The 72,089-nt window shown below is 48.9% G+C and overlaps 2 long non-coding RNA genes across 2 annotated transcripts; both read left to right on the top strand.

Moving 5' to 3' along the window:
- Positions 1–35,062: 35,062 nt before the first annotated feature.
- Positions 35,063–38,476, top strand: LOC125510588 (uncharacterized). Its single transcript, XR_015602269.1, has 2 exons — positions 35,063–36,086; positions 38,202–38,476. It is a non-coding gene; the product is annotated as an uncharacterized LOC125510588 (long non-coding RNA).
- A 4,454-nt stretch (positions 38,477–42,930) lies between these two features.
- LOC125510601 (uncharacterized) lies at positions 42,931–50,621 on the top strand. Its single transcript, XR_007284675.2, has 2 exons — positions 42,931–43,980; positions 50,349–50,621. It is a non-coding gene; the product is annotated as an uncharacterized LOC125510601 (long non-coding RNA).
- Positions 50,622–72,089: the final 21,468 nt, after the last annotated feature.

Here is a 72,089-nt window from a genome sequence, read left to right as displayed (position 1 = left end):
CTCGTCTTTGCACATTTCTCAATACTGATCTACCCCTGTTATATATTGGCAGGATGGTTAGACCAGGTGGTCGTGGTCGTGGTCATGGTGGCAACGCCCCACCACCGCCTGAGTACATGGCTGGGATGATGCAACAGTTTGAGCTGAACCGTCAGTTCATGGAGAATATTATGGCTCAGTTTCCTCGCCCCAATATGAACCAGCAGCCAACCCAAGTGACTCTGCAGGATTTCATGCGCCTCAACCCAACCGTGTACCGCAGCTCAACTCAGCCTCTGGATGCTGATGACTGGCTCCGTGACATCACCTATGAGATGGAGTCTGCTGATGTAGCCCCTGCCAGCTATGTCACCTTTGCTTCCTTCTTCCTGAAAGGACCCGCAACTCAATGGTGGGATAGCCACAGGCGTACTCTGCCAGCTGGAACAATCATCACCTGGCCAAACTTCCAAGCTGCCTTCCGTGCTCGCTTCATTCCTCAGGGAGTTATGGACCGGAAGAAGCGTGAGTTCCGCAACCTCACCCAAGGCAATAAAACTGTGGAAGCTTACCAGCGGGAGTTTCTTGACTTGTCCCGCTATGCTGAAGAAGACATCGCAACTGATGCATGCAGACAGGAGAAGTTCCGTGATGGCCTTCAAGCTGACATCAAGCTCGCACTTCTAGTGCACGACTTTGCTGATTTCGCCACTCTGGTGAACAAAGCCATCAACGTCGAAACTGGTCTGCAGGAATACCAGAGCTCTCACAAGCCCAGCCGTGACACGGGCTCATCTTCGGGCCCATCCTCGCAGAAGCGCAAGATATGGATCCCCAACAGCATGTACCAGCCGGATGCACCTGCCCCAAGGCAGTCCTATGCTGCACCTCGTCTGCCTGCTCCTCCAACTAGGCAGACAAGACTTCCAGCTCCACCACCACAAGCTCCTGTTCCCACTCCCAATAATGGCCTCTGCTACAAGTGTGGTCAGCCAGGTCACCGTGCTAGGGATTGCAATCAAAACCAGAATCAACTGGCCCTCCCAGCAACTGGCCGTGGAAGCAACCAGCCTCGCAACAACAGTGCCAAGTCTTATGGTCGTGTTCATGCCAACCATGTTGATCTCAATGAAGTTCTAGACCAGCCTGCTACCGTGATGGGTACACTCCTCGTAAACTCAGTACCTGCATCTGTTTTATTCGATTCAGGGGCATCGCATTCATTCATGTTAGAAGATTTTGCATACAAGCATGACGTTAAATGTGAGGAGATGAACACTTCGGTATTGGTAAAAAACCCCGTGGGACAATATCAAACCTCACTGGTTGGCATCGATGTCCCCGTGGAAATCGAAGGGCTGGAATTCTATGCCTCTCCCATTATCCTAAAGTCGTCTAACATCGACCTCATTCTGGGAATGGGTTGGTTGAAAGCGCATACTGCTTCTATAGTTTGCGCCACTAAGGTCGTCCATCTGCTACACCCTTCTGACGAAATAATAGCTTACCAAGCTCATCTAGTTCAGAACGCCGAGGCACGACTTTATGCCTTGAATGCGTTGAACGTTGCACCACTCGAGGGCATTGAAAACATTCCCGTCGTTCGTGAATTCCAAGACGTCTTCCCAGAAGAACTTCCAGGGATTCCCCCTGCTAGAGTTGTCGAGTTCATCATCGACTTGAAACCCGGCACCACCCCTATAGCTAAACGACCCTATAAGATGCCGCCGCATGAACTCATCGAGCTTAAGGAGGAAATCGACAAATCTCTTGTCAAAGGTTTCACTCTCCCAAGTTTCTCTCCTTGGGGAGCACCTTCTCTCTTTGTTAAGAAGAAGGATGGGACAAACCGATTAGTCCAAGACTACCGTCCTATAAACCAAGCTACCATTCAGAATAAATACCCACTTCCTCGGATCAATGATCTTTATGATCAGCTGGCTGGCTCGTCAGTGTTCTCCAAACTCGACTTGAGGTTGGGTTATCACCAGATCCGTGTTCGTGAAGAGGACATCCCAAAAACCGCCTTCGTGACTCGGTATGGATCATACGAGTACACCGTCATGTCATTCGGCTTAACGAATGCTCCCGCCACCTTCTCTCGTCTGATGAATTATATATTCATGGATTACCTCGACAAGTTCGTCGTGGTTTATCTGGACGATATCCTTGTATTTTCCAAGAACGAGGAAGAACATGCTGGACATCTTCGTCTTGTGCTAGAAAAGCTTCGAGAGCACCAACTGTATGCTAAGTATTCCAAGTGTGAATTCTGGCTCCCCGAAGTAACCTATCTTGGGCATGTCATCTCCAAGGATGGTATTGCCGTCAACCCTGAACGAGTTCAGGCTATTCTCGATTGGACTCCTCCGAAGAACGTCAAGCAAGTCCGAAGTTTCCTCGGTCTCGCCAGCTACTACCGTCGATTCGTCGAGAACTTCTCCAAGATTGCCAGGCCCCTGACTAATCTGTTGCATAGGGGTGTCAAGTTTGACTGGACAGACAAGTGTCAGGAAAGTCTCCAGGCGCTCAAAGACAAGTTGACTTCTGCCCCCGTACTTGCTCCACCTGATACTAAGGACTTCGTCATTTACTGCGACGCTTCCCATCAAGGATTAGGCTGTGTCCTAATGCAAGAGCGCAGAGTGATTGCTTATGCTTCTCGTCAACTGTGCCCTCACGAAGAAAACTACCCGGTTCACGACCTCGAGCTTGCTGCTGTCATTCATGCACTGAAGCAGTGGCGACATTACCTTCTCGGTAATCATTGCGAGATCTTCACCGACCATCAAAGTCTGAAGTATCTGTTTACTCAGCCAGATTTGAACCTACGCCAGCAAAGATGGATGGAGACTGTTGCAGACTTTGACGTGGGTATATCCTATACCCCCGGCAAGGCTAATGTAATGGCTGATGCCTTGAGCCGCAAGTCTTACTGCAACCACCTCCAGGTCCACAAAGTTCAGCCCTCGCTTGCCGAAGAATTTAGAAGGCTGAACCTCCATATTGTTCCTCCGGGATCACTCGCTCCCCCTCCCGAAGGTTTTCCCAAACAGAACCTCCATGTTGTTTCCAAGGGTTCTCTCAATACCCTGGTTGCGAAACCAGATCTTGTGGACACCATCAAATGGATACAGAAATGTGACGATGAAGTCCTCAAGATTAAGCGCGACCTCAAAAAGGGAAAGCCCTCATTCTTCATGATCGCCGACGATGGCGCCTTGTATTTCAAAGGCCGCCTAGTGGTACCATGTTCGAAGAAAAACCTGGATAAGACTAAGAGGGTTATGCAAGAAGCTCATGATACGCCTCTGTCCATCCATCCTGGTAGTACAAAGATGTACCAGGATATTCGTCAAAGATTCTGGTGGTCTAATATGAAGCAGGACATTGCTCGTTATGTTGCTGAGTGTGACGTTTGTCGCCGAATCAAAACAGAGCATCAAAGGCCTGCCGGAACTCTGCAACCTATCTCTATTCCTGAATGGAAATGGGACCATGTTGAAATGGACTTCGTCACTGGATTTCCCAAATCGCAGAAAGGTAATGATGCTATTCTTGTCGTCATTGACCGGCTTTCCAAAGTTGCCCATTTTCTGGCGGTCAAAGAGACAATCACTGCTAGTCAGCTTGCTAGTCTCTACATGGCCAGAATCGTTTCACTTCACGGTATCCCACTGGTTATCAGTTCAGACCGTGGCAGTTTATTCACTTCAAGGTTTTGGGCGAGTTTCCAAGAAGCTATGGGGACTCATCTGTCGTTCAGTACTGCGTTCCATCCTCAGTCGCAAGGGCAAGTTGAACGTGTCAACCAAGTTCTCGAAGACATGCTTCGAGCTTGTGTAATCTCATTCGGCAAGAAATGGGAGGAATCTCTTCCATATGCCGAGTTCTCTTATAATAATAGCTATCAAGCTAGTCTGAAGATGTCCCCCTTCGAAGTGCTATATGGACGAAAGTGTCGAACCCCTCTGAACTGGTCAGAAACTGGGGAGCGTCCACTCTTTGGTCCGGATATTATCCAACAGGCCGAAGAACAAGTTTGCATTATTCGCAAGAATCTCAAGACTGCTCAGTCACGTCAGAAAAGTCAGTATGACCGTCATCACCAAGACATGGTCTATCAACCTGGCGAAAAGGCTTATCTTCGAGTTACACCAATGAAGGGTGCTCACCGCTTCGGGATCAAGGGAAAGCTAGCTCCCCGCTATATTGGTCCTTTCACTATTCTCGAAAGGCGTGGTAAAGTGGCATATCAACTGGAGCTTCCGCCGAACCTTTCTCAGGTTCACGATGTGTTCCATGTGTCACAACTCCGCCGTTGCTTCAAGGATCCAATCCGAGCGGTGGATCATGAAGTGCTCGAATTGCAACAGGACCTCTCTTATAAAAAGCATCTGATCCGCATTCTTGACCAAGCTGAACGCCGCACACATCAGAAGGCGATCAAATTCCTCAAAGTCCAGTGGTCGAATCACTCTGAAGACGAAGCCACTTGGGAACGCGAGGACCGCCTGCGTGATGAATACCCCGCACTGTTTCCTTCTACCTCCTAAATCTCGGGACGAGATTTCTTGTAGTGGAGGAGATTTGTAACGCCCGGATAATCTTGCTACAGTAATCCCACGCTAATCATGCCATGTCATCCCGATTACTGTTACTAATCTCGGGTTAATTCAAAACCGCGTCAAATTCAAATTCAAATTAATGTCAAACGGCAAAAGTTTCAAAATATTAAACTAAAATGTTCGGAGTGTGCAGTTAAATGCCAGGGTAATTATACTAAAGCAAACACATTTTTATAAAATGCATAAATGATTTAAAATGATTTAAAACAGAAGAGAAAATAAAAAAAAGAAAACAGGAAACAAAACCAAAAAAAAGGGGAAACCCCCTCCCTCGCTGGGCCTTGGCCCAGCTAGCCATCGGGCCAACCAGGCCGGCCCACACCCCCCACCACTTAACCCCGGTCCACCCGACCGAAACCCTAACCCCTCCCACTCGCCCCCCCCCCCCCCGCTCGGTCCACTCCCTCCCGATCTGATCTGGATCGGGATCCCGTCGACGCCGCCGCTGACCCCACGGCCACTACGCCGGAGCTGCCACCGTCGTCCTCCGCCTCGACCCTCCCCCCCCCCTCGCCGTGACACCCTCCCGCCCCTACGCCATCGCGCCTCAATGCCGCCCCATCGCCAGCGCCGCTCGTCGCCCATCGACATCGACGCCCACGATGCAGCGGCCACCGTCGCCTTCCTCTCCCTCGCGGGATCTCCTCGCCGGGCGCCAACAAGCCCCGCCACCCTCCTCGAGTCCAGGCGCCACCCCACCTCGTCTCCGTCGTCGGCGTGAACCAGGTCAAGCCGGAGAGCTCCGAAGTCGTCGCCCTCGATCCATCCCCTCCGACCACGTCGCCTCGTCGTCCTCGCCGGACCTCCTCGTCCTCCTCCCCGAGTCGCTCCCCGCGCCCCGTTGCCCAGACCCTGCTCCCCATGTGAGCACGCCTCCCCCCTCTCTGTCCCCGTGCTCATCGCGCCGCACAAGCGCTCACGGCACTGCTCTTGCGGTCCCCTGTACCCCCGCGCAACCTCCCTGGCCGCGGCTCCTCGCAGCCGCCCGCACCTTCGCACCCCCCAAGCACCTCGCCCACTCGCGGCCTCGCCGCTGCCGTCGCGTGCCCACCATTCCCGCTGCCCGCGTCGCACGTTGCGGCCTCGCGGCCCCGCCCGGGTTCTCCCCTCTCCGGCCCCTTGCCCCGCCAGCCGCGCTGGCCTCACCGCGCTGGCCGCCCGCACCCGCCCCCCCTCGTTCGGGCGGTTACGCCCGCCCAGATGCGCCCCGCGCCCGATCCGCTAAGGCCCCCATGACCAATGACAAGTGGGCCCCTGCCCAGAACGTTTTATAAAAAAAAGGAATTAAAATAAAAATAAAATAAATATAATTAATAAAAATAAAAATGATTTAATAAAATTAATTATTAATTAATTAATTAATTAAGAAATTAATTAAGTTAATTAGTCCGGTTTAATTAATTTAATTAACTAGTTAAGTTTAATTAAACTGTAATTAGATTAACCTAAACCCTAATTAACCTAATTAGAGGATGACAGGTGGGTCCCCCCTGGACCCACATGTCAGGTTGACTAAGTCAACTCTGTTGACTGCTGATGTCAGCATGACATCATGCTGATGTCATTAAATCATTTTCTAATTAATCAAATAATTAATTAAATTTCAGAAATTAATAAAATCTTTAGAAAATCATATCTTTTAATCCGTAACTCAGATTAAAATAATTTCAACATGAAAGTTGCTCAGAACGACGAGACGAATTTGAATACGCAGCCCGTTTATCCGCCACGCATCCCTAGCATAGCGAACACGCAGCTTTCCCCCTCTGTTTCATCTGTCCGAAAACGCGAAACACCGGGGATACTTTCTCGGATGTTTTCCCCCCTTCACCGGTATCACCTCATACCGCGATAGGGCACCCCTAGCACCGATACTTGTCATGTCATGCATCGCTATGCATCCGTTTGCTTAAATATTTATTGTTTCTCCCCCCTCTTCTCTCGCTAGACACCGGGACCGACACCGCTGCTACCTAGTACGACTACGGAGTTGACGATCCCTCTCTCTTGCCAGAGCAACCAGGCAAGCCCCCCCCCCTTTGATCACCAGATATCGCCTACTCTTCTCTATACTGCTTGCATTAGAGTAGTGTAGCATGTTACTGCTTTCGTTAATCCTATACTGATGCATAGCCTGTCCTTGCTACTACTGTTGTTACCTTTACCTGCAATCCTAATGCTTAGTATAGGATGCTAGTTTATCATCAGTGGCCCTACATCCTTGTCCGTCTGCCATGCTATACTATCGGGCCGTGATCACTCGGGAGTTGATCACGGGTATATACTATATACTTTATACATGATACATGTGGTGACTAAAGACGGGTCGGCTTGAGGAGCACCCGCGAGTGGAGTTTTGAGGCGGAGCGGCAGGGCAGGTTCCGACCACCTAGGAGAGAGGTGGGCCTGGCCCTGGTCGACGTTCGCGGATACTTAACACGCTTAACGAGATCTGGGTATTTGATCTGAGTCTGGCCATTTGGTCTATACGCACTAACCATCTACGCGGGAGTAGTTATGGGTATCCCGGCGTCGTGGTATCAGCCGAAGCCTTCGTGATGTCAGCGACTGAGTGGCGCGCGCCGGATTGGAACGTAAGCCTGCTCTTGTATTAAGGGGGCTAGTTCTGCTTCCGGCCGCGTACGCAACGTGCAGGTGTGCTAAGGGCGATGGGCCCAGACCCCTGTGCGCTTAGGTTTAGACCGGCGTGCTGACCTCTCTGTTGGTCTAGGTGGGGCTGCGACGTGTTGATCTTCCGAGGCCGGGCATAACCCAGGAAAGTGTGTCCGGCCAAATGGGATCGAGCGTGTTGGGGTATGTGGTGCACCCCTGCAGGGAAGTTAATCTATTCGAGTAGCCGTGATCTTCGGTAACAGGACGATTTGGAGTTGTACCTTGACCTTATGACAACTAGAACCGGATACTTAATAAAACACACCCTTCCAAGTGCCAGATACAACCGGTGATCGCTCTCTCACAGGGCGACGAGGGGAGGATCAGCGGTTAGGGTTATGCTATGCGATGATACTTGGAGGTCTTCAGTCTACTCTCTTCTACATGCTGCAAGACGGAGGCTGCCAGAAGCGTATTCTTCGAAAGGACTAGCTATCCCCCTCTTATTCCGGCTTTCTGCAGTTCAGTCCACATATGATAGCCTCATTCCATTTGATACCAATGCATACATATGTAGTGTAGCTCCTTGCTTGCGAGTACTTTGGATGAGTACTCACGGTTGCTTTCTCCTTCTTTCCCTCTATCCCTTCTACCTGGTTGTCGCAACCAGATGTTGGAGCCCAGGAGCCAGACGCCACCGTCAACGACGACTCCTACTACACCGGAGGTGCCTACTACTACGTGATGCCCGCTGACGACGACCAGGAGTAGTTAGGAGGATCCCAGGCAGGAGGCCTGCGCCTCTTTCGATCTGTATCCCAGTTTGTGCTAGCCTTCTTAAGGCAAACTTGTTTAACTTATGTCTGTACTCAGATATTGTTGCTTCCGCTGACTCGTCTATGATCGAGCTCTTGTATTCGAGCCCTCGAGGCCCCTGGCTTGTAATATGATGCTTGTATGACTTATTTTATTTGTAGAGTTGTGTTGTGATATCTTCCCGTGAGTCCCTGATCTTGATCGTACACGTTTGCGTGTATGATTAGTGTATGGTCAAATCGGGGGCGTCACAGCTAATCACCATAATATCACCTTGTACCAAATGGACATTAAGAGTGCTTTTCTAAATGGTGAAATAGAGGAGGAATTTTATGTCAAACAACCTCCCGGCTTTATCAATCCTAAGAAACCAAATCATGTTTACAAACTTCACAAAGCTCTTTATGGTCTTAAACAACCTCCTAGAGCATGGTATAAATGCTTGACCAAGTTCCTTACTACAAGTGGTTTTGAAATTGGTAAAATTGATTCTACTCTTTTTACTAAAAGGGTTAATGGAGAACTATTTGTATGCCAAATTTACGTTGATGATATCATATTTGGTTCAACTAACCCTCTCTTTAGTGAAAAGTTTGGAAAGCTAATGTCAGAGAAGTTTGAGATGTCTATGATGAGTGAACTCAAATTCTTTCTCGGGTTGCAAATCAAGCAAACTAATGAAGGTACATTTGTCTCTCAAACAAAGTACACCAAGGACTTATTCAAGAAGTTCAATATGCAAGAATGCAAAGGTATGTCTACACCCATGCCTACTAGTGGACATAATGATTTGACCAAAGATGGTGAACCGGTTGATCAAAAGGTTTATCGCTCTATGATTGGTTCATTGTTATACCTATGTGCTTCACGTCCCGATATTATGCTAAGTGTGTGCATGTGTGCACGATATCAAGCTGCTCCTAAAGATTGTCATCTTAAGGCTGTGAAAAGGATAGTGAGATATTTAATCCATACACCAAATTTTGGCACTTGGTATCCTAAGAGGTCTTCTTTTGATCTTGTTGGCTATTCTGACTCGGATTATGCCGGAGACAAGGTTGATAGAAAGTCCACTTCAGGTACTTGTCAATTTCTTGGTAGATCTCTTGTGTCTTGGTCTTCCAAGAAACAAAACTTAGTATCCTTATCCACCGCCGAAGCGGAATACATTGCCGCTGGTTCATGTTGTGCTCAATTACTTTGGATGACCCAAACTCTTAAAGATTACGGGATTTATGTGAAACATGTTCCACTGCTTTGTGACAATGAAAGTGCTATCAAAATTGGTCATAATCCTGTACAACATTCTCGAACTAAGCATACTAAAGTTCGTCATCATTTCATTCGAGATCATGTTGCTAAGGGTGACATCAATCTTAAGCATGTTCGCACTAATAAGCAATTAGCGGATATATTCACTAAACCACTTGATGAGAAAGCGTTTTGCAGGTTGAGAGGAGAATTGAACATCATTGATGCTTCGAACTTGGAGTAGAAACTCCACTGGATACATGCAAGACATGAGCTTATGACTAATCCATGATATATCTCTTATGATAACCATCTTATGTCTTGGATATATTTGCACCTTGCATGTTGTCTAACCCATGTAGGTGCTTGGTTGAATCTAATTCCATGAGATTGCGACTCACTCATATCTTGAGCAATCTCTACATCACCAAGACTCTATACAATAGTGGTTGAAGACAAGGAAGCACAAAACCATTCAAACATATCCTTTGACAAATTCTATATTAAGCTTCATGATTGTCATTTTTGGATACACAAGTGCTCTTCCTTGCAATTACTAACCCATGTAGGTAGATGAACTCAAACTCCAAGTGGTGCTCCCAACTCTTGATGAACTACATCAACCTTGAGCACCCACACAAGTTCAACTACATGAGCAAGAACCACATCACCACCCAAGGTATGTTATTCCATCTTAGAGAAGCTTTACTCCAAGACATGAGTCAAAGCAACTCAACAAGATGTGAATACATCAAGATGCTTAAACGAAAAATGGTAACCCCATCTTGAGCTTAAACGATGAGTATGACCTATGGTCAAGTGTCCTCACTTGACACCTAAGTCAATATACTCTAACATAGGTGACTATGTCACCGCCCAATTCTAGATGAAGTTCTCTTGTGTTCTTTTCTGCGTTATTGCACTTGTCCCTTGAATATTTGTTTCTTTCTTTTTCAATCAAAAAAAAACTTCATCTAGAACCTTTCACTCTTTTCTCTTTGATTTTTTTTTCTGCATATTTCTGCATCAAATTCCTTGCAAATATTTCAGCTAATTCATTGCAAATCTTTGTGAGATCTTACTTGACTAGTGAGCTGAGGTGGCAAGTGTTTTTCTCTGTGTAAACTCGGTTTCACCGACTTGCAATTTTCGGTCCAACCGAATATTTTCGGTACCACCAAAATATGCCACTCGGTGCCACCGACTTTGCAATCAGAAAAACAGTTTGCCACTTGTTCTACATTTCTTCTGATCCAGCTCCACTCAATGAATCTTGTCCTCCACAAGCATCACAATCTTATCCTCTGCTTTGTGCTGAATCTCAAGGACCAAACCTATTCGACGGATTCCAGGAAAAACCTTCTTGGAAATTGATGTCAAAGGGGGAGAGAGAGATCACGTCAAAGCTTGTAGGAGAGAGAGATCACATCAAGGGAGAGAAACAGTCTCAAGGACCAAACCTACAAGAGAGAAAGTATTAAGGGGGAGAGAGAGACCTCAAGGGGGAGAGAAAGTCTCAAGGATCCCAGATGTTGTTAAGGGGGAGAGAGAGATTTCCAGGGAGAAAATACTCAAGGATCCCCTCAAGGATCCCAGATGTTGTTAAGGGGGAGAGAGAGATTTCCAGGGAGAAAATACTCAAGGATCCCAGATGCTTGATGTTCAAGAGGAGAGATGCCACATGTCTTTTTGGGGGAAAGACATGTTTATATGAACTCATTTGAATTAAGTTCTATTCATATCTCTCAGCTCTGATTTTCTGTTTCCTATCTTCTCCCAATATCCCATGTAAGATTCAGGGGGAGCAAGACACCTAAGGGAAAGAAATCAGTCAAATTCATTGCATATCTTTATTCTTGGGGACATATTGAATTCAATGTGGTACCTTGTACTCACTCTCTACATGTCATCCCAGTCTTGGTATTCTTGTGGTTTCTTTTGTTTGCTCTGGCTAGTGGACGTACCTGTGTTATCTAACCTTGTTTGTGAAGGTTCATTTCATCCTAAGCCAACTCAAGACCACAAGGTAAGTATATGCATCAAAATCATGAGTATGAGGAGTTCTTGCTTATGTACATACTGTTTGCAAGAAGGACTCATGAGCATGAAGGTATTTTCCTTGATAATCTTTTGCTCTGATGCATATGGCCAAGATGCATGTAACACTTTGCCTACTCTGTCATGGTTATGCTCTCACATGCCTCTCTATTTCATAATTACATGAGTGCATGCATGAAGGGGGAGCCTATGCTTGTTACATGTCCTTCCAAAGCTTTACTTGCTGTTCTTTATATCTTTATCCAAAGCTTTGATGTATGTTGCCATCAATTACCAAAAAGGGGGAGATTGAAAGCACAAGTGCTCCCTAGGTGGTTTTGATAATTGATGACAACATATCTCTTATTGGACTAACATTTCGATCTAGCATGTTTCAGATAAGTTCAACAATGGAGTGGCATGGACTAAAGGTTGTGGGAACTCCTTCAAGATGCTAAGGACAAAGGATTGGCTAAAGCTTCAAGCTCAAGACTCTTCATTTTATATTTTAGTGATCCAAGATCACATTGAGTCTTTAGGAAAAGCCAATACTATCAAGGAGGGATGAGGTGTTGCTTAATGAGACTCTTGCTTCATGTGCTTAATGATATGCTCCAAAATCCTCAACTACTTTCCCATATCCACATATGACCTAAACCCTAAGCCAAACTCGGTCCTACCGATTCTTCCTATCCGGCGCCACCGAGTTTCACTTGTCATTAGCCACTGCCAAACCCTAATCAGTTCGGTCTCACCGATGGGATCTCGGTCTCACCGAGATGGGCTTGCAAACTCTCTGTTACCCATTGCAATATTCTCGGTCCCACCGAGATATGCAATCGGTCCCACCGAGTTTACTTGACCAAATCTCAGTTTCACTTATTACCCAAATCGGTCCCACCGAGTTTGAGTAATCGGTCAAACCGAGTTTTGGATTTACCCTAACCCTAGCACATCGGTCCCACCGAGTTGATCCAGTCGGTCCCACCGAAATCACTAACGGTCACTAGGTTTACATTTTCGGTCCGACCGAGGTTATTGATTCGGTCCCACCGAGATTGGAAAACTGTGTAACGGTTGGATTTTGTGTGGAGGCTATATATCCCCTCCACCTCCTTCTCATTCGATGAGAGAGCTATCAGAACGCACACACCATTCCAACTCATATGTTCTGAGAGAGAACCACCTACTCATGTGTTGAGACCAAGATATTCCATTCCTACCATATGAATCTTGATCTCTAGCCTTCCCAAGTTGCTTTCCACTCAAACCTTCTTTCCACCAAATCCAAATCCTATGAGAGAGAGTTGAGTGTTGGGGAGACTATCATTTGAAGCACAAGAGCAAGGAGTTCATTACCTACACACCATTTGTTACTTCTTGGAGAGTGGTGTCTCCTAGATTGGCTAGGTGTCACTTGGGAGCCTCCGACAAGATTGTGGAGTTGAACCAAGGAGTTTGTAAGGGCAAGGAGATCGCCTACTTCGTGAAGATCTACCGCTGGTGAGGCAAGTCCTGTGTGGGCGATGGCCATGGTGGGATAGACAAGGTTGCTTCTTCGTGGACCCTTTGTGGGTGGTTGCTTCTTCGTGGACCCTTCGTGGGTGGAGCCCTGTGTGGACTCGCGCAACCGTTACCCTTGGGTGGAGCCCTGTGTGGACTCGTGCAACCGTTACCCTTCGTGGATTGAAGTCTCCATCAACGTGGATGTAGGATAGCACCACCTATCCGAACCACGGGAAAAACATCCGTGTCTTCAATTGCGTTTGAATTCTCCAAACCCTTCTCTTTACATTCTTGCAAGTTGCATGCTTTACATTCCGCTGCTCATATACTCTTTGCATGCTTGCTTGATATGTATTGTGTGTGTTGAAATTGTGCCTAAACTCCACTTAAACCGAAAAGCTTAAAAATTGCAACTTTAGCACTAAGTGTCTACTCCCCCCCCCCCTCTAGACACATCTACTTCTAGATCCTACAACTGTGCAGGCAAGATGATCATACCCTCGAAATCACTACTATCTTTGCTATGCTAGTTTGCTCGCTCTTTTGCTATGCCATTGCTACGATGCCTACCACTTGCTTGAAAGCCTCCTAAATTGCCATGTCAAACCTCTAACCCACCATTGTCCTAGCAAACCGTTGATTGTTGGGTTTCGTAGTAATTTCAAATTTTTTCCTACGCTCACGCAAGATCATGTGATGCATAGCAACGAGGGGGAGAGTGTTGTCTACGTACCCAACGCAGACCGACTGCGGAAGCGATGACACGACGTAGAGGAAGTAGTCGTATGTCTTCACGATCCAACCGATCAAGCACCGAAACTACGGCACCTCTGAGTTCGAGCACACGTTCAGCTCGATGACGATCCCCGGACTCCGATCCAGCAAAGTGTCGGGGAAGAGTTCCGTCAGCACGACGGCGTGGTGACGATCTTGATGTACTACAGCAGCAGGGCTTCGCCTAAACTCCGCTACAGTATTATCGAGGTATATGGTGGCAGGGGGCACCGCACACGGCTAAGGAATAGATCACGTGGATCAACTTGTGTGTCTAGAGGTGTCCCCTGCCTCCGTATATAAAGGAGTAGAGGGGGGAGGCTGGCCGGCCAAGGAGGGAGGCGCAGGAGGAGTCCTGCTCCTTTCGGGAGTAGGACTCCGCTCCAATCCTATTCCAATTAGGATTCCCCGAGGGGGAAAGAGGGAGAAGGGTGGCCGGCCACCTCTCCTAGTCCTAATAGGACTAGGGGAGGGGGGAGGTGCGCAGCCCCCTTGGGCTGCCCTTTTCTCCTTTCCACTAAGGCCCATGTAGGCCCATATGGCTCCCGGGGGGTTCCGGTAACCCTCCCGGTACTCCGGTAAAATCCCGATTTCACCCAGAACACTTCCGATGTCCAAACATAGGCTTCCAATATATCAATCTTTACGTCTCGACCATTTCGAGACTCCTCGTCATGTCCGTGATCATATCCGGGACTCCGAACAACCTTCGGTACATCAAAATGCATAAACTCATAATGTAACTGTCATCGTAACCTTAAGCGTGCGGACCCTACGGGTTCGAGAACAATGTAGACATGACCGAGACACGTCTCCGGTCAATAACCAATAGCGGGACCTGGATGCCCATATTGGCTCCTACATATTCTACGAAGATCTTTATCGGTCAGACCGCATAACAACATACGTTGTTCCCTTTGTCATCGGTATGTTACTTGCCCGAGATTCGATCGTCGGTATCCAATACCTAGTTCAATCTCATTACCGGCAAGTCTCTTTACTCATTCCGTAATACATCATCTCACAACTAACATATTAGTTGCAATGCTTGCAAGGCTTATGTGATGTGTATTACCGAGAGGGCCCAGAGATACCTCTCCGACAATCGGAGTGACAAATCCTAATCTCGAAATACGCCAACCCAACATCTACCATTGGAGACACCTGTAATGCTCCTTTATAATCACCCAGTTACGTTGTGACGTTTGGTAGCACCCAAAGTATTCCTCCGGTAAACGGGAGTTGCATAATCTCATAGTCATAGGAACATGTATAAGTCATGAAGAAAGCAATAGCAACATACTAAACGATCGTGTGCTAAGCTAATGGAATGGGTCTTGTCAATCAGATCATTCAACTAATGATGTGACCTCGTTAATCAAATAACAACTCATTGTTCATGGTTAGGAAACATAACCATCTTTGATTAACGAGCTAGTCAAGTAGAGGCATACTAGTGACACTTTGTTTGTCTATGTATTCACACATGTATTATGTTTCTAGTTAATACAATTCTAGCATGAATAATAAACATTTATCATGATTATAAGGAAATAAATAATAACTTTATTATTGCCTCTAGGGCATATTTCCTTCAGTCTCCCACTTGCACTAGAGTCAATAATCTAGATTACACTGTAATGATTCTAACACCCATGGAGCTTTGGTGCTGATCATGTTTTGCTCGTGGAAGAGGCTTAGTCAACGGGTCTGCAACATTCAAATCCGTATGTATCTTGCAAATCTCTATGTCTCCCACCTGGACTAGATCCCGGATGGAGTTGAAGCGTCTCTTGATGTGTTTGGTCCTTTTGTGAAATCTGGATTCCTTTGCCAGGGCAATTGCACCAGTATTGTCACAAAAGATTTTCATTGGACCCGATGCATTAGGTATGACACCTAGATCGGATATGAACTCCTTCATCCAGACTCCTTCGTTCGCTGCTTCCGAAGCAGCTATGTACTCCGCTTCACATGTAGATCCCGCTATGACGCTTTGTTTAGAACTGCACCAACTGACAGCTCCACCGTTTATGTAAACACGTATCCGGTTTGCGATTTAGAATCGTCCGGATCAGTGTCAAAGCTTGCATCAACGTAACCTTTTATGATGAGCTCTTTGTCACCTCCATATACGAGAAACATATCCTTAGTACTTTTCAGGTATTTCAGGATGTTCTTGACCGCTGTCCAGTGATCCATTCCTGGATTACTTTGGTACCTCCCTGCTAAACTTATAGCAAGGCACACATCAGGTCTGGTACACAGCATTGCATACATGATAGATCCTATGGCTGATGCATAGGGAACATCTTTCATATTCTCTCTACCTTTTGCAGTGGTCGGGCATTGAGTCTTACTCAATTTCACACCTTGTAACACAGGCAAGAACCCTTTCTTTGCTTGATCCATTTTGAACTTCTTCAAAATTTTGTCAAGGTATGTGCTTTGTGAAAGTCCAATTAAGCGTCTTGATCTATCTCTATAGATCTTAATGCCTAATATGTAAGCAGCTTCACCGAGGTCTTTCATTGAAAAACTTTTATTCAAGTATCCCTTTATGCTATCCAGAAATTCTATATCATTTCCAATTAGCAATATGTCATCCACATATAATATCAGAAATGCTACAGAGCTCCCACTCACTTTCTTGTAAATACAGGCTTCTCCGAAAGTCTGTATAAAACCAAATGTTTTGATCACACTATCAAAACGTTTATTCCAACTCCGAGAGGCTTGCACCAGTCCATAAATGGATCGCTGGAGCTTGCACACTTTGTTAGCTCCCTTTGGATCGACAAAACCTTCCGGTTGCATCATATACAACTCTTCTTCCAGAAATCCATTCAGGAATGCAGTTTTGACATCCATCTGCCAAATTTCATAATCATAAAATGCGGGAATCGCTAACATGATTCGGACGGACTTAAGCATCGCTACGGGTGAGAAGGTCTCATCGTAGTCAATCCCTTGAACTTTTCGAAAACCTTTCGCGACAAGTCGAGCTTTGTAGACAGTAACATTACCATCAGCGTCAGTCTTCTTCTTGAAGATCCATTTATTCTCAATTGCTTGCCGATCATCGGGCAAGTCAACCAAAGTCCATACTTTGTTCTCATACATGGATCCCATCTCAGATTTCATGGCTTCAAGCCACTTTGCGGAATCTGGGCTCACCATCGCTTCTTCATAGTTCGTAGGTTCATCATGATCTAGTAGCATGACTTCCAGAACTGGATTACCGTACCACTCTGGTGCGGATCTTACTCTGGTTGATCTACGAGGTTCAGTAGTATCTTGTTCTGAAGTTTCATGATCATTATCATTAACTTCCTCACTTATTGGTGTAGGTGCCGCAGAAACAATTTTCTGTGATGTACTACTTTCCAACAAGGGAGCAGGTACAGTTACCTCGTCAAGTTCTACTTTCCTCCCACTCACTTCTTTTGAGAGAAACTCCTTCTCAAGAAAGTTTCCGAATTTAGCAACAAAAATCTTGCCTTCGGATCTGTGATAGAAGGTGTATCCAATAGTTTCCTTTGGATATCCTACATTTCTCCGATTTGGGTTTGAGCTTATCAGGTTGAAGCTTTTTCACATAAGCATCGCAGCCCCAAACTTTAAGAAACGACAACTTTGGTTTCTTGCCAAACCACAGTTCATAAGGCGTCGTCTCAACGGATTTTGATGGTGCCCTATTTAACGTGAATGCGGCCGTCTCTAGAGCGTATCCCCAAAACGATAGCGGTAAATCAGTAAGAGACATCATAGATCGCACCATATCTAGTAAAGTACGATTACGACATTCGGACACACCATTACGTTGTGGTGTTCCGGGTGGCGTGAGTTGCGAAACTATTCCACAGTTTTTCAAATGTACACCAAACTCGTAACTCAAATATTCTCCTCCACGATCAGATCGCAGAAACTTTATTTTCTTGTTACGATGATTTTCAACTTCACTCTGAAATTCTTTGAACTTTTCAAATGTTTCAGACTTATGTTTCATTAAGTAGATATATCCATATCTGCTCAAATCATCTGTGAAGGTGAGAAAATAACGATATCCGCCACGAGCCTCAATATTCATCGGACCACATACATCGGTATGTATGATTTCCAACAAATCTGTTGCTCTCTCCATAGTACCGGAGAACGGTGTTTTAGTCATCTTGCCCATGAGGCACGGTTCGCAAGTACCAAGTGATTCATAATCAAGTGGTTCCAAAAGTCCATCAGTATGGAGTTTCTTCATGCGTTTTATACCGATATGACCTAAACGACAGTGCCACAAATAAGTTGCACTTTCATTATCAACTCTGCATCTTTTGGCTTCAACATTATGAATATGTGTATTACTACTATCGAGATTCAATAAGAATAGACCACTCTTCAAGGGTGCATGACCATAAAAGATATTACTCATATAAATAGAACAACCATTATTCTCTGATTTAAATGAATAACCGTCTCGCATTAAACAAGATCCAGATATAATGTTCATGCTCAACGCTGCCACCAAATAACAATTATTTAGGTCTAATATTAATCCCGAAGGTAGATGTAGAGGTAGCGTGCCGACCGCGATCACATCGACTTTGGAACCGTTTCCCACGCGCATCGTCACCTCGTCCTTAGCCAATCTTCGCTTAATCCGTAGCCCCTGTTTTGAGTTGCAAATATTAGCAACAGAACCAGTATCAAATACCCAGGTGCTACTGTGAGCATTAGTAAGGTACACATCAATAACGTGTATATCACATATACCTTTGTTCACTTTGCCATCCTTCTTATCCGCCAAATACTTGGGGCAGTTCCGCTTCCAGTGTCCAGTCTGCTTGCAGTAGAAGCACTCAGTTTCAGTCTTAGGTCCAGACTTGGGTTTCTTCTCTTGAGCAGCAACTGGCTTGCTGTTCTTCTTGAAGTTCCCCTTCTTCTTTCCTTTGACCTTTTTCTTGAAACTAGTGGTCTTGTTGACCATCAACACTTGATGCTCTTTCTTGATTTCTACCTCCGCAGCTTTCAGCATCGCGAAGAGCTCGGGAATTGTCTTGTTCATCCCTTGCATATTATAGTTCATCACGAAGCTCTTGTAGCTTGGTGGCAGTGATTGGAGAATTCTGTCAATGACGCAATCATCTGGAAGATTAACTCCCAATTGAATCAAGTGATTATTATACCCAGACATTTTGAGTATATGCTCACTGACAGAACTGTTCTCCTCCATCTTGCAGCTATAGAATTTATTGGAGACTTCATATCTCTCAATCCGGGCATTTGCTTGAAATATTAACTTCAACTCCTGGAACATCTCATATGCTCCATGACGTTCAAAACGTCGTTGAAGTCCCGATTCTAAGCCGTAAAGCATGGAACACTGAACTATCGAGTAGTCATCAGCTTTGCTCTGCCAGACGTTCATAACATCTGGTGTTGCTCCAGCAGCAGGCCTGGCACCCAGCGGTGCTTCCAGGACGTAATTCTTCTGTGCAGCAATGAGGATAATCCTCAAGTTACGGACCCAGTCCGTGTAATTGCTACCATCATCTTTCAACTTTGCTTTCTCAAGGAACGCATTAAAATTCAACGGAACAACAGCACGAGCCATCTATCTACAATCAACATAAACAAGCAAGATACTATCAGGTACTAAGTTCATGATAAATTTAAGTTCAATTAATCATATTACTTAAGAACTCCCACTTAGATAGACATCCCTCTAATCCTCTAAGTGATCACGTGATCCAAATCAACTAAACCATGTCCGATCATCACGTCAGATGGAGTAGTTTCATCGGTGAACATCATTATGTTGATCATATCTACTATATGATTCACGCTCGACCTTTCGGTCTCCGTGTTCCGAGGCCATATCTGTATATGCTTGGCTCGTCAAGTATAACCTGAGTATTCCGCGTGTGCAAATGTTTTGCACCCGTTGTATTTGAACGTAGAGCCTATCACACCCGATCATCACGTGGTGTCTCAGCACGAAGAACTTTCGCAACGGTGCATACTCAGGGAGAACACTTCTTGATAATTTAGTGAGAGATCATCTTATAATGCTACCGTCAATCAAAGCAAGATAAGATGCATAAAAGATAAACATCACATGCAATCAATATAAGTGATATGATATGGCCATCATCATCTTGTGCCTGTGATCTCCATCTCCGAAGCACCGTCATGATCACCATCGTCACCGGCGCGACACCTTGATCTCCATCGTAGCATCGTTGTCGTCTCGCCAATCTTATGCTTCCACGACTATCACTACCGTTTAGTAATAAGATAAAGCATTACATCGCGATTGCATTGCATACAATAAAGCGACAACCATATGGCTCCTGCCAGTTGCTGATAACTCGGTTACAAAACATGATCATCTCATACAATAAAATTCAGCATCATGCCTTGACCATATCACATCACAACATGCCCTGCAAAAACAAGTTAGACGTCCTCTACTTTGTTGTTGCATGTTTTTACGTGGCTGCTACGGGCTTAAGTAAGAACCAATCTCACCTACGCATCAAAACCACAACGATAGTTTGTCAAATAGACTCCGTTTTAACCTTCGCAAGGACCGGGCGTAGCCACACTCGGTTCAACTAAAGTTGGAGAGACAGTCGCCCACAAGCCATCTATGTGCAAAGCACGTCGAGGGAACCGGTCTCGCGTAAGCGTACGCGTAAGGTTGGTCCGGGTCGTCTCGTCCAACAATACCGCCGAACCAAAGTATGGCATGCTGGTAGGCAGTATGACTTGTATCGTCCACAACTCACTTGTGTTCTACTCGTGCATATAACATCAACATAAATAACCTAGGCTCGGATGCCACTGTTGGGTTTCGTAGTAATTTCAAAAAATTTCCTACGCTCATGCAAGATCATGTGATGCATAGCAACGAGGGGGAGAGTGTTGTCTACGTACCCAACGCAGACCGACTGCGAAAGCGATGACACGACGTAGAGGAAGTAGTCGTATGTCTTCACGATCCAACCGATCAAGCACCGAAACTACGGCACCTCCGAGTTCGAGCACACGTTCAGCTCGATGACGATCCCCGGACTCCGATCCAGCAAAGTGTCGGGGAAGAGTTCCGTCAGCATGACGGCGTGGTGACGATCTTGATGTACTACAGCAGCAGGGCTTCGCCTAAACTCCGCTACAGTATTATCGAGGTATATGGTGGCAGGGGGCACCGCACACGGCTAAGGAATAGATCACGTGGATCAACTTGTGTGTCTAGAGGTGTCCCCTGCCTCCGTATATAAAGGAGTAGAGGGGGGGAGGCTGGCCGGCCAAGGAGGGAGGCGCAGGAGGAGTCCTACTCCTTCCGGGAGTAGGACTCCCCTCCAATCCTATTCCAATTAGGATTCCCCGAGGGGGAAAGAGGGAGAAGGGTGGCCGGCCACCTCTCCTAGTCCTAATAGGACTAGGGGAGGGGGGAGGTGCGCAGCCCCCTTGGGCTGCCCTTTTCTCCTTTCCACTAAGGCCCATGTAGGCCCATATGGCTCCCGGGGGGTTCCGGTAACCCTCCCGGTACTCCGGTAAAATCCCGATTTCACCCGGAACACTTCCGATGTCCAAACATAGGCTTCCAATATATCAATCTTTACGTCTCGACCATTTCGAGACTCCTCGTCATGTCCGTGATCATATCCGGAACTCCGAACAACCTTCGGTACATCAAAATGCATAAACTCATAATGTAACTGTCATCGTAACCTTAAACGTGCGGACCCTACGGGTTCGAGAACAATGTAGACATGACCGAGACACGTCTCCGGTCAATAACCAATAGCGGTACCTGGATGCCCATATTGGCTCCTACATATTCTACGAAGATCTTTATCGGTCAGACCGCATAACAACATACGTTGTTCCCTTTGTCATCGGTATGTTACTTGCCCGAGATTCGATCGTCGGTATCCAATACCTAGTTCAATCTCATTACCAGCAAGTCTCTTTACTCGTTCCGTAATACATCATCTCACAACTAACATATTAGTTGCAATGCTTGCAAGGCTTATGTGATGTGTATTACCGAGAGGGCCCAGAGATACCTCTCCGACAATCGGAGTGACAAATCCTAATCTCGAAATACGCCAACCCAACATCTACCATTGGAGACACCTGTAATGCTCCTTTATAATCACCCAGTTACGTTGTGACGTTTGGTAGCACCCAAAGTATTCCTCCGGTAAACGGGAGTTGCATAATCTCATAGTCATAGGAACATGTATAAGTCATGAAGAAAGCAATAGCAACATACTAAACGATCGTGTGCTAAGCTAATGGAATGGGTCTTGTCAATCAGATCATTCAACTAATGATGTGACCTCGTTAATCAAATAACAACTCATTGTTCATGGTTAGGAAACATAACCATCTTTGATTAACGAGCTAGTCAAGTAGAGGCATACTAGTGACACTTTGTTTGTCTATGTATTCACACATGTATTATGTTTCCAGTTAATACAATTCTAGCATGAATAATAAACATTTATCATGATTATAAGGAAATAAATAATAACTTTATTATTGCCTCTAGGGCATATTTCCTTCATTGATTGGCTATGTTACCACTTTGCTCAGCCCCTCTTATAGCGTTGCTAGTTGCAGGTGAAGATTGGAGGCCGTTCCTTATTGGAACATTTATTGACTTGTTGGGATATCATTATATTGCTATGTTATCTTAATGCATCTATATACTTGGTAAAGGGTGGAAGGCTCGGCCTCTCGCCTAGTGTTTTGTTCCACTCTTGCCGCCCTAGTTTCCGTCATATCGGTGTTATGTTCCCGGATTTTGCGTTCCTTACACGGTTGGGTTATAATGGGAACCCCTTGATAGTTCGCCTTGATTAAAGCTTTTCCAGCAATGCCCAACATTGGTTTTACCATTCGCCACCTAGCCTTGTCTTTCCCTTGGGTTCTGCAGACTCAAGGGTCATCTTATTTACCCCCCCCCCCCGGGGCCAGTGCTCCTCTGAGTGTTGGTCCAACGGAGCGATGTCCGGGGCTACCAGGGGCAACTCTGGGCTGGCCTACCCGACGCCTGGCTCATTTGAGTGTGCCCTGAGAAAGAGATATGTGCAGCTCCTATCGGGATTTGTCGGCACATTCGGGAGGTGTTGCTGGTCTTCTTTTAACCTGTCGAAGTGTCTTGAATTACCGAGATACCGAGTCTGATCAGAACGTCTTGGGAGGAGGTCTATTCCTTCGTTGACCGTGAGAGCTTGTCATGGGCTAAGTTGGGACTCCCCTGCAGGGATTGAACTTTCGAAAGCCGTGCCCGCGGTTATGGGCAGATGGGAATTTGTTAATGTCCGGTTGTAGATAACTTGAACCTTAACTTAATTAAAATGAATCAACTGAGTGTGTTACCGTGATGGCCTCTTCTCGGCGGAGTCCGGGAAGTGGACACGGTGTTGGAGTAATGTTAGCGCAGGTTGCTCTCTAGTTTCTCGCCCGCGCTTTGCCTCCTCTTCTCGCTCTCCTTTGCGAATAAGTTAGCCACCATACTTGCTAGTCGCTTGCTGCAGCTCCACTCATATTTTACCTTGCCATACCTATAAGCTTAAATAGTCTTGATCGCGAGGGTGCGAGATTGCTGAGTCCCTGTGGCTCACAGATTACTATTACACCAGATGTAGGGCCTGATGATTCCGCTCCAGGAGACGCGTATGAGCTCAAGTGGGAGTTCGACAAAGACTCTCAACGATACTACGTTTCCTTTCCCGATGATCAGTAGTGGTGCCCAGTTGGGGGTGATTGGGACCGTTGTCGCATGTTGGGTTCTCTTTATTTTGGCGCCGTAGTCGGGCCATGAGTGTTTTGGATGATGTAATGTTATTTATGTACTTGATTGACGTGGCGAGTGTAAGCCAACTATGTTATCTCCCTTTTTATTATCATATTACATGGGATGTTGTGAAGATTGCCTAACTTGCGACATATGCCTTCAATGCGATTATATCTCTAAGTCGTGCCTCGACACGTGGGAGCTATAGTCGCATCAAGGGTGTTACACCCTCCCTGAGGGTTTGGAAAATCCGGTATTGGAAAAGATGCTCCAGACCGCACCTTGCCCGGAGCCCTTGAAGGAAGATACTATGGAGGATAATACGGGCGGACGCGGGTCCCCAACACTGCCCATTCTAACCGAGGGAGCGAGCGTCTCCATGAAGGAAGACGACCAGAAGAGGAAAAGGACTGCGCCTGGGGATTCAGAAGCCGAAGCTTCCAGATGGGAGAAGAAGTCTCCCACAGAGGGTCCTACCTTGGGGGGCGCTGTTGCCGCACAAAGTCTGCGGAAGGATCAATTCTCCCGCGAGTCGTAAGTCACCCGAAATACTTTAATAGTACAGATATGCCATCTTTTTCTTCTGAGAAAATAACCACCGCATATATCTTTGCAGTTCGGGCCTTAGCCCCTCTCAAATGAGCTCGTCTTCGGGGGATCTTCTTCCAGAGATAATGGAGAGTGAAACGCCTCCTCCGGACTCCTCCGCTCCGGAAGCGGGCGACCCTAAAGTGTCGTCGCGGAGGGCCTCTCCGAGTCCGGTGAGGCCAGAAGATAATCCCATTGACCCCGAAGCTCCCAGTGTCCGGCTCCCAAAGGGAGCAGACAAAAGAGTCCGGCACCGTCTAGTGTGCGATCGGATGTTCTGAGGGAGTTGGTGGGGCGAGTGGCCATCTCAGATGAACACCGTGTGCTGATGAATACGGTGATGGAGAGGATATCGTCCGTCGAAAGCGGATTGCATGAAGCTTTTATGAGTCTACTGACAGGCTTTGAGGTACGTAAAAGAATGTATGATAGTCCTGCACATGCTAGGATGCTAGGTGTGCCCTGTGTAGATAGTAGCCCCTGAGACTCTGGTTGTCGTCAGAAACGACGACGAACAGAGGATCATATTCCCAGGTAATAACCATACTGGCTCTATGTGCAGGTGATGGAAGCTCCGGTGGCTAGCTGGACTAGCGAGTTTGCCCATTTAGAATGGCAGTTGGATGCGGCAGACGCCGACATCGAGCTTGTTAACAAAAGGCTTGACGAGGCACAGGGTAAGTGTCATTATCTGGTAAACGCCACATAGGAAGAGCAGCATGATGCCAGTATCTTTAACATGTTGTGACTGCAGATGGAGCTACCGCTGTTGAAGCCTTGCGGGCAGAACTTGCCCGAGCCAAGGAACAAGCGAAGTTGGGTAATGTGGCTGCTTTGAAGGCGGCCAAAGAGTTGCAAGCCGAGAAGGCCGCACATGGCAAGAGCCGAGACAAGATGGCCAAGATGGCCATAGAATTAAAAGCCGCCGCCGACCGTTGCCGGGTTCTCGAAAAGGAAAACCAAGCGAAGGCATTGGACCTTGAGAAGGCTGCTGCGACGAGAAAGGACCTCCGCTCTGCTATGAGGGCAAAGAAGGAGGAGTTGCGAGACGACGGGGATATTGTAGCTGGAAAATCCTTTATGTTGCGGAGGAAGTTCGGAGATCCACGGTATGCCCCTCTGGATCGGCTGTGGAGTTCGGAGGATGTATATATGGATTTGGCGGCGAGCGCTGCTGATGCAGCCAAGTATTTCCAGGGTCAGACGGACCGTGAAGTAGACCGGCTATTTTGGAGATAATTCCATTCTCCCGAGCGTCTGCTTTCATTGACTGACCAATTAGCTGAATGGGCCGAACTAAATAGGTTGTTCGGACTCTCCATGAGGTCTGTTGTGGATCAGCTATGGCCGGAAAGGTCAAAACCGAACAGCTATTTCAGCTTGGTGCAGCAGTTCCTTGACGTGGTGCCACGCATTAATGCGATGAAGAGGTCGGCGTGCATAGAGGGCGCACAGATGGCCTTTGCCCGTGTTAAAGCATACTGGGCGGAGATGGATGCTACCACTGTTGCAGCGCGGGATTCGGCCATAGGTCGAAGGGCTGCTGAGCACTACTTTGAAGAAGTTCTTGAGGGTGCTCGTTTGATAGAGACCCAGTGCTCAAAAAATATTATGTTTGAGTGATATGTCATCTCATTGTAAGCGAAATGCTTTTATAAATTTTTGTAAGGCTATTTTTATACTTTTTCTTGAAAGTAATATGATGCCTCCTGGGCGGCCGTTTATGTATACATGTGTATAACATGAAAGATTGCAGCCGTCGGCTTCAACCCTCACGCATATAATGCGGAGGTGCTCGCAAAAACACGCGTTCACATTTAACCCAACGTCTTGGTCCTATTAAGGAGGTGATAGCGGAGCGAGCAAGGAAACCGGACTATAATGCTTTAGCACTTTCACTTAGCCATAGGAGTTTGATAGTGGGGCTACTAAATAGCCCCTGGTGGCTCCGCACTTTCCCGATCCCGGGGTGCGTACATGCCTGGCCAGAAAACGGCCCTTCGTTAAGGCGGAGGAATTCTAACAGTCCAACAGGTCATCGAGTGGTTGACCAGTCTCACGCTATATCATGACAGTCAGTTTTCGGCTTTCTCTACTGAGGTGCTCGTCCGGATGAACCAGGGAACAATCGCAGTAGTTCTCCTGGTGCTACCTTAGCCGGTAAAGCGGAACGTAAGGCACCAAAACACATGAGCCGGGCAAACCCAACATTTGACCAAAGACAATGATTCAGAGCTGGTGCATATAAGGCCAAACTCGCGACGCCGAACACTCCCTAAGGTATTCGGTCTTAGTGGTATAAACCGGGCCTAAATAATGGCCTTTGTAAGAAGCCCCTTGTGTCCAGGTACATGCATTGTTCTGGCATGGCCACATGCCAAGACGTCAGCATCCTTCTCAACGGCGGATATGTATCAACAAGAGACAGTAAAAAAAGGTTTACGTAGGGTCTTAATCTAAAAAGAATCCTTGGAGCGGGTCCCTGCTGCACGTCTGCGCCTGTGTCTCCGTTGTGCTGTATCCTAGACGGGTGTAGCACGATGATCGTCTGTAAAACAGAGGAATTTAGGTGAAAAATTTGTCGTGCAAAAAGATAGTTTTTTAAGGAAACCATGTATAATTCAAGATGAGGAGAAATTGCCACTTGTCTGCGCGTGTTGAGCCCCTTGTATTGACAAATAGGGGTGTGACCATTTATTCGGTATAAGTAGCGGCGCCGGACTTGATTAGTTGTGTCTGAGGTCTTAACGACCTATTGGATGCTTTCGCTGGTCCGGGCGCTTTTAGTGTGCGGCTGCCAAGGCAGCCTCACTCTCTTCGGCGCGCAGAGATCGCTTGATATTTCCGTGCACTGAAATTATGCCACGTGGGCCGGGCATCTTGAGTGTGAGGGAGGCATAGTGTGGTATTGCATTAAAGCGAGCGAAAGCTTCGCGTCCGAGCAGTGCTTGATAGCCACTTTGAAACGGAGCGATGTGGAAGGTTAAATGCTCGCGATGGAAGTTATCGGGGAAGCCGAATATAACCTGTAGTAGGAGGGAGCCCGTACAACGAGCCCCTGGACCTGGCGTTACTCCTTTAAAGGTAGTATTGCTATGGCGAATTTGTGTTGGGTCTAACCCCATCCCGCGGATTGTATCCTGATATATTAGGTTTAGGCTGCTGCCGCCGTCCATCAAGACTCGTGTGAAGTGATATCCGCCAATTACTGGGTCTAATACCAGGGCAGCCCATCCTGCGTGTCGGATACTTGCTAAGTAATCGCGATGGTCGAAAGTGATCGGTTGAGACGACCAGTGGCAGGACTTTGCGGTGACACGCACTTGGGTATATTTTCCTGGGAGTGCTGTGTTGTTTCTTCCCTTGATCACGTGTAACACTTTTACTGTTTTGACTTCTGGTGGAAATTTCTTTTGTTCCCCCGAGTCTTGCTTGGAAGGCTCGTCCTCGTCTTCACTTGGTGTATCCTCCCCCTTATGTACGGCGTTGAGCTTGCCGGACTGCTTGAAGACCCAACATTCTCTGTGGGTATGATTAGCAGGTTTACCAGGGGTACTATGGATCTGACATACTTGGTCCAGAATTTTGTTGAGGCTGGACAGTTCATCCCTGGTGCCTTTAGGGGGCGGCTTTTGATCTGGCGGAGAGCTTTTGAATCCGGCATTTACTGCCGTGCCCTTTGTGCTGTCTTCTTTATTCCGGCGTTTGTTATTGCTGTTGCGCCGTGATTTCCCATTTCCATCTCTAACTTCAGATGTACTGGGGTCGCTGGTGCTGCATCTGGCTAGCCAGCTGTCCTCACCCGCGCAAAAGCGGGTCATGAGGTTTGTTAATGCGGCCATCGTTCTCGGCTTATTTTGGCCGAGGTGTCTGGCGAGCCATTCGTCGCGGACGCTATGCTTGAAAGCTGCCAAGGCTTCAGCGTCCGGACAGTCGACAATCTGGTTCTTTTTAGTAAGAAACATGTTCCAAAGCTTTCGGGCTGACTCTCCGGGCTGTTGAGTTATATGACGCAAATCGTCCGCGTCCGGAGGTCGGACATAAGTCCCTTGAAAATTTGCCCGAAAGGCGTCTTCGAGCTCTTCCCAACTTCCAATGGAGCTTTCGGGGAGGCCTTTGAGCCAGTGAAGAGCTGGCCCTTTGAGCTTGAGGGGTAAGTACTTGATGGTGTGGAGATCATCTCCTCGAGCCATATGGATATGAAGGATATAGTCCTCAATCCAGACCCCAGGGTCTGTTGTTCCGTCGTATGCCTCTATGTTTACGGGCTTGAATCCCTCTGGAAATTCATGGTCCAGCACCTCATCGGTGAAACATAGGGGGTGTGCGGCACCCCTGTAGCTGGGTGTACCGCGTTGTTCGGATGTTTGTTGTGTTGCATTGTATGCTGGGGTGCGCTTGCGTGGTCCATAGATGGATCTTGTTGCGCCGTCCTTTGGGTGCAAGCCCTCGTATGGGTCGCGTGTTGTATTGTGAGTGGCGTTATATGCCGCTCTGTTTTGATAGAGGGGTCATCTATCTGACCAGGTGGCTGCTTTGATATTTGGTTGTGGGGGGTCTGAGGCCTCCTCATCGAATTCGGGTAGCAGCTTCCGCTTTGGGTAGCTCTTGGAGGGGCGATTGTCGCCGTACATCGCTGCTGTGCTGAGTATTTTACTCCATCTGATGTGGAGTGTGTCTTGCGCAGCCTTGAGCCTTTCCTTCTGCTTTTTCAAACTCCTCGCGGTGGCAACAAGCCTTTTATGGGCAGTCTGCTGCTCCGGGTGCCTGTCCGGCATTATGTCGTCCGGGCCATTATCCTTGATAGGATTTGTTTGTTCGGTTTGATTATCCGGATTGCCATTGTCCGGCAGCGGTTCGCCCTGCTCCAGTGTTGGGTCTGTGTGATCGCTATTTCTGTCGAGGCGGGATTTGGGGCGGCGCTTGCGTCGCCGCTTTGACTGCTTTTCGAGGGAACAAGCCTTCGGTGTGTCCTTCCGCTCCTCGTCGTCATCTTTTGGTGCGTCCACCATGTATACGTCATATGACGAGGTGGCGTTCCAGGGCCCAATAGGCGCTGGTTCTTCATCGTCTCCTTCATCGGCGTCCATACCGTCGATGTCTTCGGAGTCGAAGTCGAGCATGTTGGTTAAATCGTCGACAGTGGCTACAAACTGGGTGGTGGGTGGGCTTTGAATTTCTTCATCGTCCGTATCCCAATCTCGCTGACCGTAGTCCGGCCAGGGCTCTCCTGATAAAGAGAGAGACTTTAGTGATTTCATAATATCGCCAAAGGGCGAGTGGTGAAAGATGTCCGCGGCAGTAAACTCCATGATCGGCGCCCAATCGGATTCGATCGGCAGAGGCGCGAATGGTTCGGAGTCCGGAGAGGAGTCCGGCTGCTTGGAATCACGAGTCTCGTGGAGTGCGGGGCTGGTGTTCGGCTCGATCGCCGTTAGGATCACAGCACCCGAGGCGGCGTCCAACCACCCATCCTCGATCGGCGCAGTTGGCTCCGAATTAAGGGTCGAAGCCGATGCGGGTGCGGCCTTCAGGGCACTGTTAGGCGGCAGAGCTAGATCATGCTCGTCATGGCAGTGCGGCGCGCTCGACAGTGGCTCGAATCCGTCGAAGATCAAGTCCCCGCGGATGTCAGCCGTGTAGTTTAAACTTCCCAATATGACCTGACGGCCAGGGGCATAACTTTCGATCTGCTCCAGATGGCCAAGTGAATTGGCCCGCAGTGCAAAGCCGCCGAAGACAAAGATCTGTCCGGGGAGACAAGTTTCACCCTGGACCGTGTCACTATCGATGATTGTAAGAGCCATCAAGCCTAACGGCGACGACACAGAGGAACTCTCAATGAAAGCACCAATGTCGGTCTCAAAACCGGCGGATCTCGGGTAGGGGGTCCCGAACTGTGCGTCTAGGCCAGATGGTAACAGGAGGCAAGGGACACGAAGTTTTACCCAGGTTCGGGCCCTCTCGATGGAGGTAAAACCCTACGTACTGCTTGATTAATATTGATGATATGGGTAGTACAAGAGTAGATCTACCACGAGATCGGAGAGGCTAAACCCTAGAAGCTAGCCTATGGTATGATTGTTGTTGTGTATGTTGTCCTACGGACTAAAACCCTCCGATTTATATAGACACCGAAGAGGGTTAGGGTTACACAAAGTCGGTTACAATGGTAGGAGATCTACATATCCGTATCGCCAAGCTTGCCTTCCACGCCAAGGAAAGTCCCTTCCGGACATGGAACGAAGTCTTCAATCTTGTTTCTTCATAGTCTAGGAGTCCGGCTGAAGGTATAGTCCGGCCATCCGGACACCCCCTAATCCAGGACTCCCTCAGCAAGCCTAGAGTATATTTTAGCGACACCTTCACCATCCTTCATTTTGAACTTGTCAAGTTGACTTTGAAGCACATCCAATTTGGATTCCTTGACGGAGTCGGTACCCTCGTGCATATCAATCAAAGTATCCCAAATTTCCTTTGCATTCTCAAGACGGCTGATTTTGTTGAATTCTTTAGGGCACAATCCGTTGAAGAGGATATCGCAAGCTTGAGCATTGTATTGCAGCATCTTTAACTCTTCTGCGCTAGCTTCACGGTTCGGTTCTCTACCATCAAATAATTCACCTTGCAAGCCAATACACACAATAGCCCAAACAGCGGGGTTATGTCCAAGAATATGCATTTTCATCTTATGCTTCCAACTAGCAAAATTAGTACCATCAAAGTAAGGACCTCTACGGTGGTAATTTCCCTCACTAGACGCCATACTCTCCTAGGTTGTGAGACCAAGGCTATGATCACCAAAAGCTATGGAAATCAAGGCAAATGGAGACCAAAGCTCTGATACCACTTGTAGGATCGAAAGTATGTCCAGAGGGGGGCGATTAGACTACTTGACCAAATGAAAAATCTAGCATTTACCCAATTTTAAGTCTTGGCAGATTTTAGCAAACTAGAACAAGTCAAGCAATCAACCTACATATCCAACTCTAAGAGTATAGCAGCGGAATGTAAAACATTGCATATGAAGGTAAAGGGAGGAGTTTGGAGGGAGCAAACGCAATGTAGACACGGAGATTTTTGGCGCGGTTCTGATAGGTGGTGCTATCGTACATCCACGTTGATGGAGACTTCAACCAACGAAGGGTAACGGTCGTGCGAGTCCATGAAGGGCTCCACCCATGAAGGGTCCACAAAGAAGCAACCTTGTCTATCCCAGCATGGCCATCGCCATCGAAGGACTTGCCTCACTAGGGTAGATCTTCACGAAGTAGGCGATCTCCTTGCCCTTACAAATTCCTTGGTTCAACTCCACAATCTTTTCAGAGGCACCCAAGTGACACCTAACCAATCTAGGAGACACCACTCTCCAAAAGGTAATAGATCGTGTGTTGATGATGAACTCCTTGCTCTTGTGCTTCAAATGATAGTCTCCCCAACACTCAACTCTCTCTCACGGATTTGGATTTGGTGGAGAGATGATTTGAGTGGAAAGCAACTTGGGGAAGGCTAGCGATCCAAATTCATATGGTTGGAATGGAATATCTTGGTCTCAACACATGAGTAGGTGGTTCTCTCTCAGAAAATGAATGTTGGAAGTGTAGGCACATTCTGATGGCTCTCCTTACTAATGAAGGAATGGTGGAGGGGTATATATATAGCCTCCACACAAAATCTAACCGTTACACAGAAATCACCAAACTCGGTCAGACCGATTTAGTTCAAAATGTGAACGTTAGGCTTTTCGGTGGGACCGACATGTCAACTCGGTGGGACCGGTTTCATTAGGGTTAGGGCATAACGTAATCTCGGTGAGACCGATTACACAAACTCGGTGGGACCGACTTTGGTAATAAGCTAACCAGAGAGTTGGTCAGGCAAACTCGGTGGGACTGAATCGCTCATTTCGGTGAGACCGACACGTTACGAAAGGGTAATAGAGAGTTTGCATTGAGAACTCGGTGGGACCGATCGCTCATCTCAGTTGGACCGAAATGTTATGAAGGGAAACAGAGAGTTTGCAATTCCATATCGGTGAGACCGAGATCCCTATCGGTGAGACCGAAGTGACTAGAGTTTCTGACAGTGGCTATGTCAAGTGAACTCGGTGGGACCGAATAGATCAAATCGGTAGGGCCGAGTTTGACTTTTGGTTTCGGACATATGTGGATATGATAAAGTGGTTGCGAGCTTTTGAAGCATATCACTAACCATTTTGAGCAAGCAAGCCATTAAGCAACACCTCATCCCCTTTTAATAGTATTGGCTTTTCCTATGGACTCAATGTGATCTTGGATCACTAAAATGAAAATGCAGAGTCTTGAGCTTGAGCCAATATGTGTCATTAGCATTTTGAGGGGTCCACATTCCTAATTCATGCCATGCCAATCATTGAACTTTATGACATGATCATCTTGAAATAGCATTAGTTCAATAAGCTATATGTTGTTAGTAATTACCAAAACCACCCAGGGATACTTGCACTTTCAGCCTGGCAACCATCTGATATCCCCGGTGTTCCCAGGGAGGTAATCGAGCACCACCATGCTGTCTGCCCACATGCTCAACCTGTCAAGCAGAAAGTCCGGAAGCAGGCCTTGGAGAGGCAACAGTTTGTTACATAAGAGATCAAGAAACTGGAAGCAACTGGTTTGGTCAGAGGAGTGTTGCATCCCACATGGTTGGCAAATCCAGTAGTAGTCCGAAAGGCTAACAGGAAGTGGAGGCTTTGCATAGATTTCATGGATCTCAACAAAGCTTGCCCGAAGGACCCGTCCCCCTTGCCGCGTATTGATCAGATTTTGGATTCCACTTCAGGTTGTGATTTGCTCTCCTTTTGGATGCATATTCTAGGTATCACCAAATCTTCATGTCCAAGGAAGACGAAGAGAAGACATCGTTCATCACTCCATGTGGTACGTATTGTTTTAAGCACATGCCATTCGGATTAAAGAGTGTCAGGTCCACTTTTGCAAGGGCAGTCTAGATTGGTTTGAGCCATAGCTGCACAGAAATATTGAATCTTATATGGATGATATTGTGGTCAAGACCAAGGATAGAGCCACCCTTATTCAGGATTTGGAGGAGACATTTGCTAATCTGTGCAAGATCAACTTGAAGCTCAATCCGGAGAAGTGTGCGTTTGGAGTTCCCTCCGGCAAGATGCTTGGTTTCTTTGTGTCCCATCGGGGGATCAAAGCCAACCCCGACATGATTAAAGCTATCGAGTAGATTCAAGCGCCAAGGACAGTCAAGGATGTGAGGAGTCTGATAGGGTGCGTTGCCGCGCTAATCAGATTCATTTCCAAGTCTGCCGAGTGCGCCCTACCGTTCTTCAAGATCTTGAAGAAGGCGGGGCCCATGAAGTGGACTCCGGAAGTAGATGCAGCTTTCTAAGAGTTGAAGACCTACTTGTCCTCTGTGCCTACCATGGTTGCTCCCAAACCACAAGAGCCATTGCTACTGTACGTAACGGCAACCAACCAAGTGGTTAGTGCAGCCTTGGTGGCGCAGCGGGAAGTGGATGAGGCAGAAAGTGAGCAAGGACCGGCAGAGCTAGAGAAGGATCAAGGCAGTGAGCACGGAAGTGAGAGCAACCCCAAGGACATGGCAAGGAAGAAAGTGGTGCAACGCCCAGTGTACTTCGTCAACTCCTTGTTACAGGGGGCTAGATCGATGTACTCTGGTGTGCAAAAGTTGATCTTTGGTCTCATCATGGCCTCAAGGAAAATGCGCCACTACTTCCAAGCCCGCGAGATCATGGTTGTCACTCGTTTCCTATTGCAAATGATACTCCGAAACCCTGAGGCTACCGGCAGGATAGTGGAGTGGGCTTTGGAGTTATCATGTTTTGGTTTAAAGTTTGAGAGCACATCAACGATTCAGAGCAGGGCATTGGCAGAGTTTATTGCAGAATGGACGCCAACCCCTGATGATGAAGTGCCAGAGACAGTTATCCTCGGCAAGGAATCGCCCCACGAATGGATCATGTATTTCGATGGTGCCTTGTCCCTAGAAGGTGTTGGAGCTGGCGTGCTTAGTGTCGCCCCCTCCGGGGAGCACTTGAAGTACGTCGTCCAAATGCATTTTGCCCGGGAAGAGGCAACCAACAATACAACAGAGTATGAAGGGCTCTTTACCGGGCTCAGGATTGCCGCAGAATTGGGAATTAAGAAGCTAATCATTCGAGGAGATTCACAACTTGTGGTGAGACAATCAACAAGGATTATCAAAGCCCATTGATGGAGGCATACATTTAGGAAGTGAGAAGATTGGAGGAGCGCCTTGACGGATTGCAAACAGAGCACGTACCCCGTGCGGCAAACAACATAGCTGATCATCTATCAAAGTGTGATGCGCAGAAGCTTCCTTGTAACGCCCCGAGACCGTTGCACCAGGTGTCTTCCAGTTATTCGCTGTCTTTGCCAAGTCATTTTGCTTGAGTGTTGCATTTTTCCATGTCATCATGTGCATTGCATCTGTATTTTTTTAAACTTGCATCCGTCCCAGTCTCCCCGTTCTTTCCACTGTCCGTTCTGAGCCCAGACATACTTGCACGCGCCCGCGGCACGTCTAAAATATTATTTTATAAGTGACCGGAAAATGTTTTCGGAATGGGATGAAAGTTGGCATGTGGTGTTATTATGTTGTCGGTAGACCGCCTGCCAAATTTCATCGCATTCGGAGTCTATTTGATGCCACAACGGATAACTATAGCGGCAATATAGCCGGTCTTTTTGTCGAACGTTTTCAGTCTCCGGAAACCGTCGTCGGGCTGCACTCCTTCCCTCTCATCTCAACCCAACTTCTCTTCATAGTCCACCTAGGCCCAGCCTACCCCTCTTTGTGCAGTGCTTAGACCCCTCTTGCACGTCCGAAACTTCCCGGAACCCGAACCGGACTATCGTTGCCATTGGGTCTGGATCCTACCCAAACATCTATAAAACATGCCTTTTTCCGAGTTGGACCCGTGCCTATTTTTTTTTTCGACCACCCGATTGCGATCGAACGAACGAGGTAGACCCTAACTCTATCCCACCAACCTTATATATACCAGCCTAACCCTAGATTTTAGGTAGACTGTCCCATCCATTAGCTGCCGCTGCTGCACTCATCCCCACCTCGGGATCTTCCCGGATCCATCTCGCAGCCACCCACAGGCCAGCGGTCTCCCCCTCGTTCCCCATTCCACCAGTCGCCTTCGAATCAAAAAATCCACCAACTAGAGCCATCCCCCAGTCGCATCGAGCTCCTCCCTAAGCATCGCGTCCGGCAAAGAGCCGAGTTGCCGGACCAGCAGATGAGTCTCACGCCGCTCCTACCTTCCCTTCGTTCCTCTCCCTCTTCCCACAGCTCTCTCTGTTCCCTTCTAATCTCTCCCTGTACTCCGTGGACAGAGCCTGCCATGGATATCGAGCCGTCGACTACTGGAGCTTCGTCCCCATCGCCACAGTTCCCCCACGCGTCACCCGGCCGCTCGCCGACGTGGGAAGGTGACCACCGCCTCCACCAGGAGCACGTCGCCGCGTGCGCCACCGGATATGGCCAGACCGGACATCCAGGTCCTCCTCTCGGCGGATCCGCCTCCTCCCTGCTGTCTCCTTGCTCCAACGCCGCCTTCCCTTGCCTCGCCGTCGGCAAGTCCCACCACTCGAACTCTCACCGCACAATGGATGGATTTGCTTCGACCACCTCGGCGCCTCCGGCTGCAGATCAAGCCACTGCCCTGGAGCCTCCCAACCGACGCCGCCGGAACTCCCCTCGCTGCCGCCCATGGCCTCGTCTTCGGCCAGAACGAGCCGTCCCCGACCTCTCCTCGTCGTCCGTCCGCCGGTCACAGCGCCATGGCCTCCTCACCTCACCAGGAGGTCCTCCCGCTGACCGGAGCCGCTGGAGTCGGGGCCTCCTCAGTTCTGCCGGGTCCCTGCTCCATCCCGTGACCCCGAGCTCGCACGGTCGTTTCCTCCGCTCGCGCGACAGGACGAGCACCGTATGCCTTGAGCACTTCCTGCCTCGTCAGCCAGTAGGTGAGACCCCCAGCCGAGGCCGTGACCAAGCCCAGCCCCGAGCCGGCCCGATAGCCCACGGTGAGCACCACCAAATCCAGCGCCCTATGCACTACTGGCCCAACATGCTTCAGTTTCGGCCCATGCCGTGTTTTTTTCAGTGTCTGCGGTTTTAGCCAATTTCGAGAGAATGCAGTTTTTACAAAAAAAACCTAGTTGTCATGCATTTAATAACTTCACAACCATGCATCATAATTAAACAAACTTAATATGTAAAATGCTTAGAATTTTGTATAGTTTCATAATATGCAACTTTCGTCCATGTAAAAAATGTTTAAAATGATGTTTGCTCATAATTTGTATAATTGTCATGCTAAAATGATTTATTTCATAACTAAATAACCTTAGCTCCAAACTTAACAAACTTTATATGTAAATGGGGTGGAAAAATGCCTAGTTTAACATGGTACACTCTTGTTGCATGTTTTACAACTCTAAAATTGGGTTTAGGGCAGAACAGTACCAACTCTAAAATTTGCATATGAGGATTTTCCAGAATTGTTGTTTGTTGTTTCCGGCCTCATTTAAACTTGCCTAAATAGTTAGTTTATATGTGTTTCACCTCTTTCCATGTTTAACAACATTTAATATTGTTGGGTACATAAACGAGAGAGAACTAAGTAATTGAATGTGGTGTTTCGTCAATATGCAACTCGTTGCATATTGAGCTCCACTTAATTTGTAGTATTGGTTGTGCACTTTGCCATGCCATGTTTCATTAAATTGGACATGCATCATACTTGGTTGTGCATCATGCTATGTTTATGTGATGCTTGTTTACTATGTTGCTTGCTTCCTTCCGAGTTGCTTCTCTCGTTAGCTTCGATTTTGTTCCGGAGTTGTAAGGATCCGTTCGACTACGTTTGTTTGTCTTCATGGACTCGTTCTTCTTCCTAGCGGGATTCAGGCAAGATGACCATACCCTCGAAATCACTTCTATCTTTGCTTGCTAGTTGTTCGCTCTATCGCTATGTCGCGCTACCTACCACTTGTTTATCATGCCTCCCATATTGCCATGTCAAGCCTCTAACCCACCTTCCTAGCAAACCGTTGTTTGGCTATGTTACCGCTTTTCCTCAGCCCCTCTTATAGCGTTGCTAGTTACAGGTGAAGCTGAAGTTAGTTCCATGTTGGAACATGGATATGTTGGGATATCATAATATCTCTTATTTTAATTAATGCAGCTATATACTTGGTAAAGGGTGGAAGGCTCGGCCTTTTGCCTGGTGTTTTGTTCCACTCTTGCCACCCTAGTTTCCGTCATACCGGTGTTATGTTCCTTGATTTTGCGTTCCTTACGCGGTTGGGTATTATGGGAACCCCTTGACAGTTCGCTTTGAGTAAAACTTCTCCAGCAAGGCCCAACCTTGGTTTTAACTTTTTCCACCTAAGCCTTTTCCCTTGGGTTCCGCGGACTCAAGGGTCATCTTTATTTTAAACCCCCGGGCTAGTGGTCCTCTAAGTGTTGGTCCAAACTAGAGCACCGTGCGGGACCGTCCCTTGGCAACTTGGGTTATGTTGGTACTTGTACGCTTAGCTTATCCGGTGTGCCCTGAGAACGAGATATGTGCAGCTCCTATCGGGATTTGTCGGCACATCCGGGCGGTCTTGCTGCTCTTGTTTTACCATTGTCGGAAAGTCTTGTAACCGGGATTCCGAGACTGATCGGGTCTTTCCGGGAGAAGGAATATCCTTCGTTGACCGTGAGAGCTTGTGATGGGCTAAGTTGGGACACCCTAGTAGGGTATAAACTTTCGAGAGCTGTGCCCGCGGTTATGTGGCAGATGGGAATTTGTTAATACCCGGTTGTAGAGAACTTGACACTTGACTTAATTAAAATGCATCACCCGCGTGTGGCCGAGATGGACTCTTTTCGGCGGAGTCCGAGAAGTGAACACGGTCTTGTGTTATGCTTGCACGTAAGTATTTTCAAGATCACTTCTTGATCACTTCTAGCTTCTCGACCGTTGCGTTGCTTATCTTCTCGCTCTTATTTGCGTATGTTAGCCACCATATGTGCTTAGTGCTTGCTGCAGCTCCACCTCCTTACCTTACCCTACCCATAAGCTTAAATAGTCTTGATCTCGCGGGTGTGAGATTGTTGAGTCCTCGTGACTCATGGATACTTCCAAACAGTTGCAGGTGCCGAGGATACCAGTGCAGGTGAAGCTACCGAACTCAAATTGGAGTTCGACGAGGATCTGGGTCATTACTACATTTCGTTTCCCGATGATCAGTAGTGGAGCCCAGTTGGGACGATCAGGGATCTAGCATTTGGGGTTTATCTTCCTTTTTATTCGGTTTTGACCGTAGTCAGTCTTTGAGTGTATTTGGATGATGTATGAATTATTTATGCATTGTGTGAAGTGGCGACTGTAAGCCAACTCTTTATACCATTCTTATTTAGTACATGGGATTGTGTGAATATTACCCCTCTTGTGACAAAACTACCATGCGGCTATGCCTCTAAGTCATGCCCCGACACATGGGAGATATAGCCGCATTGTGGGTGTTACAAGTTGGTATCAGACCAATCCCCGACTTTGGAGCCCCGTGCTTGATCAAATCACTTACATTGTTGAGTCCAGAACAAAAATGTTTTGAGTCTTAGGATTATATATATCGGAGAGTAGGATTCTTTTTACTCCTCAGTCCCTTCGTCGCTCTGGTGAGGCCTCCTAATGTAGATGTTTTAACTTTTCTCTCCTCAAATTTCATGAAATTGTTTTTAGGATCACGCGGGTATCTTGGAATCGTTTCGATAGTCTTGTGACGGGAACATTGTTCTTGGTGCCTCCTGACATTTAGGGGTTGTGGCAGTGTCCCCGGGAGTTGAGCTTCGAGGTGTTGTCGTCACAATTTTATTGTTGCAGTTCTGGAATACCTGAGTTCGCCGACATCGAAAATCTCTTTTATGAAGTTGTTGGTGAGATAACCTCGACGCCACCCAGTACTGGGGCGGGAGTTCGGGAGTATTGCCATAACTCGTATAACGGATGCTTTTCGAAGGTTGAGGTACATGATTTCCGAAGGTTTCTTGGTTATGTGTTGAAGGATGGATACAGCTGGATGTAGGGATTGTTAGTTTGGGTGAGATATTATGCTTCCCCTGTATCCCCAACACTTGATTGCATAACCAGAAAGTTTAGGGAGTTTATAGGTGGGAATTCAAGTATCACGTAGGATATCTTTCCTGCAGACACATGATACGATATGGGATCTATCATATGTTTGTTCTGGCTAATTCTGCAAGCCAATCCTTTCTTTTTGTTTTGATTGTGGTATTCGAATTGCTTCAAGTCAAGTGTTGATTCGATACCTTTCCTAAGCGGTACTCTCATATTTCTAAGGGAGTACTAATCCTTCTTGATCGTCGAGATTGTCATGTTAATTCTTTTCTAACCGGTGTGCTTCTCTTCAAGTGGATCCGGTAATTTCGACATTCGCAAGATCACCCCTCACTTTTCCCAACGTTGTTCATTTCATCCGTCCCCAAGTTGTCTTTGTTTTCCCGCCCTCCCACCCTTTTTCTTTAAGGACTCAGATTTCTTAATCAAGTATCCTTTTATTGATGGGAAGCCTCTTCATTCTTTTCCGTCAATGTTTTACCCGGTGTTTGTTATGAAGATGCTAAGGGAGCTTCAAGTCCGTCACTCTTCACTCGTTTTCTTCTCCGGTGGACTCAAGTCAAGCTTTGGCGATCACATCCTTTTCCTCATTTCAAATGTTTTCTCATGCCGGTGCACCTCTTAATCATCCACTTCTCGCTATTAAATTGTTCCGGAGTGCTGAAGATATCTTAGAAGATTCAAGTTTCCATTCTCAATTCGCTAAAGTTCTTTTGAGGATGTTATCTCATTCAAGCCATTTAATTCAACTGGTGCAATCTCTCTTCAAAATCGTTCACCGATGTTTCTTTTGAGTGGGCCCTAACCCACAGGTCTTTTCCCAGGAACTTACCTGACTCTTCTAATTTTTTTCCCGAAGTTACTCTCAAATTCTTTTCCAAGTCTGACGTAAGAATGAATTATCATCAGTCATATGTCTTTATCCAACATCTTTCAAATTCTTTTCATCGTTGGTTCAACCATTCTAATTTAAATTCTGGAGTGCATCAACAATTCATGATGGTATTTCTCGTCCTCATTCTCGAATTGTGAAGACCGAAGAAGAGTTTTTCCTCCAAATCTTATCTGTTCTCTCAAAGATTCGTAGTTCAAGCTTGATGCCATCCTCTCATAATTGTTTTTGATTGTGAGAATTCTTTTCACCCATCTGGAGCAATTCAAGAGTCTTTTCAGCTCGATTCTCCGAAATCCATCATTTCGGGTTTATTCATTCTAAGCTTTCAGGTCTCATTCTCCAAATCTTACCAGGGCATCATTCAAGTTTTCTCTAATCAGCTCGGGATCTCTTCGTTCATTTGTATCTATATTCTCTCAACTACCTTCGTTCATTTTCTAATTCTTCCCGGTGTTTCGCTATCTTTTCTTTATTTAATTCTTACGGTGGTTCGTTCAAGATCTCTCTTCCTTTTTGATCATATCAATTCATTCGTTCTTTCCTAAAGCCTACCGGTGGATTCATTGAAGACCTTCCTCAAGTTTGCGCTATATCTATTTTAATCCTTTCTACGAGAATAAGTAGTATGCCAAATCCATTGCTTGTCATCAATCTAAATTGGTGAAGGATACACATAATATAATTCTTATTCTTGGTTCACCCAGGTGATTTATCTTTCTCTCTGGAGTTGTTCGTCATATCACATTCTTGGTTCGAGATGCTTCATATTTTCTTTTTTGGAGCTCGTTCATGATATCAATTCTCGGTTTCTAGTTGTTCATCTTTCTTCCGGAGTTCAAAGTTTTCGCGGTCATATCGTCGTGAAGCTCCATCTAAGTCATCGCAAGGCTTCACCTTGTGTTTTCAACTTCTCTTCCTTTTATCATCCTTTTACTACCGGAGTTCTCATGAAGGCTCAACTTGGTGGTTCGTTAAGGATTCCTTTCATTCTTCATTTCTTCTTCAAGATTTCTCTCGGAGTTAACATCTGCGAAGCTATACTCTAAAATAAACATGGTGTTCAACACATGTTTTGTTTTGTGGAGTCCAAGCATTCTTCATCTTACATTCTGAAGTACAATTCGTTCTACCTTATCATTTGAGGTGGTGTTATGTCATTCTTGACAATTTGAGTTCGTGTTTCATGATTCACATGTTGTCAAGAATGAGATATTTTAAATCCGCCAATCTCTTCGTTGGAGTTATCTTGTGTCATGTTTCACCTAAAGCCTTCCCTAAGGAATGTTGCTATTATGGCTCTTATCAATGATCCAAGTTTTCTCCTATTCTCTTGGTGAAAGAAGTTTTTCATCGCCTTGGTGCTCTCACTCAAATCAATGGCTTCCTTTAGTGGCTATTTGTCACCTCATATGTTGAGATGTTTCCATAAGCCCACTACAAGCTTATTATTTTCGTTGTTGGTTTTCCAACAACTCCGTTCAATCCCTCTTGTTAGGATACTTTTCAAATTCAATTGTGGTAGAAGTTGTCTTTTTCCTCTCCGTTCTTTTCTTTCCAACGATCTAGCTTCTACTCTTTGTTCCGGAGGCATTGTGTTGTTGCTCACTTCGACCAATCATCTCATTTTCTCAAGATCATGTTCTTTCCTTGCTTATCCACTTAACCGGAGTGGTTACATGTCCTTTCTTGTCACTAGAGCTCTTCATTCATGTCTTTGCAACCCCAAGATTTTGGCAATGTTCCTTGTTCCTCTTTTCTAACGGAGTGTTTCCAACTTCGTTCATCTTTGTTGTATTCTTTTCTCGCAATTGTTCAACCTCTCAAGGTTTAGGGTTTCACTCTTTTGTCAAGAAGCAACTTTATTTTACCTCTTCCTCTTCCGCTTCTCTTCGCTGCCATCCTAGATCTCGGGACGAGATCCTCTTGTAGTGGTGGAGTGTTGTAACGACCTGAGACCGTTGCGCCAGGTGTCTTCCAGTTATTCGCTGTCTTTGCCATGTCATTTGCTTGCGTGTTGCATTTTGCCATGTCATCATGTGCATTGCATCTGCATGTTTTCGAAACTTGCATCCATCCCAGTCTCCCCATTCCTCCCGTTGTCCGTTCTAAGCCCAGACACACTTGCACGCGCCCGCGGCACGTCCGAAATATTATTTTATAAGTGGCCAGAAAATGTTCTCAGAATGGGATGAAAGTTGGCATGCGGTGTTGTTATGTTGTCAGTAGACCGCCTGCCAAATTTCATCGCATTTGGAGTCCGTTTGACGCCACAACGGATAACTATAGCGGCAATATAGCCGGTCTTTTCGTCGGACGTTTTTGGTCTCCGGAAACCGTCGTCGGGCTGCACTCCTTCCCTCTCATCTCAACCCAACTTCTCTTCACAGTCCACCTAGGCCCAGCCTACCCCTCTTTGCACAGTGCTTAGACCCCTCTCGCGCGTCCGGAACTTCCCCGAACCCGAATCGGACTATCGTTACCGTTGGGTCTGGATCCTCCCCAAACATCTATAAAACATCTTCGTTTTCTGAGTTGGGCCCCCTGCCTATTTTTTTCTCGACCGCCCGATTACGATCGGACGAACATGTTAGACCCTAACTTTATCCCACCAACCTTATACTCCATCCATTCCAAAATATAGTGCGCCCGCTCTTCCCGATGTCCAACTTTAACCATAAATTTAACCAACGAGACCAACTGCAGCGGGAGAAAAAATTATATAATTGAAAACTTCTTTCGAATACGAATTTACTGATATAATTTTTGCTCCCGCCGCAATCGGTCTTGATAGTTAAATTTACGGTCAAAGTTAAAGCACGGGGATAGAGGAAGCAAGAATGAAGGGAATATATAGCAGCCTAACCCTAGATTTTAGGTAGACTGTCCCATCCATCAGCTGCCGCAGTCGCACTCATCCCCACCTCGGGATCTTCCCGGATCCATCTCGCAGCTACCCACAGGCCAGCGGTCTCCCCCTCGATCACCATTCCACCAGTCGCCTCCGGATCCAAAAACCCACCAACCAGAGCCAGCCCACAGCCGCATCGACCTCCTCCCCGAGCATCGCGTCCGGCAGAGAGCCGAGTTGCCGGACTAGCATATGAGTCTCACACCGCTCCTACCTTCCCGTCGTTCCTCTCCCTCCTCCCGCTGCTCTCTCTGTTCCCATCTAATCTCTCTCTCTCTCTATACTCCGTGGACAAAGCCTGCCATGGATCTCCAGCCGTCGACTACTGGAGCTTCGTCCCCATCGCCAAAGTTCCCCCACGCATCGCCCGGCCGCTCGCCGATGTGGGAAGGTGACCACCGCGTCCACCAGGAGCACGGCGCCGCGTGCGCCACCGGATATGGCCGGACCGGACATCCAAGTCCTCCTCTCGGCGGATCCGCCTCTTCCCTGCTGTCTCCTTGCCCCGACGCCGCCTTCCCTTGCCTCGCCGTCGGCAAGTCCCACCACTCGAACTCTCACCGCACCATGGATGGATTTGCTTCGACCACCTCGGCGCCTCCGGCTGCAGATCAAGCCACTGCCCTGGAGCCTCTCAACCGACGCCGCCGGAACTCCTCTCGCTGTCGCCCATGGCCTCGTCTTCGGCCAGAACGAGCCGTCCCCGACCTCTCCTCGTCGTCCGTCCGCCGGTCACAGCGCCATGGCCTCCTCACGTCACCGGGAGGTCCTCCCGCTGACCGGAGCCGCTGGAGTCGGGGCCTCCTCAGTTCTGCCGGGTCCCTGCTCCATCCCGCGACCCGAGCTCGCGTGCTCGTTTCCTCTGCTCGCGCGACAGGACGAGCGCCGTATGCGTTGACCACTTCCTGCCTCATCAGCCAGTGGGTGAGACCCCCAGCCGAGGCCGTGACCAATCCCAGCCCCGAGCCGGCCTGATGGCCCATGGTGAGCTCCAGCAAATCCAGCGCCCTACGCACTGCCGGCCCAACATGCTTCATATTCGGGTCATGCCGTGTTTTTTTCAGTGTCTGCGGTTTTAGCTAATTTCCAGACACTGCAGTTTTTACATAAAACCTCTAGTTGTCATGCATTTAATAACTTCACAACCATGCATCATAATTAAACAAACTTAATATGTAAAATGCTTAGAATTTTGTCTAGTTTCATAATATGCAACTTTCATCCATGTAAAAATGTTTAAAATGATGTTTGCTTATAATTTGCATAGTTGTCATGCTAAAATGATTTATTTTATAACTAAATAACCGTAGCTCCAAACTTAACAAACTTTATATGTAAATGGGGTGGAAAAATGCCTAGTTTAACATGGTACGCTCTTGTTGCATGTTTAACAACTCTAAAATTGGGTTTAGGGCAGAACAGTACCAACTCTAAAATTTGCATATGAGGATTTTCCAGAATTGTTGTTTGTTGTTTCCGGCCTCATTTAAACTTGCCTAAATAGTTAGTTTATATGTGTTTCACCTCTTTTCATGTTTAACAACATTTAATATTGTTGGGTACATAAACGAGAGAGAACTAAGTAACTGAATGTGGTGTTTCGTCAATATGCAACTCGTTGTATATTGAGCTCCACTTAATTTGTAGTATTGGTTGTGCACTTTGCCATGCCATGTTTCATTAAATTGGACATGCATCATACTTGGTTGTGCATCATGCTATGTTTATGTGATGCTTGTTTACTATGTTGCTTGCTTCCTTCCGAGTTGCTTCTCTCGTTAGCTTCGATTTTGTTCCGGAGTTGTGATGATCCGTTCGACTACGTCTGTTTGACTTCATGGACTCGTTCTTCTTCCTAGCAGGATTCAGGCAAGATGACCATACCCTCGAAATCACTTCTATCTTTGCTTGCTAGTTGTTCGCTCTATCACTATGTCGCGCTACCTACCACTTGTTTATCATGCCTCCCATATTGTCATGTCAAGCCTCTAACCCACCTTCCTAGCTGTAACGCCCTCGATGCGGCTATAGCTCCCACGTGTCGAGGCACGACTTAGAGACATAACCGCATTGAAAGCAATGCCGCAAGTTAGGCAATCTTCACAACATCCCATGTAATATAAATAATAAAAGGGAGATACAATAGTTGGCTTACACTCGCCACGTCAATCAAAGTACATAAATAGCATTACAACATTCAAACACTCATGGCCCGACTACGACGCCAAAATAAAAGATAACCCAACATGCGACACGGTCCCGATCACCCCAACTGGGCACCACTACTGATCATCAGGGAAAGACACGTAGTATCGTTGAGAATCCTCGTCGAACTCCCACTTGAGCTCAAGCGCGCCATCTGGAGCGGAATCATCAGGCCCTGCATCTGGTTTGGAAGTAATCTGTGAGCCACAGGGACTCAGCAATCTCGCACCCTCGCGATCAAGACTATTTAGGCTTAATAGGTAAGGCAAGGAAAATATGTGGAGCTGCAGCAAGCGACTAGCATATATGGTGGCTATCCTGTTCGCAAAAAAGAGCGAGAAGAGGAGGCAAAGCGCGACCGATTAACTAGAGAACAACCTGCGCAAACATTACTCCAACACCGTGTTCACTTCCCGGAGTCCGCCGAGAAGAGACCATCACGGTAACTCACACTGTTGGTTCATTTTAATTAAATTAAGGTTCAAGTTATCTACAACCAGACATTAACAAATTCCCATCTGCCCATAACCGCGGGCACGGCTTTCGAAAGTTCAAATCCCTGCAGGGGAGTCCCAACTTAGCCCATGACAAGCTCTCACGGTCAACGAAGGAATAGACCTTCTCCCGAGACATTCCGATCAGACTCGGTATCCCGGTTCTTTAAGACACTCTGACAGGTTAAAACAAATCCAGCAACACCGCCCGAATGTGCCGACAAATCCCGATAGGAGCTGCACATATCTCGTTCTCAGGGCACACTCAGATAGGTCAAGCTACGAGTAAAACCAACCCTCGAGTTTCCCCGAGGTGGCCCCGCAGGCTGCCTGGTTCGGACCAACACTCAGAGGAGCACTGGCCCGGGGGGGGGGGGTTTAAATAAGATGACCCTCGGGCTCCGGAAACCCAAGGGAAAAAGAGGCTAGGTGGAAAATGGTAAAACCAAGGTTGGGCATTGCTGGAAAAGCTTTAATCAAGGCGAACTATCAAGGGGTTCCCATTATCACCCAACCGCGTAAGGAACGCAAAATCCGGGGAACATAACACCGATATGACAGAAACTAGGGCGGCAAGAGTGGAACAAAACACTAGGCGAGAGGCCAAGCCTTCCACCCTTTACCAAGTATATAGATGCATTAAGATAACATGGTAATATAATAATATCCCAAAAGGTAAATAATGTTCCAACAAGGAACAGTCTCCAATCTTCACCTGCAACTAGCAACGCTATAAGAGGGGCTGAGCAAAGCGGTAACATAGCCAATCAACGGTTTGCTAGGACATGGTGGGTTAGAGGTTGAACATGGCAATTTGGGAGGCATGATAAGCAAGTGGTAGGCATCGTAGCATAGGCATAGCAAAAAAGCGAGCATCTAGCAAAGCAAAGATAGTAGTGATTTCGAGGGTATGATCATCTTGCCTGCAAAGTTGTCAGAGTTGACTGGATCCTCGAAAGCAAACTCAACGGGCTCCTCGTTAGCGAACTCATCTCCCGTCTCTACCCAAACAAGACAAACAAGCAAACGGAGCACAATCAACCACGTGCAAACTCAAACAACATGATGCAAAGATGGTATGCTATGCGGGATGCGATGCGGGATGCATATGCAAGAATGGACAAGTAATGCATGAACCTGGCCTCAAAATGGAAATCCAAGTGTGCCACTTGAAATATGAGATGAAATCGCTTGAAAACGATATAAAGAACACCGGAATCGGAGTTACAGTTTGGAAATGGCAAGCGATTCAAATATGGCCACATTCTGCGATTTACAGCAAGTAGCCATCTAAATGCAACAAGATGAACATGCTACAGCACCCAAACATGGCATCAAAATACATGGCAGGCATCCATTCAAGATGCTTAACAAAAGTCTAGCACTGAGCTACGGCCAATTCATCCATTAACAGGTTCAAACAAGCATGGCAAAAATGCATTTGGCAAACAGATTTCAGACTTAGTGAAATTAACACTTGTCTGGAATTTCAGATCAGATAGCACTCTTCGGAGCATGAAAACTATATGCTATAGGACCTGAACATGGCAAAGTAAAGCATTGCACGGAGCTACTCAAAGAGCTTAACAAAAGTCCCTTAGTGACCTTGAGCCAAAAGGGATCAGTAAATACAATTGCAAGCATGTGAACATGGCAAAAACATAATCAGTTCTCAGACTTAGTAAAAACTGGAGCATGCTGAAACAGATATCAAGTAGGCATGTTTACGAGCTCGATGCACTCACTACAGAGCAAGTCATGACAATCTAAGCATACACCCATCAAGAATACACAAAATGCAAGATAGACATGGCAAGAACAATAGCATAGCATGCACGGATCAACTACAACATCATCGGCCAAATTGCTAACAAGTAGACAATCTGCCCAGATTCATGAAATGACAAAAGTAGAGCTTGATTGACTCAAGCTAGGGTGCTCCATAATTGCAAACAAAGACATGGATGGATAGATCACTACAATATTAACAAAACATCCTTACTGATCATCCTCAAAAGAGGCACGGATCACTAGGAAACAATATGAACATATGGCATATTGAGATAAACAGCTCAAGGACTTGGTGGAAATGCTAAGTCCCTGAAATCAGTATTAACAAATGCCTCACTTGGCAAGCTTGTGCTAGTCACCACACACATCACAAAAATACATGGGTTGCACCTCTGGACAGATGGCAAAACATATAAGAAAACACGTGTAGAGCTCATGGGCATATCATGCACACAATAATCATGGCAAAAATGACAAATATCCAATTGGAGCAGCAGATCTGACAATTAACTCAAATAGCATTCTTCTAACAGCATTTCGGGCATCAAGATGAACTCAAATGAAAATGATGCAATGAGATGAAATGATGTGCTCTCTGAGGCGAACATTTTGATATGCTATATGCCCAAAACGGAGCTACAGATGCGGAGATACAACATGATGAAATATGCAAAATAAACTGCAGACTTGGGAAAAATAACGAAGTCAACCCTAGGGTTTTTCGAATCCGGATCTGAGATCCAGCGGCACTGTTCACGCGCGGTGCCCAAGGTTGGACGGGGACGAAGAACGCGGCGGCCGGAGAAGGAGGGACTCGCCGGAGTTGCCGGGGCCAACGAGGGGAGGCGAGGAGGCGGCAGTCGGGCGCCGGCGAGGTCCGGGCGCGTCGGGCGGCGGGGCGCCGGAGCCGGACCGACGAGGAGGCGCGGCGGGCTCGCTCCGGCCGGCGACGAGGGCTGCGGGCGGCGCGGTCTCACGGCGGCGCGGCGAGGGAGCCGGGCGGCGGGCGGAGCGAATCGGCGGGCGAAGGGTGGCGCCTCCCGATGGGCTTGGAGGGCCCGGTGCGGGCCTGCCCGGGCCGGCGGCGATGTGGGCACGCAGCTGCCACGTGGCAAGTCGCGGTTGGCTGCGGGCGGCGGACAACTTCCGGCTCTGTACGGACGTGTTCGGCGGCGGCGGAGGAGATATTTTTAGGGTTAGGGGGGAGAAGATCCGGGAATTGGAAATGGGGGTCTATTTATAGAGGTAGAGGGAGCTAGGAAGCTCCAAATGAGGTGCGGTTTGCGGCCACGCGATCGCGATCGAATGCTCTAGATGATGGAGAGGGTTTTGGTGGGTTTTGGGCCAAATTGGAGGGGTGTTGGGCTGCAACACACACGAGGCCTTTTCGGTCCCTCGGTTAACCGTTGGAGTATCAAACGAAATCCAAATGGTACGAAACTTGACAGGCGGTCTACCGGTAGTAAACCAAGGCCGCTTGGAAAGTCTCGGTCCAATCCGGAAATGTTTAATCCCCACACACGAGAGAAAGGTAGAAATGACCACCGGAGAAGAACGAAGCGTCGGAATGCAAAACGGACAACGGGGAAAATGCTCGAATGCATGAGATGAACACGTATGCAAATGCAATGCACATGATGACATGATATGAGATGTATGACAACGACACAACACACGGAGACAAAAACCCGAACCCGAGAAAATAAAATAACTTAAGGCCGGAAACGGCAAGAGTTGGAGTACATATTGGGTAAATCATATCCGGGGTGTTACACTAGAAAACCGTTGTTTGGCTATGTTACCGCTTTTGCTCAGCCCTTCTTATAGCGTTGCTAGTTGCAGGTGAAGCTGGAGTTAGTTCCATGTTGGAACATGGATGTGTTGGGATATCATAATATCTCTTATTTTAATTAATGCAGCTATATACTTGGTAAAGGGTGGAAGGCTCGGCCTTTTGCCTGGTGTTTTGTTCCACTCTTGCCGCCCTAGTTTCCATCATACCGGTATTATGTTCCTTGATTTTGCGTTCCTTACGCGGTTGAGTGTTATGGGAACCCCTTGACAGTTCGCTTTGAATAAAACTCCTCCAGCAAGGCCCAACCTTGGTTTTAACATTTGCCACCTAAGACTTTTCCCTTGGGTTTCGCGTACTCAAGGGTCATCTTTATTTTAAACCCATGGTCCAGTGCTCCTCTGAGTGTTGGTCCAAACTAGAGCACCGTGCGGGACCGTCCATTGGCAACTTGGGTTATGTTGGTACTTGTACGCTTAGCTTATCCGGTGTTCCCTGAGAACGAGATATGTGCAGCTCCTATCGGGATTTGTCGGCACATCCAGGTGGTCTTGCTTGTCTTGTTTTACCATTGTCGAAAAGTCTTGTAACCGGGATTCCGAGACTGATCAGGTCTTTCCGGGAGAAGGAATATCCTTTGTTGACCGTGAGAGCTTGTGATGGGCTAAGTTGGGACACCCCTGCAGGGTATAAACTTTCGAGAGCCATGCCCACGGTTATGTCGCAGATGGGAATTTGTTAATATCCGGTTGTAGAGAACTTGACAATTGACTTAATTAAAATGCATCAACCGCGTGTGTAGCCCTTATGGTCTCTTTTCAGCGGAGTCCGGAAAGTGAACACGGTCTTGTGTTATGCTTGCACGTAAGTAGTTTCAGGATCACTTCTAGCTTCTCGACCGTTGTGTTGCTTCTCTTCTCGATCTTATTTGTGTATGTTAGCCACCATATGTGCTTAGTGCTTGCTGCAGCTCCACCTCCTTACCTTACCCTACCCATAAGTTTAAATAGTCTTGATCTTGCGGGTGTGAGATTGTTGAGTCCTCGTGACTCACGGATACTTCCAAATAGTTGCAGGCGCCGAGGATACCGGTGCAGGTGAAGCTACTAAACTCTAATGGGAGTTCGACGAGGATCTGGATCCTTACTATGTGTCGTTTCCTGATGATCAGTAATGGAGCCCAGTTGGGACGATCGGGGATCTAGCATTTGGGGTTTATCTTCCTTTTTATTCGGTTTTGACCGTAGTCGGTCTTTGAGTGTATTTGGATGATGTATGAATTATTTATGCATTGTGTGAAGTGGCGATTGTAAGCCAACTCTTTATACCATTCTTATTCAGTACATGAGATTGTGTGAAGATTACCCCTCTTGCGATAAAACTACCATGCGGCTATGCCTCTAAGTCGTGCCCTGACACGTGAGAGATATAGCCGCATTGTGGGTGTTACGTTCCTGTGGAACCAAGAACTTTTGTTCTCCATCTTACTCAGCCCTCTGTATCCCCAGCAACAATGGCCCGAAAAAGGAGAAAGTTGGACTCCGATAAGTCTCTCCCGGTAGAGCCGTCCGCTCCTGGCAGAGACCCTGCTGGAAACAACTCCTCGCCACCTGCCGGACGGCACCCTCCAGTCGGGACCATGGTCCCCACAAACAAGGAATGCGCCCCCACAGAAGAGGAGGTGTCGCTAGTCCTCGTTGCTGAGCCCCGGGCTCCAACTTGGGCAAGGCACACCGTCCACTTCCTCCAAACCGGAGAGCTTCCCGGCAACCAAGATGAGTCTGAAAGAGTAGCCCGTAGGGCCAGTATGTAGCGGTTTGTCGATGACACTCTGTACAGAAGGATGCCCAACGGTGTGAAATTAAAGTGCATTTGCCGGGAAGAAGGAAAGGAACTGCTGGCTAAGATTCACAAAGGCATGTGCGGCTCCCACATTGGATCAAGGGCATTAAATGGGAAAGCATTCCAGCAAGGATTCTATTGGCCCGCAGCGCTCCAAGATGCGGTCGAGCTAGTCACCAAATGTGAAGCTTGCCAGTTCCATTCCAAGAACATCCACCTGCCTGCTCAAGCTCTTCAGATGATCCCTCTATCATGGCCATTTTCGGTCTGGGGGCTCGATATCCTCGGCCCCTTCCCCTGAGTAACCGGGGGCTTAGAATTCTTGTTTGTTGGCATCGACAAGTTTACAAAGTGGCCGGAAGTGACTGCCGTGAGAGAGGTGACTACTCAGTCAGCTATCAAGTTCTTGAAATAATTGGTGTGCCATTTTGGAGTCCCGACAAGGATCATTACCGACAACAGCACCCAGTTCACGAGCCACTCCTTCATGCAATATGTTCATGCCCTCGTATGCAAGATCTCATTTGCCTCTGTGGCACATCCCAGAAGCAATGGACAAGCTGAGAGGGCGAACACTGAAGTGCTGCGGGGACTTAAGACAAGAACTTTTGATACGCTGCAAAAGCATGGCAGGCGGGGGATCGATGATCTGCCGGTAGTTCTTTGGTCCCTCAGAATGACACCAAACCGAGCTACCAGGCAGACTCCCTTCTCCCTAGTCTATGGGGCAGAAGCAGTTATCCCCATGGAACTCATTTACGGGTCACCTCGGGTGCTTTCCTACGATAAAGTAGTGCAAGTTCAGCATCGATGTGACGACGCTGTGCTACTCGAGGAGAACCGTCTCCGGGTTGCTACGCGTGTTGCATGCTATCAGCAAGCCCTGCATCGCTATCATAGCCGCAGGGTTCATGCTCGGTGTTTTGAGGAAGGCGACCTTGTCCTTAGGCGCGTTCAGTCCGCCAAGGGTAGAAACAAGTTGTCGCCAAAGTGGAAAGACCCTTACCGGGTAGTATGAGTCACCGGAACTGGCGTAGTCCGTCTAGAGACCGGAGATGACACTTAGTTGCAAAACTCATGGAATATTGAGCATCTCCGCAAGTTCTACCCGTAAGGCGCGGCTGTCAGGCCCTGCACGGCAGCCACCCTTTTGTACATGCCTTGCCTCAGGTGCATGTAACCCCTTGTACAAAGCTAGGGCGATGACCCTGTGCAAGAGAAAATAAGCGAAGCGCTGTGGGGGTCCCCGACCAAGTTGCATGTATGCATGAGCATTCCAAGATCATTGCATAAGAATTTCATGAACATTTGCATAATCATATAGATAGGATCGCACCGTGCATCATTCCTGTCGGTATCAAAACCGGCGGATCTCGGGTAGTGGGTCCCGAACTGTGCGTCTAGGCCGAATGGTAACAGGAGGCAGGGAACATGATGTTTTACCCAGGTTCGGGCCCTCTTGATGGAGGTAAAACCCTACGTCCTGCTTGATTAATATTGATGATATGGGTAGTACAAGAGTAGATCTACCATGAGATCAAGGAGGCTAAACCCTAGAAGCTAGCCTATGGTATGATTGTTGTATATGGAGTTGATTGCCTACGGACTACAACCCTCAGGTTTATATAGACACCGGATAGGGTTAGGGTTACACAGAGTCGGTTACAATGGTAGGAGATCTTGAATATCCGCATCGCCAAGCTTGCCTTCCACGCCAAGGAAAGTCCCATCCGGACACGGGACGAAGTCTTCAATCTTGTATCTTCATAGTCCAGGAGTCAGGCTGAAGGGAAGGTCCGGCTACCCGAACACCCCCTAATCTAGGACTCCCTCAGTAGCCCCTGAACCAGGCTTCAATGACGACGAGTCCGGTGCGCAAATTGTCTTCGGCATTGCAAGGCGGGTTCCTCCTCCAAGTCCTTCATAGAAGATTGTAAACACCAAGAGTAATGTCCGGCTCTACAAAATAAGCTTCCACATATCGCCATAGAGAGAATAATATTAACACAAATCAAAACTACTAACGTATTCCGCAGTGTGTCATCACACTACGGCTAAGTCCTTTACTCGAATCGTTTTTACTTTTCCACCTCAGCGTGTTTTGCGAGGCGGTTTCCTTGGCACGTCTTGTCAAAGCAGAGATCGTGTACCCCCTTTACGGGATTCTCATCAATACGGACGTGGGTAATCCAACCGCGCCACTTATCACGGCGCTTGGGAGGCAAGCGAGTTTTACTAGGCTGGTGGGGACGCACAACCGCATCCGCCCATATAAGGGGATAAGGATCCACCTTTTTACCTACGCCTTCTTCCTCCTTTGCCTATCCATCTCCTGCGCACTCGAGCTCCAACGCCCAAGCCTGCACTTCCCACCTCAACCTTCTCTAGCAATGTCCGGAGCGGGAGGCAAGTGGATGGTCTCCTCCGCTACGGAGGGCCAAGTCAAGAAGCTAAGGAAGGCCGGATACCTGTCCAAGGACATCGCGCACCGACTTCCCGAAAAGGGGCAGCTTCTCCCCACCCCAAGGCCCCATGAGAGGGTAGTATTTCTCCCCCACTTCCTCCGCGGACTGGGTTTTCCACTCCACCCATTTGTCCGGGGGCTCATGTTCTACTACGGCCTGGATTTCCACGATCTGGCCCCGAACTTCATCCTCAACATCTCAGCGTTTATCATCGTGTGCGAGGCTTTCCTCCGCGTCCGCCCTCATTTCAGCCTCTGGCTCAAGACCTTCAACGTCAAGCCCAAGGTGGTGCACGGCAGCCAGGCGGAGTGCGGAGGCACCATGGCGGGCAAGATGGCCAACGTCCTATGGTTCGAGGGCTCTTTTGTGGAGACCCTAAAGGGGTGGCAATCCGGGTGGTTTTACATCACCGAGCCACGCGATCCGAAATGGACCGCGGCCCCCGAGTTCCGATCCGGACCCCCACGCGGCTTATGTCCTGGAAAGAGACGGGCCTTTCCCGGGGTGACGAAAAAGAGGTGACCGGATTGCAAACATGCATCCAGTCCCTGGTGAACAAGCCAATCCGGCTTGTTAATGTAATCCAGGTTATGCTCGTCCGCCGGATCCTCCCGTGCCAACAACGGGATTTTAATCTGTGGGAGTTCGACCCGGCGCAGCACCAAACCCTTAGCAGGCTCTTCGACACGATGTACGAAGATGCCTGGAAGGTGCTATTCAAGGGCGCCGAGGCTCCCGCATCCGCTTCCGAGGACCGCGGATACAGCTCGCAGCGTCATGCTAGCGAGGTAAGCTATCTTCACCTTTTACAGGATGTTAAGCTTTCTTCATAGTTTGACTCTATGCGGGATCTAAACTCCCTTACCTTTGACAGGCTTGGCGGGCGATATCCGGACCGATTAACTCTCCGGCTCCACTGCCCGAAGACCCAGCCCCAGCTCTACTAGTGAAGCTGCTGGTTCCGGCGCCTTATGTGGTGCCGGAGAAGAAGGCCAAGAAGAAGAAGACCACGGGGACTCGAAAGAGTGCCCGCAACGTGGTGGTGTCGGACTCGTCATCTGACGAGTCCGAGACGCCCTCCTCCCGCGAAAACGGGGAGGAGGAAGAAGAAAGCTCTCCCCCCCAGCGGAGGGAGGAGAGAAGAGGAAGGCCGCCCCAACAGGGGAGGCCGAGGGATCTAGGAAAAGGAAGACCCCTCCGCCGGACTACGCCCCCAACGCCGAAGAGGGCAAAGAGGAGTGGCCAAACAGGGCCAAGCGTCCGGCGAAATCGTAAGTTTGGATATCAGAATAACTCATGACGTTCCTTTGTTGCACAACTTTCCCTAATGTCGAATGTAATTATGCAGTCCGCCCCGGGCCGAATTCGACGAATCGTCGGGCGGCTCCCTGGACTCATCGGACGTGAACTCAGTTCCGCCCGCTGTCTCCCCCCGCACTGCAGACGACGCCGAAGTGGCGTCGCGACAAGCTCCGGGGCAGGAGGAGGTGGTCCCGGAGGATCCACAAGGCAACCTCCCGGACTCCAGGAGTGAAGGGGATAAGCCCCCCCAGGGCTCCAAGTCCGACTTTGTGCCGGACACCGCGCCGGAATCTTCCACAGTTCCGAACCGCGGTAGGCGAACTCCTTCCAAGAGGAGCAAGCCTTCTGAGCCGGCGGCCTCCGTCCAACTGAAGGTGCCGGACAATCTGCTGGAGGTGCTTGACGAAGCCTCCATCGACGAGGGGCACCGTACTATTATGAGTACGGTGATACAGAAGGTTCAGTCCACCAAGAGCGGACTGACTGAAGCTTGCGCTAGCCTTCTAACAGGCTTCGAGGTAAGTAAAAATATGTAAAAATATTACCGCATAGACAGTAGCCCCTGATGCTCTGTTTGGCGTTCGGAAAGAAAAGCCGAATAGAGGATCTATTAAATTTTGCAGGAGTCTAACAAAAAAAGAGTCAATATGCGTATGCAGGCTTCGCTGCTATCCACCGCCGCACTGACTGCGGAGGTGGGTGTCCTAAAGCAGGACTTCGAGCAGACCGAGCAAGAGCTCTGCCTTGCCAAGCGGCGGCTCGAGGAGAAAGAAGGTAAGAAATACCTTACAGAAAAGGTGCCTATAGAAAGGCGTGATTGCAAAAAAGATAACAAGATTGTACTGCTTATTGTAGGGGCCGCGACTGAAGTGACGACCCTTAAGAAGGCGCTGTCTGAGGCCGAAAAGAAAACGGCCGCGGAGCACACCGAGCGAGACAGACTTGGGGCTCAGGTCGGCGAGGTGCAGCAAGAGCTTCAGGCTCTCATGAAAAAACATGAGAGTTTGGAGCTTGAGTCAAAGGCGCAAGCATCCGAGCTCGCGACGGCCCTTGAGACTGCCAATTCTGCCAAGGCCGAAGCCCAAAAGGCCCTCCAAGAGTTGGAGGAGATGAGGAAGATAGCAGCGGGTAAGGCATTCTTCATGCAAAGCAGAAATATAAAAGTAAACTACTTGTTACTTACCCGAATCCGGAGCTCTCCAGGGGCATTCGCAGATCTTCCCCGCAGCGTATCCGATGCCGCCGCATTCTACCGAGCTGAAGAGGGCTGCTCGATGGAGAAGGTGTTCTGGTCTCAGTATTCTGAGGCCGGACACCCTGTGCCTTTGAGCGACCAGCTGAGACAGCTGGTCGAGCTCCACAAGGCGGCCGAACAGGCCATGAAGGGCTTCATAGTTCGTCTGTGGCCCGGAAAGGCCCTGCCTGGGAGCTATTTCGGGCTGGTGCGGCGGCTGGTGGAGGCCTGTCCGAGGCTTGAGGTCATCAAGCGCTCCGTCTGCATCGAAGGTGCCCGTTGGGCCTTTGCCCGTGCAAAGGTGCACTGGGGTAAGCTGGACGGTGAGAAGCTTGTGAAGGACGGGCCGCCGCCAGGGAAGGAGCATCGCAAGCCCGAGAACTACTACAAGGATGTTCTTGCAGGTGCCCGCCTTGTGGCAGATGAATGTGCCAAGGATGTGATTTTTGAATGAACTCGCTCGTGTTTATCCTGTGCGCTGAAAACTTGTTCATATGCACTAAGCAATGCTTATTGAATTTAAAATATTACTTTCTGTGCGGCCGTTTATCAAAAAATTGAGAGATGGCTAGTCGTCAGCTTCTTCCCCCATGCCACTAGTGCTGGGGTGTTCGGGATAAACCTGAGCGCTCTTTTTCCCATAGTTGGGTCCTTCGAGGGAGGCGCTCAGCACAATGAACCAGGCAATCGGACTATAATGCTTGAACACTCTCACTTAGCCATAGAACTCTATAATTTTAAATTTCGGCGAAGCTCCTAGTTCGGAAGACCGAGTTCGGGGCGCTATCCACGCCTTGGCCGGACAAAGCCAGCTCCTCGCTTGAAGCGGCATAAGTCTTTAGGGACTCGAAAAACCTCTCGAACAGCGACCGGTCTCTCGCCTCATCATGACAGTCAGTTTTAGCGTTCTCCACTGAGGTGCTTAACATAGCTGAACCGGGGCACAATCGCAGTGGTTCTCCTAGTGCCACCTTAGCCGATAGAGCGGAACGTAAGGCACCAAAACATAGGAGCCGGGCAAACCCAACTATTAACCCAAATCATGATTCGGAGCCGATGCATATAGTGCTATAAGTTCGGGGTGCCGCACTTGTGAAAGTGTACGGACTTCTCACACCATTATGAGGGGTACTGAAGCCCCTGGCGTGTTTGCCGTACCATGGTGTACGGGTGCAATCATGTCATTTAATAAACATATATGTGAAAAGAGGATAATGCAAAAAATAGACAAAAAGCTAAGCATTGCTTATAGAGAGGCTATTTATCAAAGCCGAACGATACAAATAGTGCGGTAAGCAAAAGATATTGGACTATTCAGTAAGTCTTGACCAGGGGCAGGCCGCGGAATTGTATTTAAAACAGGTATACCGCTCATAATAGAGACCACCTGGGAGTTCCATAATGCGGCGTGGCTTGTCTGCCTCCCTAGATCTTGCATCGTTTGTGCGGCAGTCGAATTGCCGAACAGGTCGTCCGAAGTATGGAGTCCTGAAAGTAAGAAAAAATTAAAAAAAGAATCCGGCAGCCCCTAGTACGTTTTAAGCCGTATTTTGGGCGTGTTGTTATTGTGCCCCTTCCCCTGTGCCCATGGTATTTCAAGGGCATAGTTATGTATGCGAGGTACTGGTTTCGCTATGTCGCGAAAGCTGGGGTTGGGGCCGCATTGCTATGCTTGCTCAGAGTGTGCCAGGCGGTCCTGCTGTGGGTTACTCCGGGCGCGCTTGGCAGTGTCTGGCTTTTTAATGGCCGGACTGGAGAATTGCCTGAGAAGGCTACTTTGTACCTCCGCTGCGAGAGGCGCCGTATGCTCCTCCGTACGAAGGGAGCGTTCGGTGTTTCCGTTGACCGTAATTACTCCTCGAGGGCCTGGCATCTTGAGCTTGAGATATGCGTAGTGCGGCACCGCATTGAACTTTGTGAATGCGGTTCGTCCGAGCAGGGCGTGATAGCCACTGCGAGACGGGACTATATCGAAGATTAACTCTTCTCTTCGGAAATTGTCCGGGGATCCGAAGACCACGTCAAGTGTTACTGAGCCTGTACAGTTGGCTTCTACACCTGGTATAACGCCTTTAAAGGTCGTTCTTGTGGGCTTAATCCTTGAGGGATCTATGCCCATTTTCCGCACTGTATCCTGATAAAGCAGGTTCAGGCTACTGCCGCTGTCCATGAGGACTCTTGTGAGATGAAATCCGTCGATGATTGGGTCGAGAACCAATGCGGCGAAGCCGCCATGACGGATGCTAGTGGGATGGTCCCTTCGATCAAAAGTGATCGGGCAGGAGGACCATGGGTTGAACTTTGGGGCGACTGGCTCCATCGCGTATACGTCCCGTAACGGACGCTTCCGCTCCCGCTTGGGAATGTGGGTTGCGTATATCATGTTCACCGTCCGCACTTGTGGGGGAAAGCCCTTCTGTCCATTGTTGTTCGGCGGCTTGGGCTCCTCGTCGTCGCTGTGCAGCCCCTTGTCTCTGTTTTCGGCCCTTAACTTGCCTACCTGCTTGAACACCCAACAATCCCTGTTAGTGTGATTGGCTGGCCTTTCGGGGGTGCCATGTATCTGGCACAAGCGATCGAGTATTTGGTCCAAACTGGACGGGCCCTGAGTATTCTTTTTGAATGGCTTTTTCCGCTGACCGGATTTATAGCCTTTGAATCCGGCATTGACTGCCGTGTCTTCATTGCTGTCGCTGTTAACATGGCGTTTTTGCTTATTCCGACGTGTCCTGCCACTCTTGTCCTTGGTATCCGAATTACCAGGGTTCTTTGATAAATTGTTACTGCGAGCTAGCCAGCTGTCTTCTCCCGCGCAAAAGCGGGTCATGAGTGTCGTGAGGGCTGCCATGGATTCCGGCTTTTCCTGTCCCAGGTGCCGGGCAAGCCACTCGTCGCGGATGTTATGCTTGAAGGCTGCTAGGGCCTCTGCGTCCGGACAGTCGACTATCTGGTTTTTCTTTTTTAGGAACCGTGTCCAGAATTGTCTGGCCGATTCCTCTGGCTGCTGAATTATGTGGCTTAAGTCGTCGGCATCCGGCGGTCGCACGTAAGTGCCCTGGAAGTTGTCGAGGAATGCGGCTTCCAGGTCCTCCCAAGAACCAATTGAGTCTGCTGGCAAGCTGTTAAGCCAATGCCGGGCCGGTCCTTTAAGTTTGAGCGGGAGGTATTTGATGGCGTGTAGATCATCGCCGCGTGCCATGTGGATGTGAAGGAGATAATCCTCGATCCATACCGCCGGATCTGTTGTGCCATCGTATGATTCGATGTTTATGGGTTTGAAACCCTCTGGGATTTTATGATCCATTACTACGCAGCTCGGAAGAGCTATGTCTATTGTGTTCGGCCCGACCGGATTTGTTGTATTCGGAGTGAAGATCATTGTCACATGCCGTAGGGCGCCTGCGCGATCCGTAGATCAATCTTGTTTGTCTTGCCTTATCCTCCAGTATGTCTCACAGGTCGGGCGCATTTTCCCGTGCCTTAGTTGAGCGGCGTCGGGGCATGGCTTGGGTGGAGGGCCGAGAGGCCTCTCTGTCGCGGCCGCGAGGTGGCCGGTCTGCCATGTCATGCGCTGGTGATGTAGGTGCTTCCTCCTCTGATCGGGGTAGCGGCCTGCGCTTCGGGTAACTCTTGGAGGGGCGTTCGAGTTCATACTCTTCGGCCGCAAGGACTTCAGTCCATCTGTCAGCTAGCAAATCTTGGGCAGCTCTAAGCTGTTGCTGCTTTTTCTTGAGGCTGCTTGCCGTGGCTAAAAGCCTGCGTTTAAAACGCTCTTGTTCGGCGGGGTCTGATGGTATGACGAATTCGTCATCATCGAGGCTTGCCTCGTCTTCGGAGGGAGGCGTATAGTTATCATCCTCGACCTCTTGGTCTGCTGCTCTCTCATGAGGGCTGGCTTCTCCATCTTCCTGTGCCGAATCTTGCTGAGGTGGGTGTTCTTCGGTGCTATCCGGGGTAGTATTATCTCCCGTGCCGGAATCACCGTTTTTGCTTTGGCGGGATTTAGAGCGGCGCCGCTGACGCCGGCGCTTTGGCTGTTTCTTGGGGGCGTCATCCCCCACTGTTCCATCGCCATCTCCATCTTTTGGAGTATCCACCATATATATATGTCATATGACGAGGTGGCCTTCCAGCGCCCTATAGGTGCTGGTTCCTATTCGTCTCCTACATCGTCGTCCATGCCGTCGATGTCTTCGGAGCTGAAGTCAAGCATGTCGGTTAGATCGTCGACAGTGGCTACAAAGTGGGTGGTGGGTGGGCTTTGAATTTCCTCATCGCCCGTATCCCACCCTCGCTGACCGTAGTCCGGCCAGGGCTCTCCTGATAAAGAGAGAGACTTAAGAGAATTCAGGATGTCGCCAAAAGGCGAGCGCTGAAAGATGTCTGCGGCGGTGAACTCCATTATCGGCGCCCAATCGGATTCGATTGGCAGGGGCGCGGGGGGTTCGGAGTCCGGGGAGGATTCCGGATCCTCAGAGTCACGGGTCGTGTAGAGTGCGGGGCTAGAGTTCGCCTCGATCGCTTTTGGGATCGCAGCCCCCGAGGTGACGTCCAACCTCTCATCCTCGATTGGCGCAATAGGCTCCGAGTTAGGGGTCGGAACCGATGCGTGTGCGGCCTCCAGGACACTGTTCGGGGGCAGAGCTAGATCATGCCCCTCGAGATAGTGCGGCGCGCTTGGCCGTGGCTCGAGCCCGTCGAAGATCAAGTCTCCACGGATGTCAGCCGTGTAGTTTAAGCTTCCAAACCTGGCTTGATGGCCAGGGGCGTAGCTTTCGATCTGCTCCAGGTGGCCGAGCGAATTGGCCCGCAGAGCGAAGCCGCCGAAGACGAAGATCTGTCCGGGGAGCAAAGTCTCACCCTGGACCACATCATTGTTGATAATCAAAGGAGCCATCGGGCCTAAAGGCGACGACACAGAGGAACTCTCAATGAAAGCACCAATGTCGGTGTCGAAACCGGCGGATCTCGGGTAGTGGGTCCCGAACTGTGCGTCTAGGTCGGATGGTAATAGGAGGCAGGGAACACGATGTTTTACCCAGGTTCGGGCCCTCTTGATGGAGGTATAACCCTATGTCCTGCTTGATTAATATTGATGATATGGGTAGTACAAGAGTAGATCTACCACGAGATCAAGGAGGCTAACCCTAGAAGCTAGCCTATGGTATGATTGTTGTATATGGGGTTGATTGCCTACGGACTAAAACCCTCTGGTTTATATAGACACCGGATAGGGTTAGGGTTAGACAGATTCGGTTACAATGGTAGGAGATCTTGAATATCCGCATCGCCAAGCTTGCCTTCCACGCTAAGGAAAGTCCCATCCGGACACGGGACGAAGTCTTCAATCTTGTATCTTCATAGTCCAGGAGTCCGGCTGAAGGTAAAGCCCGGCTACCCGAACACCCCCTAATCCAGGACTCCCTCAATTCCCATCTGCATGAAGTTGTAGGTTCCTGCCATGAACCTGGCCTCTACAAGGAGTTGGGAACATGGACAACATTGCAATCTCCAGCAAGCCAAATAGATAAGTTCTACCTCTTGTCCATAAGTGTTCTGTAAGCTATAACTTGTGCATGAGAAAACCTCGCCACTCTTTTGAAACTTAGGTGCTCCCATCCTTGACTCGAGCGTTGCTTTGGTCAATGTGGTCGCGGTGGCCTTTGGTAAAAAGAAGTTCGCGGGGGGCTGTTCCCTTTATCTCTTGTCCAGTAGACGCAGTTCTCCGGCAAGCAGAAAAGTATCGGCAAGATTGCCTGCCAGGAAAAACTCGTTTATTTACACTAAAGAGGCATCCCACCTCTGCATGGACATATACATGCACGGGTTCCCGACAAGGTTCATCTTTTTCATTAATATGCTGGTAATACAAGTACAAGCATTAGAAAACACAAACATGGACTCGAGAGATTACATTATTTGAATTAAAGTTTGGCAAATGCCTACATGTTTAAGACTGAAAAAAGATAAGTGCCCTGTAATGCCTTTTCCCCTCTCCATCTCCTACAGGAAGAGGTCGAAGAGGTCGGTGGCGGACCCAACTAGGATTCGGCGCCTCCCAGGATCAGGGTGGCGCCGCTCCCCAGCAAGGAGGAACAAACCGGAGGGTAGCGTGGATGGTGACACTGCTGGAGGACCAGATGGGGGACATAGAGTCACCGGCAAACACAACTCGTCGAAACGGTTGTCCCCGTTCTGGACGCGTCGTGGGTTGCTGCCGCCGTCCGCATCACTACCACCTGAACACCTCAGCGCGGCAGTCACGTCGGACACCATGCTCTATGGTCCATTCCACAGAGAGCATGGTCGTCCCTAGCAGCCTTCGCATTAGAAGACACCGCACGTCCTGAGGACGTGTATGAGAGAAAAGAGCCCTCTTGCATGGCAAGAGGACGACACCCAGGAGGAGCCATATTCGCCTCTGCTAACGATGAATCTCGTCTGTGACTCCTCCCTAGCGTCGGGAAGGGAAGCAAAATGGGCAGCGATCGACTACCACACGCCATGCCCACTTCAAGCCTTGACATGGCATCGTACCCGACCCCTCCACTGAAGCGAAGGCCACGGGCGGCCTGGTGGCGAGCATGCAAGAGTTGCTACCTCCGACGTTGTCGCCGCACCGCCCGAGCCCCCTTTCAGATCCAGGAAAAGTGTCAAGATGGAGCCCGGGGCTTGGCCCCAGACTCTCTTCCTCAACATAACCAGCAAGAAGCAGAAGACAGAGGTGGGAGAACGCGAGGATGGATGACCCTGACCTCCCTTTTCCCCTCCTTTTATTGGAGGGCCGGGGAGGGGAGTCGCTCCCTCAAACGGGCGGCCGCCGTCCTCCTCCATCAATTCAAGAAGGTCGGGCCCTCGCCTTGATGCTCTCCCGCGCCTCCGTTACCAACCCCGCGCGATGCATGCATCATACGTGGCCGAGGATAAGGGCATGGTGGGAGGAGTGAATTGGCAGTTCTACCCTGTGCGTTAAAGTCATTCACATGCCATTACAAGGGTGGCCCCACCACTATTGGCTTTACGCGATGAGCAGGGAAAACGGAGACTGGCCCGACCCCAAGATTAATGAAGGAGCAAAGGAAACCTCAAGAGACCAGCCTCTTCAGCACCCCCGCCTGTGCACTTATTAGGCCCTACCCCGATGATGCTCGACAGCGCGTTCGGGGCAGGCCTGGGGGCTTCTGTCGGTGCAACAAACCCTGGGTCTGTTGCCCAGACTATGCATAGGCACGAGAACAAGATTGAAGCACCAACCCAAGTCAGAGTACAAGGGACCAAGACATTCGAAGGGCCAACATGCAGATCAAGGGGACCAGAGTCAAGCCAGAGAAACAAGATACCACCAGGAGAAGGGCATCCCTTGCCGGGTAGGCGAGCCCGGCAAGGGCCGAGGCCACCTCCTAGAAGAAGGCACCCAAGACGTCCCGGCAGAGCTTGCCGGGACTCGCGAGGGCAGAACCACCTCACCAACTACTCAGCCATGACCCACGTCGTCAATCCATGCGGTGTCAAGCCGCAAAGTGACTAAGTGGCAGCCATTCGCCACATGGCAGCTTTTCTCTAGAGAAGATGCTTACAGACGACACCCGTCCAGCGACGTGTCAAGCAAGCAGGTGTGAAGCTGGCAAGATAGGCCGAGAAGGCTTGTCGGGCAACCAACGACGTGACATTGAGCGGTGCATTTAATGCACCCTGCCAGCCTGCAGAGTTGTGTATGATAGCATTGTTTGCTATCTTATTAGTGCATAATGACTACTTTGCCATTGTGGTACCCCCTTAAGCTATAAAAGGAGGCCCATGACAACCGTAGAAAGGGCTAGAAGGTTGGACAACTCACACCCACGCGCGCGTAGCCACTGCCGCCCTCTGTCGGGCAAGTGTACTATGCTCCACCACCATTCTTCCACCATTAATCCACCAGAGAAAGGGCAGCGTTTTACGCCTCACGGCGGCCCGAACCTGGGTAAAATTGCCTGTGTGATCTCTGCCATGCTGCCCCACCCACGTCTTCTCTTTATGCAACACGGCGTCCCCCTGCCGAACCAGCAAAGGGCCCTTCGGTCCCATAGGTGGCCGTGGTTTCCCACGGCACATCGCCATGTGATTACCCAAAGAGTACTAAGGTGTGATCATGTTTTGCTTGTGAGAGAGGCTTAGTCAATGGGTCTGCCACATTCAGATCCTTATGTATTTTGCAAATTTCTATGTCTACAATGCTCTACATGGAGCTACTCTAGCTAATTGCTCCCACTTTAAATATGTATCAAGAATGAGACTCAGAGTCATCCGAATCGGTGTCAAAGCCTGCATCAACATAACCCTTTACGACAAACTCTTTATTAGCTCCATAACCAAGAAATATTTCCTTAGTCCTCTTAGGTAACTAAGGATAATTTTGACCGCTGTCTAGTGATGCACTTCTAGATGACTATCGTACCCCCTTGCCAAACTCATGTCACGGCACACAACAGGTCTGGTACACAGCATGTCATACTTTATAGAACCTATATATGGCTGAGGCATAAGGAATGACATTCATTCTCTCTCTCTATTTTCTTCTGTGGTGGGGCTTTGAGTCTTACTCAATTTACACCTTGCAACACAGGTGACAACGCTTTCTTAGACTGATCCATTTTGAACTTCTTCAAAACTTTGCCAAGGTATGTGCTTTGTGAAAGTCCTATTAGGCGTCTCGATCTATCCCTATAGATCTTGATGCCCAATATGTTAGTACCTTACCGAGGTCTTTCATTGAAAAACTCTTATTCAAGTGTCCTTTTATGCTATCCAGAAATTCTATATCATTTCCAATCAACAATATGTCATCCACATATAATATCAGAAATTATATAGAGCTCCCACTAACTTTCTTGTAAATACAGACTTCACCATAAGTCTGTATAAAACCATATGCTTTGATCACCCTATCAAAGCGTATATTCAAACTCTGAGATGCTTGCACCAGTCCATAGATGGATCGCTGGAGCTTGCACACTTTGTTAGCACCTTTAGGATCGAGAAAACCTTCTGGTTTCACTATATACAACTCTTTAAGAAATCCGTGAAGGAATGCGGTTTTTGCGTCCATTTGTCAGATTTCATAAATGCGGCAATTGCTAACATGATTTGGACAGACTTAAGCATCGCTGCGGGTGAGAAAGTCTCATCGTAGTCAACCCTTTGTCGAAAACCTTTCGCGACAAGTCGAGCTTTGTAGATAGTAATATTACCATCAGCGTCTGTCTTCGACTTGAAGATCCATTTATTTTCAATGGCCTACCGATCATCGGGCAAGCCCACCAAAGTCCACACTTTGTTCTCATACATGGATCCTATCTCAGATTTCATGGCCTCAAGCCATCTGTCGGAATCAGGGCTCATCATAGCTTCTTCATAGTTTGTAGATTCGCCTTGGTCCAGTAACATGACTTCCAGAACAGGATTACCATACCAGTCTGGTGCGGGTCGTGCTCTGGTTGACCTACGAGGTTCAGTAGCAACTTGATCTTGAAGTTTCATGATCATTATCATATGCTTCCTCTCTAGTTGGTGTAGGCATCACGGGAACGGATTTCTCTAATGTGCTACTTTCCACATCAATAATATGTATATTAAATATACCTTTGTTCGCTTTGCCATCCTTCTTATCCGCCAAGTATTTTGGGCAGTTCCATTTCCAGTGACCATTTCCTTTGTAGTAGAAGCACTCAGTTTCAGGTTTTGGTCCAGCTTTGGGCTTCTTCACGAAAGTGGCAACTTGCTTGCCATTCTTCTTGAAGTCCCCTTTCCTTCCCTCGCCCTTTTTTCTTGAAACTAGTGGTCTTGTTAACCATCAACACTTGATGCTCTTTCTTGATTTCTACCTTCGCTGATTTTAGCATCGCGAAGAGCTTGGGAATCATTTTTGTCACCCCTTGCATATTATAGTTCATCACGAAGTTCTAGTAGCTTGGTGATAGTGACTAGAGAACTCTGTCAATCACTATCTTATCTGGAAGATTAACTCCCACTTGATTCAAGCGATTGTAGTACCTAGACATTCTGAGTACATGCTCACTGGTTGAGCTATTCTCCTCCATCTTGTAGGCAAAGTACTTGTCAGAGGTCTCATACCTTTCAACACAGGCATGAATCTGAAATACCAATTTTCAGCTCTTGGAACATCTCATATGCTCCGTGGCATTCAAAACATTTTTTGAAGTCCCGGTTCTAAGCTGTAAACCATGGCGAACTAAACTATCAATAAGTATTCATCATATCGAGCTTGCAAAACGTTCATAACATCTGCATCTGCTCCTGCAACAGGTTTGTCACCTAGCGGTGCATCAAGGACAAAATTATTTTCTGCAGCAATGAGGAAAATCCTCAAATCACGGACCCAGTCCGCATCATTGATACTATCATCTTTCAACTTAGTTTTCTCTAGGAACATATCAAAAATATATAGGAGCTATATCGCGAGCTATTGATCTACAACATAGATATGCGAAACTATCAAGACTAAGTTCATGATAAATTAAGTTCAATTAATCAAATTACTAAAGAACTCCCACTTAAATATACATCCCTCAAGTCATCTAAGTGATACATGATCCAAATCAACTAACCCATGTCCGATCATCACGTGAGATGGGGTAGTCATCAATGGTGAATATCTCTATGTTGATCATATCTACTATATGAATCACGTTCGACCTTTCGGTCTCCAGTGTTTTGAGACCATGTCTGTACATGCTAGGCTCGTCAAGTTTAACCCAAGTATTCTGCATGTGCAAAACTATCTTACACCCGTTGTATGTGAATGTAGAGTCTATCACACCCAGTCATCACGTGGTGTCTCGAAACGACGAACTATAGCAATGGTGCATACTCAGGGAGAACACTTTTACCTTGAAATTTAGTGAAGGGATAATCTTATAATGCTACCATCATTCTAAGCGAAAATAAGATGCAAATAAGCTAAACATCACATGCAATCAAAATATTGACATGATATGGCCATCATCATCTTGTGCTTTTGATCTTCATCTCCAAAGCATCGTCATGATCTCCATGATCACCGGCGCGACACCTTGATCTCCATCGCAGCGTCGTGGTCGTCTTGCCAACTATTGCTTCTACAACCATTGCTAACTCATAGAGATAAAGTAAAGCAATTAAATGGCGTTTGCATTTCAACGATAAAGAGACAACCATAAGGCTCATGTCGGTTGCCTGATATCTTACAAAACATGATCATATCATACAATAACGTATATCACATCATGTCTAGACCATATCACATCACAACATAACCTGCAAAAATAAGATAGATGTTGTCTACTTTGTTGTTGCAAGTTTTACGTGGCTGCTACGGGTTTCAAGCAAGAACCATTCTAACCTACGCATAAAACCACAATGCTGATTCATCAAGTTTGTTGTTTTAACGTTCTTCAAGGACCGACCATAGTCAAATTCGATTCAACTAAGGTAGGAGAAAGAGACACCTGACAACCACCTTTATGCCAACCTAGTGTCGGATGTGGGGTTCCGACAAACCCTTAAGGTTCGAATAATTGGGTGCGCACGAAGTCTTTCCTTCCCACCAATCTATGCCCTAGCTCGCTAAGATCTCGTGGATGAACTCGACGAACTCGCAACACAGAAAGACATGAGGTTTATAATGGCTTGGGACACCGTTGTGGTGTAATACCCTACTATAGTGTGGTGGTGGTGGATTGTCTCTAGGGCTGATGATGAACAGTACAAGGGAAGAACAGCCTCCTGAGGTTGAGGTGTTCTTGTGAGTAGGCTCTCGTCTGGGTTGGATCTAGCTAAGATGAGATGAGATGAGATGAAATGCGATCAGCTCACCCTCCTCCCGCTACTATGGTGGCTAGCTCTACTTATATAGGCCCTGGTCCTCCTCCCAAATATCGAGCGGGAAGGGAGCCAACAATGGCGGGCAAATTTGAAAAGGGACAGCTAGTATAAGCTATCCTGACAAAAGTGGTCTTCGCCTGCGAAAGGCTCTGGTGGTGACGCAGTCTTGGGCTCCACGATGACCTCTGTCTTGCCGTCCTCCTGGTCTTGGTATTGTTGCACCGATAGAGCAACTTTTGCCTGATGCCTCGGTACTCTTCGTTTGCTCTGGCCTCCTTAGCACCAAAGAGGAAACAAGGATGCTGCGCGCGCTGGCACCCGCCAGGCGTCCGCCTGGTATCGTGCGTCATGGCTCACGTCACGAGGGCCTCGTGAGGTTTGCCCCGCCTTGATATCTCCACTCCTCGTGAGCCTGACTAGCTAGGCTACTCCAGAGGAGGTCTTGCGTCATCTGCCTCGCGAGGCTTGGACCCTCGCGAGGGTCTTGGATGCTCTATTGGTGAAGATGGGCCGTACGGCCTGCTGGCTTAGCCATGCCGTGGGCCGCAGGCAGGCAAGTCTGGGGACCCCCGTTCCCAGAACGCCGACAGTAGCCCCCGGGCCCAAGGTGCGCTCGGGCTTGGCTTTGCGGCGAAGCCAAGGGCCAAGTACTGAGCGCCATGGGCCCCAAAAGCCCGCGGCCTCGATTGACACATGGTGGTTGATTGGACATGGGCATCTTCGCTTCCCCACGTAGCCCTTGAATCCGCCTGGCAATGCGGCCCCGCCTCTTACACAGTTATTCTTCCTTCGCCATGCCCGACTCTTCCAATATCCCTGCTGCCTCGACGCCCTGCTTCGCCTTCTCAATCCGACTTGTGCTCCGCCCGCTTCACCGCCATGGCACCAAAACAAGCCAAAAAGGGGAAGAAACCTCTGTCCTCGCCAACTGCACCTCCATCCTTCGAGCCGACGCTCGGCCGGCACTCGGCCAGCCTCGGGAGCTCAACGACGAGGCCATGGACAAGGTGCGCCCCATGCTTGCCTCCAGTTTCAACGAGTGGGAAGAGACGTCGGCTTGGCGCACGTCTCGCACCAGCATGGCTCGGGCAGTTACCGAGGTTCCGATCTTCATTGATGCCCTATGGGCTGGCTTGATTGCTCCCTTCTCTGCCTTCTTCAACGCGGTGCTCGAGCATTATCAGATCCACATGCTCCATCTCAATCCTTAGGCTGTGACCCTTCTCGCCGTCTTTGCCTTCGTGTGCGAGGCCATGGTGGGCATCACCCCCTCCGTGGCACTCCTCCGCCACTTCTTCTCGTTGCATCTCACCGGTCCCTGGTAGAGCTTAGGGTGCGTGGGCTTCCAGGTTGTGGCTGCGACAGCAGGCACAGGGATCTACTTCGAGCTCCCTTCATCCACGAGTGAATTCCGTACGCGGTGGCTGTTTGTTGACGCCGGCGTGCTCAATCGTCTGCTCCAAGCTCCAGTGGGGCCTGCTATTCCAAACTCCATCTGGGGTCATCAGAAGCTCACTAGCCCCTGCCTTGCCCCTGTCTGGGCCAGACTGAGGTGGTTGAAGGACCTTGGCGTGACTGCGCCCATGGTGGTGAGGGAGTTCGTCAGGCATCGAGTTGCTCCGCTCCAACGCCATTCTCGCCCGATGTGGGACTTGCTCAGCAGACAGGACAACATGAGGTTTCAGGAGGAGGGGCTCCCTCTCGCTACGCGGCAGACAATGTTCACGGTCCTGTCAGGTGTCCCTCTGCCAGACGAGATGCCCATGAATAGGTGCATGTTGTACCGCTGCGAGAACAAAGTCACATTTGCCGTGAACATGCCTTCCTTTGATGAGTGGGGGCTGCGCTCAGTCGGCTTGGTGGGGCCCCACGAGAACCCTGTCATCGTGGTCCCATTCTTCGCCGTCGGTGCCGGGCTCGCCCCAGATGATGGTTCGGGGGAGCGAGCTGTGGCGGGGGCCGGCGGCTCGGGTGCTGAGGAGCACATGTCGGGTGGTGATCCAGGGGCATCGTCCTCGAGGGCCTGCGACCCCCTCCTGAGGCGTCGGCTGCCAAGGAGATGCGGCATGCGGCTCCCGAGGCTGAGGCTCCAGGAGCCTCGGGAGGTCGCAGTGAGAAGGAGCTGAGCTGTTCGCCTCAGCCAGGCTCCCCTGAGGCCATCCCTCTTGGGTCTTCTTCGGCTCCTCCGTGCACCGGCCGTCACGTCCAGCGCTTTGGTCGCCTTTGTGCGGACTTCGAGGAGCTCCGCAAGAGGAAGGGATCCCCCGGCAGCAGCAACATCTTCGGGCCGTTGAAGCGACGGAAGTACATCGCTATTGACACATAAGAACCTTGTCACCGTGGCTTTTGCGTGTGGTCTTCTTATCCTGACACCTGTCCTCCAGGGCTCCTTCTGCTGAAGCTGCTGCGTCTCTCGAGAGGCGGCCTCCTCCTTCATCAACTCCCCCGTCGGCATTGAGTGTTCCTGGCCTGCTTGCCGCCCCTGGAGTAGGGTCGGTCGGAGGAGCGTCCCCGCCTTCGGGACGTGCTGAGTCCGTGGTTTGGCCGCCCCTCGCCCACGGTCTGGCGTGGAGCTCGACGGGCGTGCCCAAGACTCCTCCTCTACTCGTGAGCAGTTGCTGGCTGACCTCGGTCTTTGGTTCCTCTTCAAACAGCGAGCCCCGATCAGCTTGGGCTCCTTGCGAGGATGGGCTGATGTCAGGCACGGTGCCAGCCCCCAGCCCCCAACCAGGGGGTGGCGCGCCACTTGATGCTCCACCCGTAGCCCCCGAGGTGGAGAACGAGGTGGGTCGAGCGTTCGAGCTCGAGTGCGGGCGCAGCATAGTCCGCCACGAGCTCTTCCAGGAGACGATGGGCGCGATGAGCTGCCTTGGTGAAGAGCTTGCTGGTGTCGACTCCCGTCTTGAGGCTGAAGGTCTTCGGTTGATGGAGGAGCGGCGCAAGCTGCGAGTGGCCATGAACCTTGGTCGCTATCAGCGCGACCTCGAGAACGTGAAGGCCGAGGTGTCCCCCAAGATTGCCAATGAGGCCCGCTCGCGAGCTTTGGAAGAAGATCACGAGGCCGATCGCCGCCGCGAGGCTGCGGAGGAGCGCGTGTGGGGGCTTCAGGCCTGGAGTGCGTCCCTTGAGCAGCAGGTGGAGGCGCGTGAGGCCGCTCTTGCATCGCTGAGGGGGACGCCCGCGGAGGAGGAGGAGGTCCGGCAGTGCGAAGAGACGCTGGCTCTGGAAGCCGTGGAGCGCAGCCTCGAGCTCGAGTGACTAGAGACAAGGGAGCGTCAAGTCGCCCAAGCAGAAGATGTCGTCGGGGCCCGTGAAGCCGGAGTCGAGGAGGAGATCAATCGCTGGGTGGCCGAGGTTCACGCAGATCTGGAGGGCAGGTACGGCTTGAAGCTAAAGCTTGCCGGTCTGGAGGGCGTGGGTAGGTCTGCCGCCCTCAGGCCCAGGTTGGACGAGGCCGAGAGGCGTGCAGAGGCCATAGCCGCCGCCCTGTTTACGGCGCAGGTGGACTTGGCCTCCGCCCACGCCGAGCTGCTTTCCCTCTGGACACGAGTTGACGACGCCGAGGCCATCGCACGACAAAACAGGGAGGAAGTGCTCCAACACTGGAGCGCGAGCATGCTCCTATGCTTCAAGACCTTCAGAACAAGGCTAACACCGCCCTGGGTTACATCTGCGACGAGAATGCCCTCGCCCCTCACTCGAATGACTACGCCAGCCACCTAATCTTCTTCACCGAGGTGGTGACGTGCCTGGAGGCTCAATCTGCCAGAGCTCGACAGCTTGTCGAGGAGAAGGGTCGTGGCCTGCTGCAGCGCACCTTCTCCCGTGTCTTCAACCACCTTCTGAATGCCGACCCCAACTTCGACTTCGACACCGCCATTGCCCCCGTACCCACGGCCATCCGAGGCGACCTGGCGCGTTAGCTAGAGGACCATGTAGACGCGTTGGTCAGGGACTTCACCTCGGAGGATGATGCGGTGGTGGTCGTCGCAGATGGAGGTGACGTGGTCAATGATGGTGACGGGGGCGTCGCCGACGGCGGCGACAATACCAACGAAGATGACGACGACGCGAGTGATGCGTCCGTGGGTGATGTAGCGAGTGAT

The sequence above is a fragment of the Triticum urartu genome, chromosome 1A (genome assembly GCF_056163025.1).
Source record: "Triticum urartu cultivar PI428250 chromosome 1A, HENAU_Tu73, whole genome shotgun sequence".
In the NCBI taxonomy this organism is placed as follows: domain Eukaryota; kingdom Viridiplantae; phylum Streptophyta; class Magnoliopsida; order Poales; family Poaceae; genus Triticum; species Triticum urartu.
This window is presented reverse-complemented; position numbering and strand designations above follow the sequence as displayed.